The 72,089-nt window shown below is 41.4% G+C and overlaps 1 long non-coding RNA gene across 1 annotated transcript; it reads right to left on the bottom strand.

Annotated features, from left to right (window-relative positions):
- Positions 1 to 34,370: 34,370 nt before the first annotated feature.
- Positions 34,371 to 59,628, bottom strand: LOC149980883 (uncharacterized). The gene is made up of 2 exons (XR_016483507.1): positions 59,443 to 59,628; positions 34,371 to 40,057 (listed from the first exon to the last, which is right to left on the bottom strand). It is a non-coding gene; the product is annotated as an uncharacterized LOC149980883 (long non-coding RNA).
- Between the last annotated feature and the right edge of the window lie 12,461 nt (positions 59,629 to 72,089).

The following is a 72,089-nucleotide window of genomic DNA, read 5'->3' as shown; positions in this document are numbered from 1 at the left end:
AACGAACTGTCTTCCATATGCATGATGACTCATCCCTTCCTGCCATTCCAGGAAACTGTGAAATGGAATGACCAGACTTGACCATCTGGGACTGTATTTTTGGCACACCGGCATTAAGACAATACCCACAGCATTGATTGTGTTACATTTAGGCCATTGATCTGCAGTTCGAAGTTAAAGGTGGGTGGGATGGAGAAGGAAGAAAGGGTGGGTGCGTGTGAGTGTGTGTGTGTGTGAGAGTGTTTCAGGGATGTCTTGTGCACTAGCTTTGTGGTCATTGCGCCTTTCAAAGAAAGAGGATTGGTAAAAGAGACAGATCACAGGCGACTTCACTTCCGATGCCGTTAGGAGGATAGGGCTTGATATCCAAACAAACACGGCAGACGATGCAGGGATGACTTCACACATAGACACAGCCGCAGCCATAGACATACTCAACATCACAATGACTCGTTTTCAAGATACAGACTGTTCTCATTGGTGTGTAGAGTTTATTTCCAAATGCCATATGCATACATTTTTAACATTTGTGTTTTTTCACCAGAAATGATTGCTTGTGTGCGGAAAATAATACTGTTGTCAGTTTTTTTTTTATTAATATATTTTCAATGTGTATGATTTCTTTTTCGGGGGGGGGGGGGGGTGGCATAACGCTATATATCCATCGATTAGCTTGGATGGAATGTTCGTATCCGTCCTCCTAGCGCATGCCACGTCTGTTTCTATGGGTATAAGCACGGTTTATCACACAAACTGTTCACACCTCTTGTTGGTAGAGAGAACATTGTGCAGGTTTAAAGCTTCAGCTACCTCTCTGGTCCTCTCTGGTCCAACGTTAAGCCAACTCTCAGAAGTTCAGAAAATTCCTCCATAGAAGCCGCTCCTCCTAAAGGTATAATTCAGTGGGCCTAATTCAGATAATACATGTCATAACAAGATGCCCACACTTCAAACCAAGCCTCCTCCTCCACCCTTTCTCGCTCTCACCTCACCCACAAAATGCCAGGCTCATCTCGCTCCCTACACTTGTCTGTGCATCACGCATGTAAACAACTATAGCTTGCCCACTCCATAGCAAGCAGCTCTATCTGCACCGATTGGTGAAGTAATTTTATGTTGAGAAAAACTTTTAAAAAAAGGAACAGAAGGGAATTATATAAACCGTAACTGTTTTGGGTTTCGAACCGGTTCAGAACTTTATTTTGCAGCTCAAAACAGTGGAAAGCACAAAACAAAATGATGGTTCTGATCAGAACGAAAAGACTGGAAAATAATTTTGGTAACAACACCTAGTCACAACCATAACTTATTACAGCTTTTTACAATCACTTTGGCACTAATTTCAGAACCTTGATGTCATTTTTCAAAACTCTAGACACAAAACTCACAACCGATGATCAAAATGCAAATTTTCCAAAACCTTTTCCAATTTCTTGGATACAATACACATAAAGCTAAGATAATTTGTTCATTGAACTAAAATCACTTGTTTAAAATGACACAACTTAACATCAAAGTATTACCATTTCAAAATGCAATTCACACATTACATCTGAGATGACTGTCTATTAATTTAATTACAGTGATCTAACTATCAATTGATACAACTGCTCAAAATTATAAGTGACTGTTGCATTACTCTTAATGCATAGTTTTATGGAAACTGACAAACAATATTCCATGTTTAAATCATGAAAGTTTCAGGATAACGAGATCCATTGACACCAATTACCGTGGAACATGAACCAATTGGACTATATTATCTATGGATGTAATATTTCATCATTATTCTTTATCAGACACTGTTTCTATGGTCCCATGTACCAATTTTCCAGACCATGTTTTCAGATTTGACATTATTGTACACTTACTGGCCACTTATTTGGGAAACCTATCTAGTACTGGGTAGGACCCCTTTTGCCTCCACAACAGCCTGAATTATTCATGGTGTTGTACGTTAAGAGATGCCCTTCTGCACACCACTGTTTTAAACCGCTGTTATTTGAGCATTTGTGGCCTTTCTGTTAGCTTGAATGTGTCTGGACATTCTCCTCTGAGATGTCAGGAGGGCAGCTGTTTCTGAGATGCTGGAATCACCATGTGTGGCATCAACAATCATACCACGGTCAAACTGGCTTAGATTACTCATCTTGCCTGTTCTAATGTTTGGTCGAACAACATCTAAAGCTCTCTACTCTATATACTCTATATATTGAGTTGCAGGCAGCCACATGATGCGCTGTTCGAATGTAACTTTCCTTGATGAGCTAAATCAGGTCTGTAGAACTGATGGCATGACCTATGTCATTGTGTGGGATAATGTCAGGTTCCACCATGCTCAAATGGTGCAAGCATGGTTTCAGGCCCAACCACAATTTTACCACCCTGTACTTACCCCCATACTCTCCTGTCCTTAACCCGATTGAGGAATTTTTCTCCACATGGAGGTGGAAGGTATATGAAAGGCGCCCTCACGAACAAGCCTCCCTTCTCCAGGCCATGGATGACGCATGCAATGACATCACGGCAGACCAGTGTCAGGCCTGGAGTCGCCATGCTCGAAGATTCTTCCCAAGATGTGGATGAGAACCTATGGCCAAATCCACAAGACAGGGTTGAGGGAAATATAGAAGTACAGTAATCAACCTTTGTTTGGCTTTTTACAGTAAGCCAGGTGAGGAACACTGCAGTTGATGTTTAACTGTAGTTTTTTTCTTTTTTGGTAGCTAATTATTTTTGCTTTGATTCAAATGTTGTGATTTTATTGCATTTTATCAATAAATGTCAGATTTTTTTCAATGATTCCAGTGTCTGTAATATTCTCTCTACTTGTCCTTTTGCAGTGATGTATTTACATGTAGTAGCATATTGAAACATGTATCACATATTTTGTACTACAATATTTCATGATTGTACAAACAACTACACAGTGAAACTGTTGGTATCTTGTGTGTGGGTGATCTAAATGATTGTTACTATGGTATTTCATGATAAATGAGTTATTTGAACCAATGATCCTGCAAGTGCAAGGTTTCTTTAAAGATATGGATGCACAATACAATGTTTTGAACATTGGACAGCCTGTGTTACAAGTGATGACTGTTTTGAGTTTTGTGTCTAGAGTTTTGAAAAATTACCACTAGGTTCTGATATTAGTGCCAAAGTGATTGTAAAAAACTGTAATGTACTCAACAATGAAAAATATTTTTAAAAGAGTAATGGATGCCTTAGAGTTCCTTAGAGCCTGGTGGTAGAATTATAAAGAAAGAATTACCACAGACACGGAGCTCCTCTCATGCATCTCATCTCCACTTCCTCTGTTTCCCACTACAGGCAAACCATTTGACTGGAAGCAATGTTTCTATTTAAGTAGGTCATTCCTGAATGCTGTGTATGTGTGTGTGTGTGTGTGTGTGTGTGTGTGTGTGTGTGTGTGTGTGTGTGTGTGTGTGTGTGTGTGTGTGTGTGTGTGTGTGTGTGTGTGTGTGTGTGTGTGTATTGTGTGTGTGTGTGTGTGACTTCATATGTGGGTGTATATCTGTGTGTGCGTATGTGTGCGAAGACGCATGCAATCGTGTGTATGTGTGCACATGCAGACAAGTGTGTGTGTCAGAGAGATAGGGAGAGAAGAAAGTTGCTTTGTATTTTGGCACTCCACGCTGCAGAAATTGATCCACCACATGCATTTAGCAGATTGCCTATTGATGAGGGAAGAAATGTATTACGCTCTGACTGATGGTAGTAATCTAGGAGTGTAAATAAATGAATATGTGCCTTGTCCTGCTAAGAGACAGCAGTAAAACCATGATTTGCAATCTCATCTGTATTTGCAAATGTCAAGTTTAGTACACCCACTTGCCCTGTAGTCACCATCCCAACAAACAGATTTACATTTTGAATAGGACAAAGGAGTATGGATGTCAAACAAAGGGAGTGTATTGTTATGTTAGATACATACACTACTCTGTACAGCTATGAACTTCACTAGTCTCTCTGAAGTGACCAGACTAGGGATAGACACTGGTGTAAACACATCATTAACCTAGGGTATAGAACGATGAGATAGGACTTGATTCCCTCAGAGTTTAGGACCTACCAGTTGTCCTTAGCTCTCAACTGTCTGTGTTGATGTGCCTGCCAGGAACAGGGAACTAGACTTCTGAGGGCTTGAATGACTCATAAAGACTAGTCTGAGTTCTTCAACATCAGGACGATCCACCACACATTTGTGAGGTGCAAATGGGAATAAAAAAGGCGATCTGTAATTAAAGGATCTGTGGAAGCCTTAGGAGTTTCAATCTCAATTCAATACAGGAAAACATTTCATTGTTACTTTTCATGAAGAGTTTCATTCCAAAATGTCATATTTACATATTCAGAAATGTTTGTACAGTGCCTTGCGAAAGTATTCGGCCCCCTTGAACTTTGCGACCTTTTGCCACATTTCAGGCTTCAAACATAAAGATATAAAACTGTATTTTTTTGTGAAGAATCAACAACAAGTGGGACACAATCATGAAGTGGAACGACATTTATTGGATATTTCAAACTTTTTTAACAAATCTAAAACAGAAAAATTGGGCGTGCAAAATTATTCAGCCCCCTTAAGTTAATACTTTGTAGCGCCACCTTTTGCTGCGATTACAGCTGTAAGTCGCTTGGGGTATGTCTCTATCAGTTTTGCACATCGAGAGACTGACATTTTTTCCCATTCCTCCTTGCAAAACAGCTCGAGCTCAGTGAGGTTGGATGGAGAGCATTTGTGAACAGCAGTTTTCAGTTCTTTCCACAGATTCTCGATTGGTTTCAGGTCTGGACTTTGACTTGGCCATTCTAACACCTGGATATGTTTATTTTTGAACCATTCCATTGTAGATTTTGCTTTATGTTTTGGATCATTGTCTTGTTGGAAGACAAATCTCCGTCCCAGTCTCAGGTCTTTTGCAGACTCCATCAGGTTTTCTTCCAGAATGGTCCTGTATTTGGCTCCATCCATCTTCCCATCAATTTTAACTATCTTTCCTGTCCCTGCTGAAGAAAAGCAGGCCCAAACCATGATGCTGCCACCACCATGTTTGACAGTGGGGATGGTGTGTTCAGCTGTGTTGCTTTTACGCCAAACATAACCTTTTGCATTGTTGCCAAAAAGTTCAATTTTGGTTTCATCTGACCAGAGCACCTTCTTCCACATGTTTGGTGTGTCTCCCAGGTGGCTTGTGGCAAACTTTAAACAACACTTGTTATGGATATCTTTAAGAAATGGCTTTCTTCTTGCCACTCTTCCATAATGGCCAGATTTGTGCAATATACGACTGATTGTTGTCCTATGGACAGAGTCTCCCACCTCAGCTGTAGATCTCTGCAGTTCATCCAGAGTGATCATGGGCCTCTTGGCTGCATCTCTGATCAGTCTTCTCCTTGTATGAGCTGAAAGTTTAGAGGGACGGCCAGGTCTTGGTAGATTTGCAGTGGTCTGATACTCCTTCCATTTCAATATTATCGCTTGCACAGTGCTCCTTGGGATGTTTAAAGATTGGGAAATATTTTTGTATCCAAATCTGGCTTTAAACTTCTTCACAACAGTATCTCGGACCTGCCTGGTGTGTTCCTTGTTCTTCATGATGCTCTCTGCGCTTTTAACGGACCTCTGAGACTATCACAGTGCAGGTGCATTTATACGGAGACTTGATTACACACAGTTGGATTCTATTTATCATCATTAGTCATTTAGGTCAACATTGGATCATTCAGAGATCCTCACTGAACTTCTGGAGAGAGTTTGCTGCACTGAAAGTAAAGGGGCTGAATAATTTTGCACGCCCAATTTTTCAGGTTGTGATTTGTTAAAAAAGTTTGAAATATCCAATAAATGTTGTTCCACTTCATGATTGTGTCCCACTTGTTGATTCTTCACAAAAAAATACAGTTTTATATCTTTATGTTTGAAGCCTGAAATGTGGCAAAAGGTCGCAAAGTTCAAGGGGGCCGAATACTTTCGCAAGGCACTGTATATTAGCTTTTAACATTTAAATAAATCAAGATTGGTAAATCAAGATTGGTTTGTTTTTCACAATTTAATCATGGCATGAGGTTGTTTAATGACATGTATTTGTAAAAAGAAAATCTCACTTGATGGTTTCATTTCAGAGATTAGTGCTGCTAGGTTCTACACAGTCAAATGTAACAAAAAAAGTGAACTTTTTATAAAGAACTGTACAAATGATATACTGTATTTGTGACATCAATAATAAAAATCCATATATTTTTTAAATCATTCAAAACAGTACTATGAGATCTGTATGTAAAACATTTACATTTGACATTTTAGTCATTTAGCACAGTTGTTCCCAAACTGTGGGGTGCGATGGGTCAGCCAGGGGGGCACATTTCTTTTTTTAAAGGAACACAGTCCGGCTTTCAACTTTGTCTTGAAAGTTATAATAGTAGAAAGGACAAGTTGCAATTTCAAAATTAGGAATTACATCATCAGTTTTCCTCTTGTCATGTAAGTCATTGCATACCTTAGAGAGCTATTTATAACTTGTCAGAAATGTCCAGATCAACTAGCCCATGTCAGTTAACATGTTTTAGCTAGGTTTTTAAGCCCATAGATTTTGTTGTAATGTTTGAGTCACTCAAATATCACATGAATACACAGTAGACACAGTAGACATGCTCATTTTTCTCTGCACCCCAGGACAAAATGTGTAGAATTGCAAGAATAACTAGCTAGCTAAGAAGCTTGTGTGTGCAGATCAGCACCAGAATTAAAAACAAATCTTACCTTTTTGTTGTTAATAAACGTGAAACGTGATAACTAAAGTATCCTTACCTAGCATTGAAAAAGTTAATTAAAAATATATGTGAGGGCTTTGAATAGGCACTTTGTTGCGTTTGTTTGTGGGACTGAAAAAAATGCCGGAACATTATTAACAGGTTCCCATGCTTTTAAAAGGTTGGTTCTGTTCTGGAACACTATAGATTACTTTGTTCCGGGTTCTGATTGTGTTCTTCAAAAAATGAGATTATTTTATGGTTTTCGGTTCTGTTCCGTGAACTGGATCCAAGTCCTGGTTCTGACACTGCCATATGCAGACATACAAACAGACTTTTACATTCTCTCTTTCTCGCTCTCTATTTCTCACTCTGTCTTACTCTAACTCACACACAAACACACTCACACATGGAGGCGCTACCGACACAGCTCAGGTAATTGAGGGGGGAGAATGTCAGAAGTGATAGCTGTGACTGGTCCATTCAGAGGGAGAAATAAGACGAGACGCATCAGGAATTTTTCCAACACCAACAACACACTCTTCAACTCGCTGACGGCTTTATATAGGACATATTCAGATTGGTCCTGCAGTTTACACCTAATGAAATGTCAATGAGCAGTAAAGCTGCCTATCCCACCTCTGTGGTTGTAAATCACGCTTGCTCCCTGGGTCCTGTCGTTACAGTAAATAAACCTCCAGATCTCCATTCACAGCCATGGTTCAAGTGGCCACGGGTCGCTGTGCACCACTTTCAGCCAATGACGTTGAATTCCCACTAAGATAAAAGGAACACAATTGCAAATATCTGCAATTATGAAACAACTCCTCTTGAGTTGCTCTCCACCTTGGAAGTGGTAGTAATGTCACAGGCATTCCTTTTCAGAAGTGCCATTTGCTCTTGTGATCTTTAAGAGTTGCAGAGAAAGGTGCTACTTGGGCTGTGGAGAAGCATTCTGAAGGCAGCCTTAAGTGCACTTGACGAGGGATAACAGCATAGTGACACGACTGCTTAAGGAGAAATAATCTCGGCATTGAAGGAAGTTGACAAGAAATGCCAAGCATCACTGACCAAAAAGACAAAAGAGCGAAAAGGCATAGCTACAGGACAGGAAGAAGATGATTTAGTGATATATATATGATTTTCACAATCAATGGGTAATGCAACACAAATTAAAGTCTAGAAATGTCAGCATTTGTAACAGGTGCAAGAAGTAAAAGGCAGGAAATTGTTGTGAAAACAATAATTTTGATTAGGGTCTAATACACAAACACATCCTCACTACATCCCCCAACATACACTACATTACCCAATGTATGTGGACACATGCTCGTTGGACATGGGAATTAATACGGAGTTGGTCACCACTTTGATGCTATTACAGCTTCCACTCTTCTGGGAAGGCTTTCCTCTAGATGTTGGAACATTGCTGTTAGGACTTACTTCCATTCAGCACAAGAGCATTAGTAAGGACGGGCACTGATGTTGGGAGATTAGGCCTGGCTCGCAGTCGGCGTTCCAATTAATCCCAAAGGTGTATGATGGAGTTCAGGTCAGGGCTCTGCGAAGGTCAGATCTAGTTTTTCCACACCTATCTCGACAAACCCTTTCTGTATGGACCTCACTTTGTGCATGGGGGCTTTGTCCTGCTGGAATAGGAAAGGGCCTTCTCCAAACTGTTGCCACAAAGTTGGAAGCACAGAATTGTCTAGACTGACATTGTATGCTGCAGCATTAAGATTTCCCTTCACTGGAACTAAGGGGCCTAGCCCGAACCATGAAAAATTGCCCCAAGTTATTCCTCCTCCACCAAACTTTAAAGTTTGCACTATGCATCGGGGCAGGTAGCGTTTGGACTGCCAGATGGTGAAGCTTGATTCATCACTCCAGAGAACGCGTTTCCAATGCTACACTGAGTCCAATTGTGGCGAGTTTTACACCTCTTCAGCCGATGCTTGGCATTGCTTATAGTGATCTTAGGCTTGTGTGCGGCTGCTTGGCCATGGAAACCAATTTCATTAAGCTCCCGATGAACAGTTCTTGTGCTGACATTGCTTACAGCGTCCGTTTGAAGCTCGGTAGTGGGTGTTGCAAACGAGAACAGACGATTTCAGCACTCGGCGGTCCCATTCTGTGAGCTTGTGTGGCCGACCACTTTGCGGCTGAGCCATTGTCGCTCCTAGATGTTTCCACTACACAATAACAGCACAGTTCACCGGGGCAGAAATTTGACGAACTAACTTGTTGGAAAGGTGACATCCTATGACGGTGCCACATTGAAAGTCACTTAGCTCTTCAGTAAGGCCAGTATACTGCCAATGGTTGTCTATGGAGATTTCATGGCTGTGTGCTTGATTTTATACACCTGTCAGCAACGGGTGTGGCTGAAATAGCCGAATCCACTAATTTGAAGGAGTGTCCACACACACACACACACACACACACACACACACACACACACCTTCACCACGCCCCCCTCCCACCATTACCAACACACAGGCCTCCTGTATGTCTCCCCTATTTAAACAGAGTGGACAGGACCAGTAACCTTGACACTGAATGCCCTTTACCTGTGTAACAGAAAGGCAATTATCAGACGTCTCTCTTCAGACATGGCTCTAATCAGTCACCGGTTGCCCAACCTCAGCACGGCATTAAACTTAACTTAGATTAATCTCTATGACAACTAGACACAGATGGTGCCAGATGTACACCTCCTGCCGGACCAAAGGGGAAGGAGTGACCTCACAGCCAGTTATTAATGTCGCCATGGCCATAGGACAGTGTGTATATGCATGTGTGTGTGTGTGTGTCTATGTTTGTGTGCACGTTCGTGCATGCACATACCTGCGTAAGCTACAGCGCAGGTGGGGGACACAACACACTAAATCCTACACTTTACACAGATTAGCGAGATGAATCACATGTTTCAAATAATCTAATTGACTTGATACATATGTGTTTCAGCCATTGTTTTTCAGGTTCTTGGAGAGCAGCCAAGAGTAGATGTAGAGAGGGCACACATGCAGGGCTGGGTCTGTCATAGTGTTGTTGCTATCCCATAATGCAGCTAAAGGCCTTGGGTGAAGGAGTAATAGGGACATGAGGGGACACGGCTAGGTGTCGGTAAACAGGGAGGCAAAGCCAAGGGGTGTATACACACACATACCTGGGGTGAGATGCACACCTGGACACCTGTATGGTGGAGAGGGAGGTCTCTATCACTGCAGGGCATGAAAGGTGGTAATATCTTTGTGTGTCACTGTGTGGCTGAACAGCACTAAGCATATTGCAGATGTGAAGGGAAATCAAAAATACTTTAATCTGATTTATTATTAGTGACACAGATATCACATTAGAATATTGTTCTCAGATTTAGTTATCTTTTATATTTAGTTCATTTCGTCCAATGTTTCAGAATATCTTGATTTTACAGCCTGGTTAAATTGGTGGAGCCAACTAAAAGTACTTTTTGGGCTATAAAGAAGGATTTTCTCTAACAAAATGCCATGCATGTTGTAGCTGGGACCCTTGGGATTGCAAACAGAGGAAGATTTTCAAAAAGTAATTTAATATTTAATTGCTATTTGTGAATTTACGAAGACCGTGCTGGTTGAAAAATATTGCGGCGCCGTCCTCAAAAATCGCATGGCATGCTTTCGCTGTAAAGCCTATTGTAAATCGGACAATGCAGTTAGAATTTAAGCTTTTAACCGATATAAGGCACTTGAATGTACCTAGGTGTTTAAAATCCATAATTTTTATGATCATTTATTTGAATTGTACGCCCTCCAACGGTCATCGGGACACCTATCGACAACTTCCGGTGAAGGAAGTTGTCGATAGGTGTCCCGATGACCGTACGCCTAGCCCTAAGAACTTGATTATTACTAGAATGCCAATCACAGCTATCTCTGTCAGAGAAAGCAGATATTCCATTAACATTGATCCAACCTCTGTCGGCGCCGCATTTCACTTCCGGCGCCGACAGAGATGGCCGCCTCGCTTCGCGTTCCTAGGAAACTATGCAGTGTTTTGTTTTTTTACGTGTTATTTCTTACATTAGTACCCAAGGTCATCTTAGGTTTCATTACATACAGTCGAGAAGAACTACTGAATATAAGATCAGCGTCAACTCACCATCAGTACGACCAAGAATATGTTTTTCGCAACGCGGATCCTGTGTTCTGCCTTTCACCCAGGACAACGGAATGGATCCCATGCTGCGACCCAAAAAAAACGACTCCGAAAAAGAGGGAAAGGAGGCGGTCTTCTGGTCAGACTCCGGAGACGGGCACATCGTGCACCACTCCCTAGCATTCTTCTCGCCAATGTCCAGTCTCTTGACAACAAGGTTGATGAAATCCGAGCAAGGGTAGCATTCCAGAGGGACATCAGAGACTGTAACGTTCTTTGCTTCACGGAAACATGGCTCACTGGAGAGACGATATCGGAGGCGGTGCAGCCAGCGGGTTTCTCCACGCATCACGCCGACAGAAACAAACATCTTTCTGGTAAGAAGAGGGGCGGGGGCGTATGCCTTATGGCTAACGAGACATGGTGTGATGAAAGAAACATACAGGAACTCAAATCCTTCTGTTCACCTGATTTAGAATTCCTCACAATCAAATGTAGACCGCATTATCTACCAAGAGAATTCTCTTCGATTATAATCACAGCCGTATATATCCCCCCCCCCAAGCAGACACATCGATGGCTCTGAACAAACTTTATTTGACTCTTTGCAAACTGGAATCCATTTATCCGGAGGCTGCATTCATTGTAGCTGGGGATTTTAACAAAGCTGTTCTGAAAACAAGACTCCCTAAATTTTATCAGCATATCGATTGCACAACCAGGGGTGGAAAAACCTTGGATCATTGTTACTCTAACTTCCGCGACGCACATAAGGCCCTGCCCCGCCCTCCTTTCGGAAAAGCTGACCACGACTCCATTTTGTTGATCCTTGCCTACAGACAGAAACTAAAACAAGACGCTCCCACGCTGAGGTCTGTCCAATGCTGGTCTGACCAAGCTGACTCCACAATCCAAGACTGCTTCCATCACGTGGACTGGGACATGTTTCGTATTGCGTCAGATAACAATATTGACGAATACGCTGATTCGGTGTGCGAGTTCATTAGAACGCGCGTTGAAGATGTCGTTCCCATAGCAACGATTAAAACATTCCCTAACCAGAAACCGTGGATTGATGGCAGCATTCGCGTGAAACTGAAAGCGCGAACCACTGCTTTTAATCAGGGCAAGGTGACTGGTAACATGACCGAATACAAACAGTGCAGCTATTCCCTCCGCAAGGCTATCAAACAAGCTAAGCGTCAGTACAGAGACAAAGCAGAATCTCAATTCAACGGCTCAGACACAAGAGGCATGTGACAGGGTCTACAGTCAATCACGGACTACAGGAAGAAATCCAGCCCAGTCACGGACCAGGATGTCCTGCTCCCAGGCAGACTAAATAACTTTTTTGCCCGCTTTGAGGACAATACAGTGCCACTGACACGGCCTGCAACGAAAACATGCGGACTCTCCTTCACTGCAGCCGAGGTGAGTAAGATATTTAAACGTGTTAACCCTCGCAAGGCTGCAGGCCCAGACGGCATCCCCAGCCGCACCCTTAAGAGCATGCGCAGACCAGCTGGCCGGTGTGTTTACGGACATATTCAATCAATCCCTATACCAGTCTGCTGTTCCCACATGCTTCAAGAGGGCCACCATTGTTCCTGTTCCCAAGAAAGCTAAGGTAACTGAGCTAAACGACTACCGCCCAGTAGCACTCACTTCCGTCATCATGAAGTGCTTTGAGAGACTAGTCAAGGACCATATCACCTCCACCCTACCCGACACCCTAGACCCACTCCAATTTGCTTACCGCCCAAATAGGTCCACACACAATGCAATCTCAACCACACTGCACACTGCCCTAACCCATCTGGACAAGAGGAATACCTATGTGAGAATGCTGTTCATCGACTACAGCTCGGCATTCAACACCATAGTACCCTCCAAGCTCGTCATCAAGCTCGAGACCCTGGGTCTCGACCCCGCCCTGTGCAACTGGGTACTGGACTTCCTGACGGGCCGCCCCCAGGTGGTGAGGGTAGGCAACAACATCTCCACCCCGCTGATCCTCAACACTGGGGCCCCACAAGGGTGCGTTCTGAGCCCTGTCCTGTACTCCCTGTTCACCCACGACTGCGTGGCCACGCACGCCTCCAACTCAATCATCAAGTTTGCGGACGACACAACAGTGGTAGGCTTGATTACCAACAACGACGAGACGGCCTACAGGGAGGAGGTGAGGGCCCTCGGAGTGTGGTGTCAGGAAAATAACCTCACACTCAACGTCAACAAAACTAAGGAGATGATTGTGGACTTCAGGAAACAGCAGAGGGAACACTCCCCTATCCACATCGATGGAACAGTAGTTGAGAGGGTATCAAGTTTTAAGTTCCTCGGCATACACATCACAGACAAACTGAATTGGTCCACTCACACAGACAGCATCGTGAAGAAGGCGCAGCAGCGCCTCTTCAACCTCAGGAGGCTGAAGAAATTCGGTTTGTCACCAAAAGCACTCACAAACTTCTACAGATGCACAATCGAGAGCATCCTGGCGGGCTGTATCACCGCCTGGTACGGCAACTGCTCCGCCCACAAACGTAAGGCTCTCCAGAGGGTAGTGAGGTCTGCACAACGCATCACCGGGGGCAAACTACCTGCCCTCCAGGACACCTACACCACTCGATGTTACAGGAAGGCCATAAAGATCATCAAGGACATCAACCACCCGAGCCACTGCCTGTTCACCCCGCTATCATCCAGAAGGCGAGGTCAGTACAGGTGCATCAAAGCTGGGACCGAGAGACTGAAAAACAGCTTTTATCTCAAGGCCATCAGACTGTTAAACAGCCACCACTAACATTGAGTGGCTGCTGCCAACACACTGACACTGACACTGACTCAACTCCAGCCACTTTAACAATGGGAATTGATGGGAAATGATGTAAATATATCACTAGCCACTTTAAACAATGCTACCTTATATAATGTTACTTACCCTACATTATTCATCTCATATGCATACGTATATACTGTACTCTATATCATCGACTGCATCCTTATGTAATACATGTATCACTAGCCACTAACTATGCCACTTTGTTTACATACTCACCTCATGTATATACTGTACTCGATACCGTCTACTGTATCCTGCCTATGCTGCTCTGTACCATCACTCATTCATATATCCTTATGTACATATTCTTTATCCCCTTACACTGTGTATAAGACAGTAGTTTTGGAATTGTTAGTTAGATTACTTGTTGGTTATTACTGCATTGTTGGAACTAGAAGCACAAGCATTTCGCTACACTCGCATTAACATCTGCTAACCATGTGTATGTGACAAATCAAATTTGATTTGAATTTGATTTGATTTGATTTGATTTACCAACAAAGTCACAACAGGAATGCTACTGCAGCCAAAGTACAGATGTAGGATCTTAATGTGATCACCCTGTTGCATGAGAACTTTACTGTCATGCAGGAAATGTTAAATGTGTAGTGTATTTGAGGTATAAATAGGTTTCTGCTTTGTAATTTCCACACCCTTACGAAAAATGTATCAAACCCTACAAAAATGTCCATTCATTATAATCCACATAATAATTCACATTTGCTGTTGCTGCAGGATTATTTCTCTGCTGTAGCAAACAGCCTCAAATTAATATCCTACAGCTGTACTGGCAGTGTGTTTTACATTTCTGGGGCTGCTTTTCTGTGCCTCACGGAACTGGTGTCTGACAGGATGTGAGGTAGCCAACCGCAACGACCCAAATGCCCCCCCCCCCGAAAGGACAGGAACTGTAGTGTGGAACTGACCAATGACAGTCAAGCTACGACTACCTTGATTGGAGGGGATGGGACAGTTGGAATGGTATAGCCGTGGGCACGCAACATGGAGATGTGCAATTACAAACACAGTGTGACAACATAAAGCTGCTGCTGCCTCACATAGATAAAACACTGAATACATGCTAATTTCACAATGGAGGGACATATGGATGTAAAAGCTGAGTGCCAATTTAGGATTGGGTAGCATGCAAGGTTATATTTTGTACAAAATGTTCAAATAAGATATTTTGTTTGTGTAACATACAACTCTCTGTCTTGGAGTGAGCTTCATCCAGATAACAATACAAATCACAAAATCAGACCACAAAAATGTGCCTCCTTAGCAAGTGACATAGTCCTGCACCTGTCAGTCAAGAGGCAGTCTTCTTCTTAATATACTTTATCTGTTAACTCCACAATGTTGAGAGACAGGTGTATAATAAACTGCCCCTCTCTCTCCCAGGCCAGCAGCAAGCCACCTTAAGTGATAAACATACTTATGGTCACTTATTCACAGTAGCCTGGTGCTCTAGAACGTTGTGGAGACACACAAAGTTCGGTCATTGACATCTGCTCAGGAAGGACCCGCTCTCCTGACCTGCCAATCATCATGTAACGTTCAATCGGAGCCCCGCCTGCCATAATTGAATGTCCAATCACACCTGCCATAATTGAACGTCCAATCGCACCACAACTTCTCTGTCACCACTGAGAGAACTGCACTACAGAGACAGGTCTTCTGCAGCCTCCCTTCCTACAGTAAGACCTGAGTACTTTTAAGCTCATGTAAGTCACCTAAACTGCCATTTCATTAATGGCACAGTATGACACTGGGGAAAGCGATGGATACAATGAGGTGTCACGTTCAGAGACCGCCATTCCATTTTATTTTTCTCTGCCAGTGGCAGCAGTCTGGAACAGTGCAAGCAGCCAAGCAGTCTGGAACAGTGCTTTATTAGAAGTGTTTACAATTACTAGGCTATTGACTAAACACACCTAACGAATTCACTGCAACGTTCACACTAACGCAAAACCAACGCACGGCAATAAGGATCAGTGAAATCTTCATGGGCTAATGCACTGTGTATTGGACAACAAAACGTTTGTGCATTTGGGAATAGTAGGTCTATACCCCATTCCGTTCCTTTCAGTGTTTTGCTGTGACCTGCTGTACTGATGGGGAAGGAATACTGCATTTCCAAAGCCCACTCCTAAATACCCAATATGACACTGTGATAAATATAACGCTTGTCACATGAGAGCTTGTAGAGTGATATCCCCTATCCTCTCCCTACTCAAAAAGTATGGCTTAAATCCACCAGCTCTCTCTTTTCCTTTCCCCAGAGCCACATTTGCTAAAGCGGGTCACCCCAGACAACCGCCCTTCTCCACCTCTCTCCCCTCCTCATCCCCCCTCTTTGCATACTTTATTCATCAATCTTAAAACCTCCCTGTGGATTTCCCCTCCCTGTGATGTAAATTGGGGTTTTCCACAACCAGAGTTTAGGAAGTACATTTTCAAGCCACTCCTTTTCTCTCTCGCTTCCCCCACTCCTCTTCTTTCCTTATCTGTATGCTTCTTTTATCTGCTAGTCAAGGTCAGACAGCCAGGTTGGTGATCACACCCGATAAGGAAGAGGGGGGGGGGGGTGGGTGAGACTGGGTGGAGGTCAGGAGGGTCAAGTCTAGCTGGCTGAGTCTCGTCAAAGAGATTATTGAAATTATTGAATCAACCTCCAGATGCAATAGCATACTGTTCCAAAACAAGGTTATGAAATGGGAGTAGTCCACAGCGTTGTGCGAGATCTTCAGTTTCTTGGCAATTTCTCACTTGGAATAGCCTTCATTTCTCAGAACAAGAATAGACTGACGAGTTTCAGAAGAAAGTTCTTTGTTTCTGGCCATTTTGAGCCTGTAATCGAGCCCACAAATGCTGATGCTCCAGACACTCAACTAATCTTAAGAAGGCCAGTTTCTTTCAAAAACAAGAACATTTCTTATTGACCCCAAACGTTTGGACGGTAGTGTACATTTTATGGATGGTACAATAGTTTGTTGCTACTTCAGTAATGTTGTCAAATCTAAACTACAGTGCAGTAGTTTTACTGCATTTTTGTGAATCTGTGTTGAACTATATCTGTTTAGTCTTCCCTCCAGTTCCTTTAGTAGCATGCTCACATCTTCAGAGAGGGTGAGGGAGAAGAGGAGAAAAGGAATAAGGTACCACCTGCAGATTCCCACATAAGACCCTGGGGAGAGATTCCTGCTCACCACTGACTGACTCATCTTCTCAAAGACAGGAAATGGATCAGGTTTATGGAAGCCAGGCCCAGATTCCTTCAATTCCATTCCCTGTGTTCTACACTGAGGTGTGAGGATCAATCACTTACAGTACACTCGGACTGAAATGGGGAGATAGATGGAGAGGGAGATGCTCCCCATTGTCATTTTTAATTTTCAATAGTTGAGGTTGGGAGTTGAGGTTGTGGTCAAATAGGATTGTCATAATCTGTATTCTGATCTTCAATTAAAAAAAAGAAAAACATGAATATAACTGGTATACTGTATCTGCACACTGGTATTTTAAGCTGTTTTGAGTGTTTACGAGGCAAAAGAATGTTGAGTGTACGTTCGACTCATCCTTCCATGCCTGAGAGAAAACACAGGCACAGACAAATAAAAAGAGGCCTTGTAGAATACACACAACAGCGCACAAAAACAAACATATCTCTTCTTTTCCTCTACTAGGGGAATGGGATTTTCTATTAAATAATTCAAATGGCTGTCCTAGAATGCCAATCAGAAATACTACAGCCATAAAAGGCATGTCTGTAGTTGGTGCAGAGTCAAGCCCTGCAGCAAATGAAGGCATTATTCTTGTTATCCTCGGGAGGATGCAGCAGCGCTAGTATTTCTGCCTTCATATTTATTTATTTATTTATCTTCCTGGCAGAGGGATCGAAGGAGGGACGGAGCAGTGTGTTTGGGTAACTGCAATTGGAGGACTGCCAGCACAGTTTATCCCCATTTCAATAGCAGCTTCCCACAATCACTGCCACTCCAAGGTGAAACTCGCTTTGGCGAAAAGCGGGTTAGTGGAAAAACTGCAGTGTCCGCTCCCCAGGTGAAGCCTTGATTTGTTACTAGAGGCCCGTGCATGCATAGTGCGTCAACCTTTGATTTAGATAAACTAACTCGTTATTTATTCATAATGCCAGTGTTCAATGAAAAATAAAGTAATATTAACACAGCCTACACTGTAGTGACTATATTAGGTGATCATTAAATCAATTTGAAACTATGTTCATAGCAGTGGGAAAATACTTCACAATAAAGTATTTGCAGGATAACAATAAAGTACAACTCCTAATGTGATGAGTAGCCTAAGCATAGGACAAGATTCGGGAACAGTAGTCACCACAGCCTAAAGTAAATTGAAATAAATGTGCCTAAATTATGTAATTACTCCTGTCTATACAGATATAAATAAAAATCATTCAAAATACTTCACCAGAGTGCATGACTTAGGCACAGAGGACCATTCGCTTCTTTAAAAGCTGTGGATTGTTTCAAATCACAAGCGTGTAATAGTATATGCCTAGTTGGGAAGCTGATTATTGAGATGTGGCAGTCAGTGAAAATCAATGCATCTAAAATATGTGTGAAGATAATGTGTCTTGAGTATAATTTTAACTGTAGAGACAGGAGGAAGCAGAGGGGTGTGGCAAAGATATTGACACATTCCAGACAATTCTTTCACATTCATCGTTTTATTGTGTTAATTGTTTGCCCTTTGTTAATTTTTATAAATTCTCTGTTACATACAGTATGTCACCAGTAGTAAACGTACCATTAATTCCAGTCATTTGGCTACATTAACTAAGGAAAGTGCCAATTTTGGGATGTATGATTTCTAATTGTCTTAACTCACCACCACTAATAAGCTCAGTTTTTCACAAAAACAAATTCACTTCACACAGTAAGTCATCGAAGTCAGTTTTTTCTATTTTATCCATTGTGAATGATATTAGTTCCTATTCCCCTCGATAATCACCAGGCTTCGGTGTGAAAGAGGTATATGTCATGTTCTGAGGATACCATATAGCTGCTAAATGTCATAAAATACCTTTACAGTGTGAATAGAGAGATGAATGTGATTGAAAGAATCTGCATTTTCATCAAGATATTTTCTGGTTTTTTTGTTGGCTTTATGTATTTTTACTTAGTTGACAATGAATAGCCTACTGCTAGTTCCATGCCTACTCTTAGTTCCATGCGCTCATTTCTTTAGCTGCCAATGACTCACAGTGAATCAATGTCCATATGGCAGAGGCTGGTACTCTAGCATCAGTAGATCTGCATCATTTTAATTCCGATTTGTATTATTAATCACGTGACGATGATTTTGAGATATGAAAACATCATTATTGAAATTAAACTTTTCCATGGAAATGCAGATATGAAAATCATAACTGGCACACGAATATCATAACTGGGGAGGTGGAAAGTTGTTGGGTGACTGTTGCGGCAAAACATAAAGTGATCCCCATTGGTTGACAGAAAGGGATGTGATTATTGCACGAGTGAACCCATAGATTAATCACCAGGTGTGGTGGAAATGCCTGAGTGTGCTGTACTCATTGGCTGAAGTTAATAGGTGAATGCTAATGGTAAAGAAGAGGAGAGACGTGACACTGTCCTGATGAGTTAATATTATTAACACTACCATATACAGTAAATACCTGCTTTGCTGATGGGGTAATATGGACACTCCCAAATCAATACCTGTTATGCTAATGAGGTACCATTATAAACACTACCCTATAAATACCAGCTATACTGATGAGATAACATTATAGACACTACCTTAATACATGCTATGCTGGTGACGCATCATTAAAACCACTTCCATACAAATACAGTGGTTCCTCCTTTAAAGTTGCGAGCTTGCAGGACATAGAGGTACCCAGCGTCACGGCTTCATTGCTCCAGACCACCACAAGGGGAAGTTAAGGCACTCATTATGCATTTGGGTCCCAAGGTTTTTATATGACCAAACATATCGACTGGTTCCAATGACGATTTTTGACGCGATCCACCCTTGCCTTGTGGCGTTCTTCAAAAAAGATGGCTGACAAAACATTACGGTAATGTAATTTGTTATAACGTCATTATGAGTCAAGCAAAAAATGTAAAATTGAGAGGGATATGATAGTTAATGTAGAGACAAACGTTTGTGCATATTTTTTTGTCATAAAGTCATTTATGAAAATCGCTATTTAGCAAGTTATCTGACTAGCTAACATTTAGCCAGCTAGCTAATTTGTAATTCGTGTTGTTTAATGTTTTAGGGACTCCTGAGAAAACCAGCAAACCAGGCTGTCGTCTTGTGAAACAGTGGATGTAAAGAATCAAGCTAGCTAAAGCATTTACTGCAAATTGAATGTACAATTGTGTAAGCTTACTTTGCCATGGAGCTGAAGTAACATAGCTAGCTAACTATTTATTTGCTTATTGTGTATTGGAGAATAAACATAACTGTATGCCTATGGATATGTAGCTAGCTACAGTATGTAGCCAATCTGTGTATGGACCCTAAAACGTTAGGTTCTGAACTAATATTCATACCAATCGATGAACCTCAGCTATCATAGTTTTGTATAAACTTCAAATCTGAATGGCATTAATGATGCCTATGGATAGAGTAGAATATAACCACTTCATTGTGCCAAGGATGCAAGTCCTATATACACATGTACTGTAGTTATTACCACGCATGAGATTCCCACATTGTAGCCTGTACATTGAATATATTCACTGATCATGTACTCATCTTTGGAAAATAAAGGTGTGGTTCAAGTATGAATCTCTGAGACATTACTTTTCAGTCATATCAAACTCCATTATTTGAATGATGCTGTGTCTGCATGTATGTATTACAATTATACACTTCAACACTGTTTACCACTCCTGCACCTGGGACATCAATGATTACACATTGTAACTATGCAATAGACTAGAAAAATGATTGATTTGTAATTCGTACAGAAAAAAACGATGCATATCTAACTCCCTTCATCTGTATTCATCTGAGGACACAGGATAGTATTTTTTTATTTTATTTTTATTTTTTTTATTTTACCTTTATTTAACCAGGCAAGTCAGTTAAGAACAAATTCTTATTTTCAATGACGGCCTGGGAACAGTGGGTTAACTGCCTGTTCAGGGGCAGAATTTCAATGAGATACTTAATTTCAACCAGTGGAGAATGTGAAATGCTTTAATGAAAGAAGTTCATTATCCAGGTGTTATAAATACATAAATGCATTATATTTATGAGAATTGTAATATCATGAATACAAGTTCAATCTGAACTTCAATGCACATATGGTGTGCGTTATAAAACGAGGAAGAAAGACGAGGTGGGGAGAGAGGTGTAGAAGAGAGAAAGGGAAAGAGGTAAGAACAGCAGCAGACAGGATATGATTCATGAATTACAGTCCTACCCTAATATTCTCTTAGTTCATCACAATTGCGGTGTCTCCTTACCAGCCTTGGGCCCCCAGTTGGCCCAAAGGTTATCTTACGAGTGGGTGAGGTGGTGATGACTGGACTGGCTTCCTCTCTCACATCAAAACATACCTGCAGATGAGAGACAAATGGATAGAGAGCATGATTAAGCCTTGTTTTTTTTTATTCTAACACGGTCAGTCATCTTAAATCAGGAGGTGTAATCCAAAATTCACCTTGGATCCTTAACTCTGGGACTCTTACATCTCTGTCTGTATTTCAATGTAAAGAATCTCTTTAATAATACTTCCTGTTGACCCGACCAAGTGACATCTCACCTATGATCATGCTGTGCCTTATGTGTCAGCCAGTTCAGATGCAGGAGCGGTTCACCAAAACATCTGATATGTCCTAGAGGATTTAGGGAGAAGAGGGAGAGAGATGAAGTGAAGAAGAGAGGCTGTTATTGTGTGTGTGTGGTCTCACCTGGTGTCATGGGGACAATCAATAGAAGATAATGTCAATAGAAGATACTGTATGTGACACAGACACCTACAGAGTGTACCTGAAACATTTAAATATAGAGGGCTATGTGTCTCACCACTTGGTTATTGTAAAGCTAACCCCAGGGATATCAAGAATTGGCAGCAACAGATATTTCAGTGAAAATGACTGTGTTTATGTGGTGTAAATCTGAAAATTAGCAGCTGACATCTTAAAGGTTTTTTAAATTAATGCATGTGAGACAGGTTCCATGTACAACAAGACAGGCAGAGATGGAGAAAAAGAACACAGAACAGTGTTCCCACTGCCGGTTCCTCAGACAGTGACAATATCTGGCGGCAGGGTAGCCTAGTGGTTAGAGTGTTGGACTAGTAACCGGAAGGTTGCGAGTTCAAACCCCCGAGCTGACAAGGTACAAATCTGTCGTTCTGCCCCTGAACAGGCAGTTAACCCACTGTTCCCAGGCCGTCATTGAAAATAAGAATTTGTTCTTAACTGACTTGCCTGGTTAAATAAAATAAAAAAAAAATAAAAAAATAAATATCTACATTTTCGACCTCTTGGTCAGCTCACTCTCTGTAAGTAAAGAAAACAGCTTATTTTTTTAGATATGAAAACAATAACTGACGTATGACCGTTCAATCTAAAGCAGCAGATGTCATTTTTAGGATATGTCAATATAGCCCAGTGCTGCTTACCTGAGATGCCATCTTCGTAGGTGTCCGCTTTGACTTCCTTTGTGTCTGAAAAAAGTTGCTTTCAGAACAATGATTTTTGATTGAAAATATAAAAGGTTTGCTCTCGACAAAAAGACACAAATGTACCTCCATAGCATGTAATAATTTGCCTGTGAATAACCACACCTTCATACAAACGTGCTACTGTATGTAGAATTCTTGACGCACAACCAAAAAGCTGCCATATCCTGCCAGCACGCCCACAAGTGAGCCACCCAGGAGCAGAATGTTGATGTGTGGAAAAGGCAAAGGAATGAGATGGGAACAGCAATTTTTGCAAGTAGGGGAGGAGGGCTAATAGCTGAACAATAGACTATTCAGCCTTTAATAAAGAATAGTCTAATAGCCGAGCAAGGTGTGAATCCCCCCACCCTCCTATCACAGACCAGATGTGCCCTTATGATCAACGGGTAGCTTGCTACTCAACGTAATAAAGTAATGACTTTTCAAATAAGTTACCTTACCCGTTATGTTGACTGACAATTTGTTAGCGACGCTGCCCTTACGAACCACATAACATATCATTACAATAGTATGTACCGGTATGTTAGCTAGCTACCTAACATTAGTAGTTATACATCAAACTTGCCAGTATATTAACTATTGACTTGATTATTCTCGTCATTCTTAGCTAAGCTAAATGGTATAGTCATTGTGCTTTCTCAATGGACATTCGGATGCTTTCGTAAATTAGCTCTGGCTCTCTATAGGCTGCACAATAGAACGAGTCAAAATACACCCAAGGCTGAAAAACAGCTTAAGAACGTTGGCTAAACTAGAACACTCGCGCGAGCCCATAGCAAATTAATGGAATCGAGCGTTCGCAGAGCCTGTTTTTTTCTGGTCTAGTGATTGATAGCAAACAAGCTCGTTGCCCAGCCTTATATAATTACAAACTTCCAGGTCTCAGACTGAGTGACGTTACCGATTGAAATGCTATCAGCGCGCACACCGCTAACTAGCTAGCAATTTCACACCGATTACACCCGACTTTTAAAAAAATCAAAAGATACACATTGCGAGTTATTTGGCGAAATAGACAGACATGCCTATATTTCCCCCGTAGGAAACAAGGGGAAAACCTCAGAGTTCCAATATTATTTTTGTTGTTTACATTTGAACTATAAAACAACGTGAGCAGGTCTCATTGCCAACAGTAGCGAAGCAGGAACAATAAACTGTGAATAGAACGTTAGGAAGGCGAGTTGGTGCCACGGTGCTACTATCTTCACAGATTTCAGAGCACTCTCATCTGAGTGTACCAGAGCGTAGAATAATTACTTTACGAGCGCTCAACACCCGTTGAATATAGCCGGTGTTAGTAATTGTCGGAGAAAAAGTGTAATTAAATTGTTTCCAGTAGCACATTTACAGTCACCAACGTTCTGGTTAACACTGCCTTACCAACTTTGCCAGGGCGAGTAAAATGATCAGAGTTGTCTCATTTGTGTCTGGAAGTAGCTAGCCAATGTTAGCTTGGGTGCTTGACTGCCGTTGTAAGGCCAGAACGCTCAAATCAAACCTACTACTCGGCACGAACGTCCAGTGTGCGCACCGAGAGCAGAACGGTCTGAATTTAAAACTGACAATTTTTCTCTGAACGGAAACACCATAATATTAATCAAATTAATTAAGCCAAATTTCTTAAAATCAGTCCCATATACTATGCTATTACAAAAAAAAACGTTTTAAATTCTCTGGTAATTGTCACGCCCTGGCCATAGAGAGGCTTTTATTCTCTATTTTGTTTAGGCCAGGGTGTGACTAGGTTGGACATTTTCTATTTCTTTGTTTTTGGCCGAGTGTGGTTCCCAATCGTTGTCTCTGATTGGGAATCATACTTAGGCAGCCTTTTTCCCACTTGTGTTTTGTGGGTAGTTCGTTTTTGTTTCTATCATGAACACTTACCATGCTGTGCTTTGGTCCGTTCCTCATTCCGACGAGAGCCGTGACAGTAATGCCAATACGGAATATTATCAAATGCTTCTCAAAGATGCCCTCTGGTGGTCAAACTAGCAATAACTTGCAGTAACAGAAGAAATGGCTGAGAATGACATGACGGGCCACAGAATGCTGCAGCAGCACGCAGGGTGTGCCGCGGTATGACACATACTTTTAACTTCTTGCTCCTACTTGAGACGCAGATGTCTCAACTAGTCACCTGGAAATGCAAATGCGCTACGCTAAATGCTAAATGTACTCGTTAAAACTCAAACGTTCATCAAAATACACATGCAGGGTATTGAATTAAAGCTACACTCGTTGTGAATCTAGCCAACAAGTCAGATTTTTTAAATGCTTTTCGGCGAAAGCATGAGAAGCTATTATCTGATAGCATGCACCCCCCAAAATACCAGCACGACACGTAAACAACAGATTTTGCGGTAGCCGGCACTACCCAAAACGCAGAAATAAAATATAAAACATTCATTACCTTTGATGATATTCTTTGTTGGCACTCCTATATGCCCCATAAACATCACTATTGGGTCTTTTTTTCGATTAAATCGGTCCATTATTACCCAAAATAGCCATCTATGGAAGCTGTGCAAATCAGAAAAAAACATTGTTTTAAAACGCAGCGTCATTTTTTTAAATTAAAAAAGTCGACGATAAACTTTCACAAAACACTTCGAAATACTTTTGTAATCCAACTTTAGGTATTAGTAAACGTTTATAATCTATCAAAATGATTACAGGGCGATGTGTATTCAATAGCTCCTCGTCTTCAAATCAATGGCTGAAAATGTGCACTTCAAAACATCCTGGCGGAGACCGGAAGAAATGGAATCCAGTTAGTTGGATTTACCAACAAAAAACTCCCCGGATAATGACGACAATGGCGACATCGTGTGGAATCTGTAGGAATTGCATGCAGGTCCATAATTAATTTTGTGCCTTTTTAACAATCCATGAAAGTGACGCATGGATATTATTTTTAGCTTTCAGAGAGCAGTTTTTCTTGCGCTTTTCGATGAAACACACAATCTGTTATAGTCACAGCCGTGATTTAACCAGTTTTAGAAACTTCAGAGTGTTTTCTATCCACACATACTAATCATATGCATATACTATATTCCTGGCATGAGTAGCAGGACGCTGAAAAGTTGCGCGATTTTTAACAGAATGTTCGAAACAGGAGGGGGTAGGATGAAGAGGTTTTAAAGGAAGGACCACTGTACCTACTATGTTGATGAGATAGGAATCGATGTGAATTAAAAAGTTTATTAGATGAATGAAATAACAATCCATTTAGACCAGCCTTACCGATTGAAATTTACTCTTTTCGACAACATTTGCAATTACAAATTACAATCATGAGGTTGGAGTAAGATCTTTCAGATCTAACGCCCAAATGACTGGAATAATGTACCTATAGAAATCTTAAGAAAGAACTTAAGAAAGCCCTTTTTCAAATGTTAAGAACAAACGTTGTGTTTTTTATTAGTAGTTGTACAACTTTGTTAAAAAAAAATTAGCTGTTAAAAACTCTTAAGGATCCGTCAATTTTCGCCTAAAATAACAAACCCAAGTCTATCTGGCTCTAACTCAGGACCTGAATCAAGGATATGCATATTATTGATACCATTCGAAAGGAAACACTTTGAAGTTTGTGGAAATATGAAAATAATGTAGGAGAATATAAGACAAAAAATCTGGTAAAAGATAATACAAAGAAAAAAAATATCCGCTCTTTTGTATTTTTGTGTATAATCATCTTTGAAATGCAAGAGAAAGGGCATAATGTATTATTCCAGCCCAGGTGCAATTTATATTTTGTCCACTAGTTGACACTATTGCATTTCTGTTCAAAATTTTGTATCAAGACTGCCCAAATGTGCCTAATTGGTTTATTAATAACTTGTCAAGTTCTTAACTGTGCCCTCGCCTCAAACAATAGCATGTTTTTTTTTCACTGTAATAGCTACAGTAAATTGGACAATGCAGTTAAATTAACAAGAATTTAGGCTTTCTGCCAATATCAGATATGTCTATGTCCTGGGAAATGTTCTTGTTACTTAAAACCTCATGCTAATCACATTAGTCTACTTTAGCTCAACCGTCCCATGGGTGGGACACCGATCTGTAGAGATCCTTAATATTAATATTTTTTAATGCAAGTCTTTGTTTTGAATTATTGTTATTCTTTGTTATTATTAGACAGTAGTTACCATACTATCCTTTTTTAAAGTATTAACATAACATAATAATTTTTGCTGAATCCGCTACAACATTTGCTAAACTGTGTATGCAATCAATACACTTTGATTTGACTTCCATATTATTTTTTTTATTTTTATTTGGACTCTTGAAAACAAGATGGTGTGCATCAAGAGATCCTGCAAAAACATGTTTATATTTGTTCTAATTTCTAACTAATAAATGTCAAGAAATGTATGTTCTATCGTTGCCATGGCAGAGGGCTGTATATGTGTACATACAGTGCCTTGCGAAAGTATTCGGCCCCCTTGAACTTTGCGACCTTTTGCCACGTTTCAGGCTTCAAACATAAATATATAAAACTGTATTTTTTTGTGAAGAATCAACAACAAGTGGGACACAATCATGAAGTGGAACGACATTTATTGTATATTTCAAACTTTTTTAACAAATCAAAAACTCAAAAATTGGGCGTGCAAAATTATTCAGCCCCTTTACTTTCAGTGCAGCAAACTCTCTCCAGAAGTTCAGTGAGGATCTCTGAATGATCCAATGTTGACCTAAATGACTAATGATGATAAATACAATCCACCTGTGTGTAATCAAGTCTCCGTATAAATGCACCTGCACTGTGATAGTCTCAGAGGTCCGTTAAAAGCGCAGAGAGCATCATGAAGAACAAGGAACACACCAGGCAGGTCCGAGATACTGTTGTGAAGAAGTTTAAAGCCGGATTTGGATACAAAAAGATTTCCCAAGCTTTAAACATCCCAAGGAGCACTGTGCAAGCGATAATATTGAAATGGAAGGAGTATCAGACCACTGCAAATCTACCAAGACCTGGCCGTCCCTCTAAACTTTCAGCTCATACAAGGAGAAGACTGATCAGAGATGCAGCCAAGAGGCCCCTGATCACTCTGGATGAACTGCAGAGATCTACAGCTGAGGTGGGAGACTCTGTCCATAGGACAACAATCAGTCGTATATTGCACAAATCTGGCCTTTATGGAAGAGTGTCAAGAAGAAAGCCATTTCTTAAAGATATCCATAAAAAGTGTTGTTTAAAGTTTGCCACAAGCCACCTGGGAGACACACCAAACATGTGGAAGAAGGTGCTCTGGTCAGATGAAACCAAAATTGAACTTTTTGGCAACAATGCAAAACGTTATGTTTGGCGTAAAAGCAACACAGCTGAACACACCATCCCCACTGTCAAACATGGTGGTGGCAGCATCATGGTTTGGGCCTGCTTTTCTTCAGCAGGGACAGGGAAGATGGTTAAAATTGATGGGAAGATGGATGGAGCCAAATACAGGACCATTCTGGAAGAAAACCTGATGGAGTCTGCAAAAGACCTGAGACTGGGACGGAGATTTGTCTTCCAACAAGACAATGATCCAAAGCAAAATCTACAATGGAATGGTTCACAAAGAAACATATCCAGGTGTTAGAATGACCAAGTCAAAGTCCAGACCTGAATCCAATCGAGAATCTGTGGAAAGAACTTAAAACTGCTGTTCACAAATGCTTTCCATCCAACCTCACTGAGCTCGAGCTGTTTTGCAAGGAGGAATGGGAAAAAATGTCAGTCTCTCGATGTGCAAAACTGATAGAGACATACCCCAAGTGACTTACAGCTGTAATCGCAGCAAAAGGTGGCGCTACAAAGTATTAACTTAAGGGGGCTGAATAATTTTGCAATTTTTCAGTTTTTGATTTGTTAAAAAAGTTTGAAATATCCAATAAATGTCGTTCCACTTCATGATTGTGTCCCACTTGTTGTTGATTCTTCACAAAAAAATACAGTTTTATATCTTTATGTTTGAAGCCTGAAATGTGGCAAAAGGTCGCAAAGTTCAAGGGGGTCGAATACTTTCGCAAGGCACTGTATACATTTTTTATATCTCTGACTTTTGATTGCATACAACATTGACCTGCAATCTTGAATCACTGAGTTTCAGGACTATGATGGTACAACTGTTTTGCTTCTAGTTTTGGACAAAGTATTGCCTTTGTCTCACCTGCCGGTACCTGGAAGGACTAGGACTGTTTGCGGAGATGGGATGACTGTTGGTGCTCGTTGTTGCCTAGGGACTTTTGTTCATGGAAGACTAGTTCCCTAGGAGCGGCTAGCTACGACAGAGAAACAGTGAATGTCTGAGACGGTGAGGTGCCCTTATGAAGAGCTCCTGGTCTGTGTCAATATGACTGATTATCCCTGGCTGTAACATTGATGCCCCCCCTTCACCCAAGCCAACAGCAGACAATGAACATTATTACTAGCTACTTTCATAAATGTTATTAATTGCTCCTATATCTATTTGTTTATTGTGTTTTGGAATAATACCGTGTCAATGTCAATTTTACTCGCAATTCAGCCTGATGCTGCCAGTTGCACAATGTTGTTGAAGAATAGTCAAATCCGTTCTCTCTCTTCTCTCTCTGATCTGCCACAGTATATTGTATCAGCAGGCATTTATTTCCAATCCGTTTACTTTCCCTCTCTTATTTCTTATTTTTCTTCACTGAATGGGCACCATGATGCAAATTCATATGAATGTGTACATTAAGTAATCTGGATGGTTGAAATTATGGTGGTGGTGATGAAGAGGATGGTGGTGGTGGTGTTGGTGTCTCTACTAACAGATAACAGAGTGATAGAACAGGTTATTTTAATCTCTTTCCATTATTACATCGCTCAGCTGAACACATCACCGGGAGATGGGTGACAAATAAGAGGGAGGGTGATAGAGTACATTATAGAATGTTAATAATAATGGCAGCATTAATGAAAGATTTCAGATTGGTACTGTACAATGTGTCTTTGCCATGGCATCTCCCACATTTGGTTACTCATCCAGATTTGATGTGCAGGAAAGCTGGTTTGACAATGGGACAAACATTTATGATTATATTAATTTCCTCCTATATGGAGAAAATATGTGATTGTTATGCACTAGCACACACCAGTATTAAAGTAGGTAGCTATGGACAAAGAATAATGGGTTGATTGCATAAGCAATATGTGGATATATTTTTTTAGCTCCTTTTGATGGAGTTGTGGAGAAAAGGTTCATTTTTACCTCATGTGGACACTCAAACAAGATGACAAATATAACTTGGCTATATACATAGTTGAGTACCGAGTTGATGTGCAGGGGTACGAGGTAATGTGCAGGGGTACGAGGTACTTGAGGTAGCAATGTACATAGGTAGGGATAAAGTGACTAGGCAATAGGATAGATAATAAACAGTAGCAGCAGCGAATGTGATGAGGCAAAATAGTTAGTGCAAAAAGGAACAATGGAGTTAACCAGGACTAACTATTTAGCAGTTTTATGGCTTAGGGGTAGAAGCTGTTAAGGATCATGTTGATTCCAGACTTGGTGGATCAGTACTGCTTGCCATGCGGTAGCAGATAGAACTGTCTATGGATTGAGTGGCTGGAATCTTTGACAATTTTTAGGGCCTTCATCTGTCACCGCCTGGTATAGAGGTCCTGGATGGCAGAGAGCTTGACCCCAGTGATGTACTGGGCTGTATGCAATACCCTTTGTAGTGCCTTGTGGTCAGATGACAAGCACTTGCCATAGCAAACGGTGATGCAGCTAGTCAAGGTGATCTCAATGGTGCAGCTGCAGAACTTTTTGAGGATCGTAGGGCCAAAACCGGATCTTTTCAGCCTCCTGAGGGGAAAGAGGCTTTGTCGTACCTTCTTAATAACCAGTTGGATTTAGGGGGCGCTATTTACATTTTTGGATGAAAAACGTTCCCGTTTTAAACAAGATATTTTGTCATGAAAAGATGCTTGACTATGCATATAATTGACATCTTTGGAAAGAAGACACTCTGACGTTTCCAAAACTGCAAAGATATTGTCTGGGAGTGCCACAGAACTGATGTTACAGGCGAAACCCAGATAAAAATCCAACCAGGAAGTGCCGCATTTTTTGAAACCGCCTCATGCCAATGACTCCTTATATGGCTGTGAATAAGCTACGAATGAGCTTACGTTTTCCACGTTTTCCGCAAGGTGTCTACAGCATTGTGACGTCTTTTTAGGCATTTCCCTTGAAGAATGGCTGTAAGAGACCATATATGGCATGGTGTCTCCCACAGAAAACCTTGCGTAAAATACTGAGGTAGCCATTTTTCCAATCGCTTCTTATGAGAATCCAACTGCCTCGATGGATATATTATCGAATATATTTGTTAAAAACACCTTGAGGATGGATCCTAAACAACGTTTGCCGTTATAGTTGTAGCATTTTTCGGTCGATTTCTCAGCCAAGCATGGTGAAGAAACAGGAGCTTTTTCACCTACAAAAATAATATTTTTGGAAAAAAGGAATATTTGCTATCTAACTGGGAGTCTCCTGAGTGAAAGCATCCAAAGTTCTTCAAAGGTAAATTATTTAATTTGGTTGCTTTTCTTATTTTTGTGAAAATGTTGCCTGCTGCCAGCAGAGCCTAGCACAGCATTATGCCATGATAAACTTACACAAATGCTTGTTTAGCGTTGGCTGTAACGCATATTTTGAAAATCTGAGATGACAGTGTTGTTAACAAAAGGCTAAGCTTGTGTTTGAATATATTTATTTCATTTCATTTGCGATTTTCATGAATAGGAAAGGTTTATAGGGGTATTTATGTTCGTTGCGTTATGCTAATGCATTTGAGGCTATGATTACGCTCCCGGATACGGGTTTGCTCGTCGCAAAAGGTTAACGACTGTGTTGGTGTGATAATTTCTTAGTGGTGTGGACAAAAAGTAACGTAAAGCTCTCAACCCGCTCCACTACAGCCCCGTTAAGGTGGATGGGGGCGTGCCCGACCCCTTGTTTCCTGTAGTCCACAATCAGCCGATTTGTCTTGCTCATGTTGAGGGAGAGGTTGATGACCTGGCACATCACTCGCAGATCCCTGACCTCCTACTTATAGGCTGTCTCATCGTCGTCGGAGTTCAGGCTGACCACCGTTGTGTCATCAGAAAACTTAATTATGATGTTGGAGTCGTGCCCGGCCACACAGTCGTGGTTGAATAGAGAGTACAAGAGGGGACTAAGCACGCCCCTGTGTTGAGGATCAGCGTGGCAAATGTGTTGTTGCCTACCCTCACTACCTGGGAGTGACCTGACAGAAAGTTCAGGATCCAGTTGCAGAGGGAGGTGTTAAGTCCCATGGTCCTGAGCTTAGTGATGAGCTTTGATGGCACTGTGGAGTTAAAGGCTGAGCTATTGTCAAGGAACAGAATTCTCACTTAGGTGTTCCTCTTGTCCAGGTGGGAGAGGGCAGTGTGGAATGTAATAGAGACGGCGTCATCTGTGGATCTGTTGGGGCGTTATGTGAATTGGAGTGGTTCCAGGGTGTCTGGGATGATGGTGTTGATGTGAGCCATGACCAGCCTTTCAAAGCATTTCATGGCTACAGATGTGAGTGCTACGGAGTGAAAGTTAGTTAAATAAAAAAAATAAAAATAATAATAAAACAGTCATTTAGAAAGGTTACCTTGGTGTTCACTTTCAACTCCTTGTTGGAAACAAAATCAAATGTTTTTTTTGTCATTCCAATACAAAAACAATAGACACGGTATCCATTTAGTCCCAAACCCTATCTCTCTAAATTAGCACTAATGGACCACTCTCATCCCCCTCCTCCTTCCTTCCCCAATTTCAACAAAAATCCTGTACCACTCAAAACGTATCTACTTGGTAACCTTGTCGGGCGTAGATGATCTCACTGTCTATTTACATCCAGGACGTTATGTCAAGACAGGCAAGGTCATTACTCATGAATAAGCCCCCGAAGTGCTCTCACGTTAGCTTGCCCTGCTTGGGGACTCCTGAGAGCAACCTTCGCAATTAGCCAACCTGCTATTCATCTGACTGACAGCCCCTAGCACCCTATCTACCCATGGAGCAAGGACAGAACGGCATCCCCTACCCATGGATGGAGGCAGGGGCCAGATCCACTGGCTGTCACCCGAAACACCAGGGCCAACACTAAGTTGATATTTTATTGAGTTGTCAAAAGATTTCACACTTGAAAGACTATTATTGATTCATGGTTGAAATCTGGGTTAGAATTATGGATGTCAATCATTTCAACCATAAATCAATGATATGATTTCAAGTTGGAAATCTGTGAATTATTTCTATAACCACCTGATTACATTGATGATGGAAGTTAAATTAACATGATACCATTGATAAAGGAAGTTGAAATAACAAGGAAACTATCCTGAGGGTAATGCTAGGATTGAAACAATGTAAAACTGTAACTGTCTAATTGCTTAGGGCAGGATTGCAAAAAAAGTATCTACTGTATGTAAATATGTGAAACGTGGATACATTTCAGATGTTAAATCAATAAATGAAAATACTCCCAGTGCATTAGCAGTACAACCCTATTAACTTGTGACATTTTTTTCAGTTATTTGCGTGCAGTGTTTGTGTATGGCTTTAATTTGCTAACATGGTTGCATGTCAATTGACCTTGTTCATCTCTTGGCTCCAGACTGATGGGTGCTGCAGGCATCTCCTTCAGGGTGCATACTTTTACTAGCAAGATGAGTGTCACTTTCTTCATGCCTTCTATACCCACAAAGCAACGTAGCAATGCTGATTCCTAGCAACGTAGCAATGCTGATTTGCAAATCACAGGATGTTTGTCTGTTTCAAATGCTAATTTACTGTATAATCATCAGCTCAGTATAGATAGACTAGAGTAACGTCAAACTTACAGTCACTCACAGCAACGTTTACATCATGTCACTTATCCATTTTAGTCAAAGTAATTTCATGGTAGCTTCTTATATTCAGTAGAACCATTCACTTGATTTTCATTTGTATGTTGAAATATATAAGAGACATAATGGAAACCGAGAGACATTGTTTTACTTATTTTCCCTCATTAACTGTACATCGCAGACATCATAAATATAATCTGAGAAAAAGTGTCTAATTTCTTTATTATTTCAGGACACGCACTGAGCCAATTAGTTAATCATTATAGCGAGGCAGGTGGTGCACTAATACAAGATAATAACACACCTTGGGCATTCCGAGCCACTGTGCTGCGCAGGGCTTTTCAGCAACAGTGCACAGCACACATGTCTAATTGGCTGGTGGAACAGGAGGGCAAATGGAAGAGAACAAGAAAAGGAGAGAAAAAACACCAGGTTATAACCAAAACGATTTATGTCTCAAACATTTGTGTTATTGTATTTATAGCTCCAAGCTGGTTAAAGCTGGTTATTTTGACTTGGATAATAACATATTGTTTGGTGGATAACCTAGTATAGGCACTAGGCAGCCACATGTAACTTCATAACACATGGAGGATTGAAGTCTCTAGAGAACAAGAGAGAAGTAGATATTTGTTCGAACTACAAGAAAGGGTAAATGAAAAAAGCCTGGGGTCACAATCTCCTCCTCCTTCTTCTGTCTCCCCTGATTAAAAACATACAAACAAACAGAGAACAGATTGCCATGAATTCTGATGAGGTGCTTCCTTTATATCTTTCATTTGATTTCAAGAGAACGTGACAAAAAACTAAAGGGATCAAGCAAATATGTTTGCTTTGATGTGGAACTTCCCCGCTAAGTCTTGTTGGATTGTCATAAGGAACTATTTTATTAAGGCACAACATCAAACATGAATCTGAGGCTTCATACTCACACATCTCAAACTTAAAAATAATACTTTTCTTAATGTCAAAGAAAGGGTGTCACGTTCGTTGTATAGAGGAGACCAAGGCGCAGATTGATTTGAATACATCCTTCTTTTATTAACGAAGAACACTGAAGAACACTAAACAAACTAGCAAAAAGAACAACCCAAACTTGCCACTATATAACAAGAGTGCTGAAACAGGCAACTACACATAGACAATAACCCACAGATAAACCAAGGAATATGGCTTCCTAAATATGGTTCCCAATCAGAGACAATGATAAACAGCTGCCTCTGATTGAGAACCAATCTAGGAAACCATAGACATATAAACCCCTAGACTAGATAAACCCCTAGACATACAAAAAACCCTAGACAATACAAAAACTATACACACCACCCTTGTCACACCCTGACCTAACCAAATAATAAAGAAAACAAAGATAACTAAGCTCAGGGCGTGACAAAGGGTACACATCAAAATCAAATCAATGTTTATCAGTCACGTACACAGTTTAGCCAATGTTAGTGGGTGCAGTGAAATGCATGTGTTACTAGCTCCTAACAGCACTGTAAAATGTCAAACAAGAAGCCTACACAAATAATTTGAAAAAAAAAAAATAGAAGCAAGAAGTTAAGAACGCAGAATGAATCCAATTAAAAACCCAAATAACACTATCAGTAATCCAAATGCAATTTATGAGTATATACACCAACAAATGTATAGTAACAATGATATGTATAGTGAGCTATGTCAAGAATCCAGTATGTACAGTAAATACACAGTGTACATAAACAGTGTAACAAAAATGCAATGTGAGGTAATAGATATATTAGAATGAGCTACAGTGTGTGAGAATATCCACAGTGTGAAAACAGTACGGGAAGTGTCCAGTGTTTAAAAGCTGTTTGTATGAATAGCAGCAATGTGACTGGAGCGCGATGAGCTTCTAATACAAACATACTGCGTTTGACGGTTCTCGGCTGTCAGTTTGCAGAGTATCACAGGTCACACATACGTTCTCGAATGAAAACGCTCCTGGCAACAGGTGAATGCTCATGCCTGGATTCCGTACACATCAATTACTGTTTGTGTGTGATGATGTGGGTGCTGTATTTTCATCATACATCATGTACGACATCATACATTTACAGTCAAGTAAAGTCCAACTGTCTATAACAAAGTTTTACATATCAAAATGCATATTCAGTCATACAGTCTTCTCATTCCAAGCAGGACTGTACATTTGTTCATAATGTTCCCACGAAAGGGAAGGAGCAATTTTAGACAAACATAACTTGTAAAATAAGACGGGTGCAGTTATGCCAACTATGGATGGTCATCAGTGAGAGCTATTTACTGTACTGTATGCAAACAACTTCGCCACATGTATTCAGAGAAACGCTGGTTTGGGATTCAAAAATTGCTACAGTTCACACATGCACTTATTTTTATTATACCCATAGTAACAGTGGTGTTTTTTCAAAAACTATATTGATTTTAGATTCAGGTACAGTAAATCCATTTGGAAGAATCCAGGGTGGATTGGATAAGGAACATTAAGAGGCAACTTCGAGCCCACCCCACTATCTTTAATAAGATATAAGGTGTCCCTCTCTCTCCCGTCAAGGAGCATGGCACCTTGAGTGATAAACATACTTAGGGTCACTTATTCAAATTAGCTTGGTGCTCTGGAGTCATCACTCTTCATTTAATGTGCTTTCAGAGCCCCTCCTGACCTGCCAATCATAATCTAATGTCCAATCAGAACCCTTTAGTGTCCCTGTCACCACTGAGATAACTGCATTAGTGAGGCAGTTTTTCTGCAGCATCCCTCCCTACAGTGAGACCTGAGATTCCAGGGCTGTACCTCCAGTGCTTGAAGCTCATGTAAATTACCTAAACAGCCATTTCATCTCCCCTGCACACTTAACAGCATAGCATAACACCCGGGAGCGCAGCAGGTACAGCGGGGTGTCACGTTCAGAAAATGGGGTTTAATTTCATAGCTAACGGAGGACAATAATCCTATCAATAAACAAGGATCAGATAGCTGTTTTGTATTCAATGTTTCTCCCTCCCCTCTCTCACCTTCATGTTTCCCCATCAGCCATCTTATACACTGAGTGTACAAAACATTAAGGACACCTGCTCTTTCCATGACATCGACTGCCAGGTTAATCCAGATGAAAGCTATGATTCCTTATTGTTGTCACTTGTTAAATCCACTTCAATCAGTGTAGATGACGGGGAGGAGACAGGTTAAAGAAGGATTTTTAAGCCGGGAGTCAATTGAGACATGGATTGTGCATGTGTGCCATTCAGAGGGTGAATGGGAAAGACAATAGATTTACAGTGCCTTCAGACATTATTCACATCCCTTGACACATTCCACATGTTGTTGTGTTACAGCCTGAATTTAAAATCAATTCAAGTGCCATTCTTTTTTGTCACTGATCTATGTACAATTAATTAAAAATGAAAAGCTGAAATGTCTTTGGACAATAAATATTCAACCCATTTGTTATGGCAAGCCTAAATAAGTTCAGAAGTAACAATTGGCTTTACAAGACATGTAATAAGTTGCATGGACTAATAATAGCATTTAAGGTGATTGTTGAATGACAACCTCATCTCTGTACCCCACACATACAATTATTTGTAAGGTCCCTCAGTCAAGCAGTGAATTTCAAACACAGATTCAACCACAAAGGCCAGGGATGTTTTCCAATGCCGCGCAAAGAACTACAAAATAAATTGAAAATAAAATGGAATAACCCTTTGAGCATGTTGAGCATGTTGAAGTTTACCTGTACAGATAAAAATATTCCAAAACATGCATCCTGTTTGCAAGAAGGCACTAAAGTAATACTGCTAAAAATGTGGCAAATCAATTCATTTTTTGTCCTGAATACAAAGTGTTATGTTTGGGGCAAAGCCAATAAAACACACTACTGAGTTCCAATTGTCATATTTTCAATCATAGTGGTGGCTGCATCATGTTATGGGTATGATTGTGATCGTTAAGGCCTGGGGAGTTTTTCAGGATAAAAAAATATATATAATTGAGCTAAGCACAGGCAAAAACCTGGAGGAAAACCTGGTTCAGTCGACTTTCCACCAGACACTGGGAGATTAATTCACCTTTCAGGTGGACAATAACCTAAAACACAAGGCCAAATATACACTGGAGTTGCTTAGTGGCCGAGTTACATTTTTTAATTAAATCTGCTTAAAAATCTATGGCAAGACCTAAAAATGGTTGTCAGGCAATGATCAACATCCTATTTGACAGAGCTTGAATAATTTAAAAAATATATATTTAAAATGGGGAAATGTTGCACAATCCAGGTGTGGAAAGCTCTTTGAGATTTACTCAGAAAGACTCACAGTGCAACTCAATATTAAGAAGGTGCCATTAATGTTTTGTACACTCAGTGTATCTCTCATACATACTGTATGTGCACTCAAACCCCCCACCACCACCCCAAAAAATAAAAAACAACAACAACATTTGTTCTGTCTGGAAGATTTGCAGATGTTATTACCTGAGATATCCAGCAGGGAAAATAATTCTACAAAAATGACAGCAGACATCAATCTTTTCCACATCACTAAAGACTGAATAAAATGGATAACTTTTAAATGCATTAATCAATAAAAAAGTTTTGTGAAACAAGACAATATATGAATGCTCATCGATGGCCAAGATAATAGATGCCCGTATCTGAACAGCCATCACGCCATATCCTGTAATAAGACACGAAGATAAAATCACTCACACAAAACACACACACACACAGCCTACCCTGCTGTCTCATGTATATAGAGAAATTAATATGGCCCTTCTTAGATCCGTAGCGTGCCTTTTATTGTGTTAGCACCTCTGAGGGACTAGAATGTCACTGTCTCTGCCACGTCTCTCTACCTCCATCTTAACTGACACAGTGGTTTGAGCGATGATAGCTGTCGCTGCTCCGAGGGGGAATCTAAATGAACTGACAGCGACTGGAGCCAAGAAGACACCTCGCTCCCGAAATCCCCTGACAACCTTATTTATACTAAGGACTTTATATAGAATGATGAGGCCTGGAAACCATGCAATTGAGGCATCGCAAGATAGCACATAATTCCTCACACCAGGTTTATCTTCTAGACAACCTGCTTAGGGATGTGGTTGCTCTTGTGACTACTGTCATATTCAGACATGTGTGACTCTACATATTATGTAATATGTATTTATTTTACATTATAGCTTTTTAAGAGGGCAACACAGGTACAGTACGAAAGTGAAGCGATCTGGTTCGGCTGGGGGTGTAGTCAATTGACGTCATGATTTCGGAGATAGTATAGAGACAGAAAACATAACAGTTGGACACCATTTTGTAAAGATTCACAGTGATTGTCAGTTTTCTGTTAGCCCACTGTTACAGTCACAACAAAGAGAGAACACAGCCCATGGCAAGAGACCCAATGGACCATGGTGTTGTGCACAATGGGGCATTTGTTCAATTTGCTGCCTCGCCAATTCAAAGTGGAACTCTTTGCCGGCCACATAATGGCATGCTGGTATACAGTTTACTCCATAGAGGACATAGAAACAAGCGTGATAAAAAATTTATCACAACTTTGGGGTTTTACCTTGTGTGACAACCACTGTCAGGAACTAGAGGATTTATTAGGGAAAATAAGAGGATGAGACCAGTTACTATGCTGCAGAACTACTGTTTATCTCTCAAGCTGTGAGGATTAAAGACAATGTAAAATAGGCTGTTTGCAGGCTGATATCCACCCAGCTTTCATAGCTGGATATGGAGTAGCAAGAGAGTTTACTCAGGCAATACCGGTTTAATAGCCTAAAGCCAGTAGCAAGACAGACAATTTGATGAGTAAATATTTAAACAAAGGAAAATCCCATATAGATAACAGGCATTTCTTTCGGTGTATTAACTAATCGGAAAATTAAGCAGCTGTCTATGGTTGAAGCGATGACACACAACAGCACCCTCGTTTTCCACAATAGATTTTACTCCCAATATGTCCATCACAACTGTTGCCATTCTCAAATATGCTGCGAGAGTGGACCTAGGAAAGTGTACTCTCTTTAAAAAAACTGAGCATTGACACTACAGATATACCTTTTTCTACATTAGCCCCATTACCAAATAAAAAAATGCATGTATTCATATATTTGCTTCACTGCTATTGCTACAAATATAGACCTAGAAACTGACTGAGAGATTTCTGACGTTCACATTAGCTTTAACAGTTTGTGGTAATAAATCGAGGCAGTAGGAGAATATCACTTTTTTGGCCTCAGCTGCAATGTCAATAAATGCATTGGGAGGAGTAAGAAAGGAAGGAGGAAATGGAGATGGTGTGCGTGAATGTTTTTTAGGCTAGTGTGGAATCGCAGTCTGCTGGCTCAGGGAAACAAATAGATCTGCCCAAGCCATATCCCACACCCCATGGTGCCCACAGGAAGATAGGGAAAACAAGGGAATGAGAGAGAGAGAGCGGGAGGGGGAGGGGGGAGAGAGGGCTGAAGAGAATAACATTTTACTTTTAAATCAAATGAAGTTACACCATTTACTCATTACAGATTAAATTGACAAAATCATCCAAATCCTTCAAGTGTGAAAATGAAGGACAGTCAGTCAATTTTGGAACAATTTTAAACAAGTTAGCAGGTCTCCCCAGAATTCTTCCTGTTTTTCTTTGTGTATACTGCACACTTAGAGTCTTCAAGATTTTCCAATATGGCATCCTGGTCAATCTGGAGACAAAAGAAACACACACCTGGCTAGCGGAGTAGAACACACTCCTAGCTGGAAAAATAAGATTGGCTGAACAAGTTGGGATGCCATATTGGAAAAGAAAAGTAGATCCTCACACTCTAGGAGCTGATGAAGGCAGCTTGTCTGTTGAAATGTTGGTTATACAATTATTGCATCTGAGCTCCAAGAGTGTGAGGCTCTCCTTTTATTTTCCAATATGGCATCCCAACTTCGGCCAATCTTATTTTGCCAGCTAGGACAGCATTTGGATGAATGCGACCATGCTCTTACAAGAAAAATAAACATGTTAGCTACACTTTCACATATGCCTTTTTCACATTTTAATGTCATCTCGGGCTGTCAAATGAAAATGCAATTTCACATGTGAAAATGTGATTCAACATGTTATTCTGCTCATTCAACATGAGTTTTTTTGTAAGGGGGTGTCCGTGTCTGGCAAAGGAAACTGGGAATTTCCTTCCCTTCCCTCCAGGGATGGAGACACTTTGTCCTAATAGCAAACCGAACACCTGTTCCTCTCAACCTGTCTCAATTTATCCTCCGTATGCTCCAGCCACAACCATTGGAGGTCTGCAGAATACAACTCATGAATAATCCATGAAGTGGATTTATGTTTTAATCCGTTTATTTATTTCTTGTGTGCGGAAGGCTAATGAGAAGCATCAATCATGGTTTAAAGCGGAGGGAAAATGTGTGTACCCCTTCTGTAGGATATTCACCAGACGCAACAAAGACAGATGCTTTATCAGACGTGGAATGGTTTTATTGGTTGTAGGTCCTTCAAACTAACCAAGGAATGAAGAGGCAAACATGTCAAATTAATTGCACGCAAGCATTGGGGTTTGACCTTCTGAACCACGCCTAAGCGAACTACAAAGCTACGTCACATGCCTCCTGGTCTTTGCATAGTACTATTTGGATTTCAACAAATATCTACTCAATAAATATTTGCACAAACTGCATCTGATAAAGACCTTCAAGGTCTGTGTCTGTGGTTCTCTCAAATCTCTTTGATTTTCAGCAACTGGATGACATCAAGACATTTCAAAAAACTTATCTGACATTAATGCAGGACATGCAACAATCTCGGACGGGATTCAGCTATTCAACCCTTGACTGCCAGGGCAGTATCTGTTGTTCTCTTTAAATAAACATAATAGCCAACTAAAGGCTGACTGTTGAGAGTTGCAGTGCCACTTTGCAGTACACTGAGGAAAGTAACAGAGCAGAGAGAAAACAATCTCTCCAGCCTTCCATCGACTTTAGCTAGTGCACTGGGCTCCACTGCACTGTCAACTCAATTTGTTTTGTTCACTGAAAATATACATGACTGAGAGACACTGTTGAGCAAATGTGAATCGCTTACTAGTCAGACCAGGGGGAAAAGGAGAGTTGACAGCATCAGCAGATTTCTCACTGTGGTGCTATCTCACATCATGCCCACTCAGATGATTCTGATATTGTGTGTTTCTTTATGGGGAAACAAATCATGGAAGGAAGAAGTACAGACCGGAAGATGTCAGAAAGATTAGGTTCACTATCAAGCTTAGACTACAGAAAGACCAGCCAGCTTAGAACTACACCTTATCATTTCTGGACCACATACTTTGAATGGGCAACAGGCAACTGCTGTGTTCCTCTCTTTCTCTGCTCATAATCCAGCTGTCTGTGTGGAAGAATACCACAGGGTAAAATTAATGGTGGTGGGGGATGCATTATCATGCAGAGTTCGGGCATAGTTCACAGCCATACTGTAGGAGCACAGATTCGCCACATAAGGCAGCACTGAGTAGGACCACTCTTTGATTATCTCTCTTTTCTCCACAACTGGCGAGGAGGCAAACAAGGACTTGGGGTCTGTTTTAAATATATTTTTGTTTTCTGTCAGACACATTCCTTAAATGTTTATGGAGCTTTTGAGAGAAAGAGCTTAGGGAAGCAGGGTTGAAAACCTGAAAAACCTACAATGATGTATAATGCCCAATCTTACCCAAGCCATGTACACATCCCCGGTCCAAAGTTTAAGAACACCTACTCATTCAAGGGTTATTCTTTATTTTGACCATTTTCTACATTGTAGATTAATAGTAAAGACATCAAAACTATGAAATAACACATATGGAATCATGTAGTAACCAGAAAAAGTGTTAAACAAATCAAATATATCTTATATTTGAGATGCTTGAAACAGCCACCATTTGCATTGATGACAGCTTTGCACACTCTTGGCATTCTCTCAACCAGCTTCACCTGGAATGCTTTTCCAACAGTCTTGAAGAAGTTCCCACATATCCTGAGCACTTGTTGGCTGCTTTTCCTCCACTCAGCAACTGGCAAATCTGGTGCAGTCCATGAGGAGGAGATGCACTGCAGTACTTCATGCAGCTGATGGCCACACCAGATACTGACTGCTACTTTTGATTTTGAACCCCCCCCCCCCCCCCCCCCTCCTCTTTGTTCAGCGGCACATTATTAAATTTCTGTTAGTTACATGTCTGTGGAACTTGTTCAGTTAATGTCTCAGTTGTTGAATCTATTGTTCATCCAAATATTTACACATGTTAAGTTTGCTGAAAATAAACACAGTTGAAAGTGAGAGGACATTTCCTTTTTTTGCTGAGTTTAACAGAAAAGAGATACAGCTACATAAGTAGGATCTTAAATTGATCAACCTGTTGGAGGAGAACTTTCCCGCATTGCTGGACATTTTTAATTTGTAGTGTATTTGAGGATGAAAAAGGCTTTTGAAGATTTTAATTTCCACTTTGAAATTTCAGACTTGATTTTCCCTAATGGAAAATGTATCAGCCCCTTCAAAACTGTCCATTAATTATAATCCACTTAATAATTAAAATAACCTGTAGCTCAAGCATTATTTCCCTGCTGTTGGAAACTGGTTCAAATTAAGGCCCTACATCTGTAGGGAGATGGGTCTGTGCTGCCAAGCTTTATAAAGCAGGCAGGGATGAAACATCGCCATCTCCATAAAATGATTATGTTATTAAATGAGACGCCGCAATACTCTTGTAAGTGCGTAATCCAAGGATCTCCGGCTGCCATGCAAATGTACCAGATGTCAGTGAGTATAACACAAAGCTCTGGAATGAGCAACAGAATCCTCAAAATCCTTTCCCACATCCTTCTGGTCTGTCTCAGATGCACTGGTAGTCTGATGCTTGTTTTTATGGGCCACATTGTGTTGTACTTAGTCAGTTCAGATTTTTCAAGGAACCAACGCAGACACAAAGAGTACAATTTGGGCAAAACCTCGGAAAATGTATGTTTCTTGCTGTTTCGCTTCCCTTGACAAACTTGACATTTTATTTCAGTATTTCTCTCTTAGAAGTGTTTTGCTTTGCTGTTCCCTCACTCTCAATTCCCAGGTGCACTGGTGCTCTAGCTATGTGCTTGTTTGGGCTACTTGTTCTCAATTAGTTTAGGTTTCCAATGGCTCAAATGCCACAAAGCGTAAAGTTTGGACAGAAAACTGACTAGTAGCTTTGCATTCCTGGCAAATGTCAAACCACTTCTTTCACAAATTCTTTCTTAGGAGCACTGTGCTTTGCTGTTCTCTCTGTTATCTCCCATGTGAAATGTTAGGGGTGGGTGGACCGAGTCGGAGTCTCTCGCTTTCCCTCGCAGGGCAGGATAAAAGCAAAACATCTGATTTTCCCCTAAGAGAAACATTGACGACTTTACGGCAGAAGCATGCGTGGCCAGCGTGAACAGCCCATCCCCATTGAATCAGATTGCGTGTTAATTCAGCCTAATTTGCCATCAGTCCCACTAATTGCAGCTGACTGGCTTTCCAGAGAGTATTGTAATTCCCTTAAATTAGTTTAAGCGTCTGTGATGAGGTATGCTTGAACTCAATTAATGCAAAGTGATATGTGATTTGTTTTCCTCATTGTTTACCGTTAGCAACCTACTCAGAAGAAAGGTAGCTAAAATAATAACTGGGGAATGTTTAATTGAATTAATAGTATGAACGTGCATTAATTCCATTGCTCTTAGGGACTCCTATGGGCTCCATGTTACTTACAAAGTCAGAACTACCTCCTTTAGGGGGAACGAACTTCAAGCACTCTAATATATCATATTGAACAAGAATCACATGGTTTTAAATAAAACAATATAAAATGTGACATTTCTAGTGGTGTAAAGAACGTAAGTCAAAATACTTGAAAGTGCTACATAAGTTGTTTTTGGGGGTATCTGTACTTACTATGTAATTTATTTGACAACTTTTACTTTGACTCCACTAAATAATGTACATTTTACACCATACCTTTTCCCTGACACCCAAAAGTACTTGTTAAATGTTGTAAAATTAGTAAAGAAGTAAAATTATGAAGAGAACATCCCTTGAAAAGTAATCCCCACTGCCTCTGATCTGACGGACTCACTAATAACGAGTGCTTCATTTGTAAATTATATCTGAGTGTTGGAGTGTGCCCCTAGCTATCGGTACATTAAAAAAAAAAATGATATAAGGAATTCCAAATTATTAAAACTTTTACTTTTAATTGTTAACATATACTTTTTGAATTTAAATCAAGTATTGTTTTACTGGGTGGCTTTAACCTTTACTTGAGTCATATTCTATTAAAGTATCTATACTATTAGTCATGTATGACAATTGAGTACCTTTTCCACCTGTCACATCTTCTCCTGCTCCTCCCCTCCGGCGTACGACGTCACGGGAATACTAACCACCGGTCCTGGGATTCATCATTACCCAAACCTGGCCCTCATCATTAGGCTCACCTGTTAATCATTATGATTCACACCTGGACTTCATTGCTTTCATCATTTCCTCCCCTTTATATGCCACTCTCTGATGTTCACTCACCAGTTGGTACATGGAATTGTCTCGTTCCTGGTTTTGTTGTTTTATTAAACATTGCACCTGCTTCCTGACTCACAGCTTCATTATTACACCACCACTGGAGATTTCTCAAATACTGCCGATGCACAGTATTTTGATATCAAGCATCCTCGTCGAATCAAAGTAATTTAAGTCCATTAAATGTGCATTTTTAGATTTTCCCAGGAAAGTGGTCTGATTTCTGCGTAGCACTGATTTCGTTAACGACCTCTCTCCCTTTTATTATAAATGTTTACTTGATCTTGATCTCAGTGCCGGGTACTCATGTTTGAGTCCTCCGCTGGCTCACATGTTGTCACAGAACATGTTTTAACTCCACATGTGGGACCAAAACTGACTTTCCTTTTACTTTTCCTCAACATTCTATTCCCTTTTGAAGCACCTTGAATGTAAATTGGTAACATGTTAAGTAATAAGTGCATTATACCAAATTGTGCCTTTAAATAACCTATCCTGTCACACACTTAAAATTGACTGTGTAGAATTAGTAAGGGTGAAACATAATGTATATTGTCTTTTGACTTGATCACAATTTTACGCTGATCTTATCAAACATCTACATAACACCACAGTCTATGTTTGCACAATAATTTATAATTATCAGGTACTCATATCCAGGTCATTCCAAGTGAAAACCTAGACAGCCAGTTGATTGCACAGTAATCTGTATATTCAACTTCCAAGCATTACCAAACTATCACACAATTAGATCTAATATACAGAGAGGAGAAGACCTGGGATAACTATAGTTTAGAGAGCCTGTTTATTTCTCTATTTGGTTAGGTCAGGGTGTGATTTGGGTGGGCATTCTAGTTTTCTATGTCTTTGTTGGCCGGGTATGGTTCCCAATCAGAGGCAGCTGTCTATCGTTGTCTCTGATTGGGAATCATACTTAGGCAGCCTGTTTTCCACCTGCGTTTGTGGGCTCTTGTCTTTGTATAGTTGCGGTTTAGCGGTACAAAGCGTTACCTTCGTAAGTGTTTTTGGTGTCACATTATAAAGTAAAATGTACACCTACCATGCTGCACCTTGGTCTCCTAACGACGGACCTAACATTGTGGAAAGGCTCAATTTCTTCAGGGAAACATAGTTACTTTGGAGGTGACTGCAACTATTTGAATACAAAAAATGACCGCTTTTCAAAACTATTTGAATACAGATGTCATGAAGGAACTACTTTAGTTAGCTATTTGAATACAAATCTGAGAAAGCAACTTCAGTACTGTTCTGAAATAGGCTACCTTCAACTAATGACAGGGCTTAATGTATGTCCTATACTATTCCCATCTTTCTGATATAAATGGATTGTGTAGATCATTGTGTAGATCAATGTTGACTATCTGAACTTTTTGTAATGTCAATTTTTCTAAATGTCCATGTACATAATCAAGTCAAACAATTAGGTGTATGATACATGAAAATACCGCAGAGTAATTCTTAGCCATCTTTGTCCATCTGAGGGTAAGTGTTCTTGTTTCAAATCAAATGTATTTATAAAACCCTTTTTACATCAGCAGATGTCACAAAGACACCGAGCCTAAAACCTCAAACAGCAAGCAATGCAGATGTAGAAGCACAGTGGCTAGGGAAAAACTCCCTAGAAAGGCAGCATCCTAGGAACCTACAGTTGTCAGGATTTGGCCAGGGTTGTTCCGGTTTTTGGTCACTAGATGCCCCCATTGTGCTTTTTGACCTTTTGTTTTCCCTTGATCCCCATTATTATTTGCACCTGTGCCTCGTTTCCCCTGATTGTATTTAAACCCTTAGTTTTCCTCAGTTCTTTGCTCTGTGTTTGTATGTTAGCACCCAGCCCTAGTATTCTGTGAACTCTTGTTGATCCCGGTGGACTCTCTTGTGGAATTCTGTTTTTGTTCTTGTTTATTTATTTTTGAGTATCTTTTGAGGCTTTTTATGCTATTCCTACCACCTTGTGGATTTACCTTTTTTTGTCTTGGAGGATTACCTTTGTTCTTGTGGAATTCCTTTTGAGGTTGTGGAGTTACATGTTTTCCTGAAGGACTTCTCTTTTTACTTCATTAAATACACCGTCTCAAGTACTGCTGTGTCTGCCTCATCTTCTGGGTTCTGCCGACTATTCGTGGCTCAGTAGGTTAAGTGACTGTTTCTCACTCCGGCGACCCGGGTTCGTAACTGGGCCCTGACAGAAACACAGAGCCAAAAATGAACCCAGAGGCAGCCAGTTCCCAGGACCTTGTTGCCATGCTGTCCCACCACCAGGAGACTGTCCAACGCCACGAAGCCGCCCTGGTTCAGCAAGAGGCCTTAATGGCTAGACATTCTCATCTTCTGTCGGAGATGCTGACTTCCATAAAGCAGATATCTGATCGACTTACCCTGGCAACATTTCCCGTCCCAGTACCTCAGATTCACGTACCCATGGCAGTTAATCCCCTGGCTGAACCTCGTCTTCCACCTCCCCAACGGTTCTCAGGTGATTCAAGTGCTTGTAAAGGGTTTCTCACCCAATGTTCTCTCTCCTTCGAGCTGCAACCCTCGTCGTTCCCCACCGACCGGTCTAAGATCGCATATATCATCACCCTGCTGTCGGAAAAAGCCCTGGCCTGGGCTACTGCTGTGTGGGATGCCCATAATTCCTGCTGTGCCAGCTACTCTGCCTTTGCTGAGGAATTCAAACGAGTGTTTCAAGGCCCAAGCAGTGGTCCTGACTCAGCCAAACAGCTCCTGACTCTCCACCAAGGTCGGCGCAGCGTGACGGACTATGCCATCCAGTTCCGCACGGTAGCAGCAGCGAGTGGCTGGAACAACGAGGCGCTCACAGTGTGCTTTCTGAAAGGCCTTTCCGACACTATCCAAGATGAACTGGTCACTCGGGAACCACCGGACAATCTCGAGTCCCTGATCAAGTTGGCCTCACGCATTGACCAGCGTCTGAGAGAGAGAGAACTCAACCGTAGACCTCTAGCCCCTATCAGTCCCAGCTCCGAGTCCCCACCTTTATCCTCGCTGGCTCCACCGGAACCCATGCAGATTGGACGTATCTCCCAGGCTGAGAGAGACCGCCGGATGAGGGAGCGACGCTGTCTATATTGTGGCAAACCGGGCCATTTCCGTTCCACGTGTCCCGGGCTCCAGGGAAACGCTCTGTCCCGTACAGACCGGTGGGAACTGTAACGGGAAACATAACCTCCTCCCATCCGTCCAACTCCCGTCTGCTCATTCCAGTCACCCTTTCCTGGGACAACCACAAGCTTCACCTTCAAGCCTTGGTAGACTCTGGAGCCGCAGGTAACTTCATGGATGGTGTCTGGGCGAAGGAGAATGGCGTTCCCTCTGAACCTCTAAGTGACCCCATGAGGGTTACTACATTGGATGGAAGCCCTTTGGGATCTGGACTTGTCACTCATGTCACTACCTCCTTGCGACTTTCAGTTTCACAACACCAGGAATTGATGAACTTTCATTTGATCTCCTGTTCCGAGTTCCCTCTCGTCCTTGGATACCCCTGGCTTCACAGCCATAACCCTCACATCGACTGGTCTGTGGGCACTATCAAGCAGTGGGGTCCTACGTGCCAAGCTACTTGTATTTTCTCGAATTCCCCGAGTTCTACTCCCGAGTCTTTAGAATCCATCGACCTGACCCGAGTTCCCGAGTGTTACCATGACCTCAAACTGGTATTTAGCAAACAGAGGGCCACCATGCTACCACCCCATAGACCTTATGATTGCCCCATCAAACTGTTTCCGGGCACTTGCCCCCCCAGGGGTCGGATCTTTTCCCTATCTCCACCCGAACGAGCTGCTATGGATACCTACATCAAGGACGCTCTGGAAGCAGGCCTCATGCGTCCATCCACCTCCCCGGCGGGAGCAGGGTTTTTCTTTGTGGCCAAGAAAGACGGTGGCTTACGTCCTTGCATCGACTACCGGGGACTCAATGCCATAACCGTCCGTAACCGTTACCCGCTACCCCTTATGGCCACAGCCTTCGAGCTGCTCCAGGAAGCAGTTGTTTTCACTAAGCTTGACCTGCGGAACGCATACCATCTTGTGCGGATCAGACCTGGTGACGAGTGGAAGACCGCTTTCAACACGCCTACTGGTCACTATGAATACTTGGTGATGCCCTTCGGCCTGACCAACGCCCCAGCGGTGTTCCAAGCGCTCATAAACGATGTGCTTAGGGATATGCTTAACATATTTGTGTTTGTTTACTTGGATGACATCCTCATCTTTTCGAGCTCTCTTCAAGAACACACAAAGCATGTCAGACAAGTACTCAAATGCCTCCTAGACAGCCATCTGTACGTTAAACCGGAAAAATGTGAATTCCATTCACCCCGAGTACAATTCCTGGGATTTGTAGTGGAACCCGGTCGAGTCCAAATGGATCCCAGGAAGGTAGGGGCGGTAGCGGATTGGCCCACCCCCAAATCTGTTAAGGAAGTTCAGCGTTTCCTGGGCTTCACAAACTTTTACCGCAAGTTCATCAAGAACTTCAGCTTGGTGGCAGCCCCTCTCTCAGCTTTAACCAAGGGTGGCAATGCAAGGTTTTTGTGGGGAAGAGAAGCTGAGACGGCCTTCCAAGGACTCAAGCAGCGCGTCCTCTCTGCTCCCATCCTGATACTACCGACTACGGATGAACCGTTTGTGGTGGAGGTAGACGCCTCAGAGGTTGGTGTTGGAGCTGTCCTGTCTCAGAGGGGTGAAGGCAAGAAGCTTCATCCGTGCGCTTTCTTCTCACACCGGCTTACCCCGGCTGAGAGGAACTACGATGTGGGGGATCGTGAACTCCTAGCGGTTAAGATGGCATTGAAGGAATGGAGACACTGGCTCGAGGGGGCTTCTCACCCGTTTCAAGTGCTCACGGACCACAAAAATCTGGAGTATATCCAGCAGGCGAAGCGGTTGAACTCTAGACAAGCTAGATGGTCTCTTTTCTTCAATCGATTCCAGTTTATCCTCACCTATCGGCCCGGGTCGAAGAATCTCAAACCGGATGCCCTGTCCCGAGTCTACGCTCCTGCCATTCGAGATGACACGGACATGCCTGTCCTTCCTGCTGCTAAGATCGTGGCTCCGATCTCGTGGCAAGTTGAGGATACCGTGAGACGAGCTCAAGCTATCGAACCGGACCCGAAAGGAGGCCCTGCCAATCGGTTGTTTGTCCCCAAGGCAGTGAGGACTCAGGTCCTTCTGTGGGGGCACTCCTCTCGCCTCACCTGTCATCCGGGCGTAGGTCGCACCTTGGAGTTCATCCAGCGTAAGTTCTGGTGGCCTACCATAAGAGAAGACGTTGCCACTTTCGTCAATGCCTGCCCTGTGTGCTGCCAGGGCAAATCTTCTCACCTCCGCCCTCAAGGACTCCTTCACCCTTTACCTGTTCCCCACAGACCCTGGTCCCATATCTCGTTGGACTTTATTACTGGCCTTCCTCCATCCCATGGCAATACTACTATCCTAGTCATAATCGACAGGTTTTCTAAGGCGGCCAGGTTCGTCCCTCTGACTAAGTTACCTTCTGCCAAGGAAACTGCTGAGTTGGTAATTAATCATGTGTTCCGAGTCTTCGGCATTCCTCAAGATATGGTTTCTGACAGAGGTCCCCAGTTCGCCTCAAGGTTTTGGAAGGCCTTCTGCCAACTCATGGGGGCTTCTGCCAGTCTATCTTCAGGGTACCATCCGGAGTCCAACGGTCAAACAGAGAGGATGAATCAAGAGCTGGAAACCACCCTCCGATGTATGACTCGTAACAACCCGTCCACATGGTCGTCCTTCATTGTTTGGGCCGAATACGCGCACAACACCTTGCGCTCCTCCTCCACTGGTATGTCCCCGCACGAGTGTCAGTTTGGCTATGCCCCTCCATTGTTCCAGGACCAGGAGGCAGAAGTCAGAGTGCCTTCAGCCTTGAAGTTCGTCAGACGCTGTCGGCTTATGTGGAGGAAGACCCGTATTAATCTTATGCGTTCCTCACAGAGGTACCAACAACAAGCCAACAGACGTCGCCGTCCCGGGCCTACCCTGCGCCCCGGCCAGAGAGTCTGGCTCTCCACAAGAGACTTACCACTACGGGTGGAGTCTCGCAAGCTGTCCCAAAAATACATCGGTCCCTTTAAGGTTGCCAGGAGAGTTAACCCAGTTTCTTATCGCCTACACTTACCCAGATCCCTTAAGATTAATCCCACGTTTCACATTTCCTTATTAAAACCTGTTGTTTTTTCTCCCCTTGTCCCGGCAGACAGACCTCCCCCTCCGCCTCGTGTCATTGGAGGCCAGCCGGCTTATACCGTCCATCGGATACTGGATTCCCGCCGGGTGCAGCGGTCCTGGCAGTATCTGGTGGACTGGGAAGGCTACGGTCCCGAGGAGCGCTCCTGGGTTCCTGCCAAAGACATACTGGACCCTGACCTCATTCGTCGGTTCAGGGTCCTCCACCCCGAGAGAGCTGGTAGGAACGTCAGGAGCCGTTCCTAGGGGGGGGATTCTGTCAGGATTTGGCCAGGGTTGTTCCGGTTTTTGGTCACTAGATGCCCCCATTGTGCTTTTTGACCTTTTGTTTTCCCTTGATCCCCATTATTATTTGCACCTGTGCCTCGTTTCCCCTGATTGTATTTAAACCCTTAGTTTTCCTCAGTTCTTTGCTCTGTGTTTGTATGTTAGCACCCAGCCCTAGTATTCTGTGAACTCTTGTTGATCCCGGTGGACTCTCTTGTGGAATTCTGTTTTTGTTCTTGTTTATTTATTTTTGAGTATCTTTTGAGGCTTTTTATGCTATTCCTACCACCTTGTGGATTTACCTTTTTTGTCTTGGAGGATTACCTTTGTTCTTGTGGAATTCCTTTTGAGGTTGTGGAGTTACATGTTTTCCTGAAGGACTTCTCTTTTTACTTCATTAAATACACCGTCTCAAGTACTGCTGTGTCTGCCTCATCTTCTGGGTTCTGCCGACTATTCGTGGCTCAGTAGGTTAAGTGACTGTTTCTCACTCCGGAGACCCGGGTTCGTAACCGGGCCCTGACAACAGTAAATGTAGAATGTCAGTTGGCTTGTGTAACCAGCCATCAAATCCTGTTTTGTCCGCTAGGGACCTTTTTCTTGTACGACATGACTAGTAATCAATGTGTGATCCATCCTGTGTATATGTGATTATTTAGTAAATAAATAATTTAGCCAATTTTGTATTGCCTATTCAACTTGTTAGTCAGGGTTCGTGATGATAACCTAGAATTTTACGACGTTCAGATGAGACTGAATATGGTGACGATTAATAATTGACTGCTATTGATATAAAATATCTTTAAGGGTTTATTCAGAAGAGAACAGCTCTATAAACACACTTCCGTGGTGCCACAGGTTATTACCGAGTTAATCGTTGCATGGTTTAATTCAATCACTTAATCAATTTGATAAAATAGCCTGTCATATAATTTAATCAGTCAGACACAACTACAATGATGTCAAACCAATATACCGTGTGCTGTGACGGCAGGGGTTAGAGAGGATAGTCCCCCTACAAAGTGCGTACAAAGTGCCCCCTACAAATGCGTAGCGCCACATTCAAATAGTACTCGATAAAACTCAAACTTTAAATCACACATGCAGGGTACTTAATTAAAGCTACAACGAGTGTAGCTTTAATTGAGTACCCTGCATGTGTGATTTAAAGTTTGAGTTTTATCGAGTACTATTTGAATGTGGCGCTACGCATTTCCCCAGGCTATTGTCTAGGAGAGACGCTAGCGTCTCAGTGGCCGTAAGAGTTTAAAGAACCATGAACTACAACCACGCTGCATTTTGGTCCGCCTCTCCTTCCCAGGAAGAAAGCCGTGACACATCTACTTTGTCCATGACTCTTTGTGCATTTTTCCAACAATTGTTAACAGGCAGATTATTTCACTTTCACCCACTCCAGTGGGTCAGAAGTTAACATACATTAAGTTGACTGTGCCTTTAAACAGCTTGAAAATTCCAGAAAATTAGGTCATGCCTGAATCTTCTTATAGGCTAATTGACATAATTTAAGTCAATTGGAGGTGTACCTGTGGATGTACTTCAAGGCCTTACCTTCCAACTCAGTGACTATTTGCTTGACATCATGGGAAAATCTAAAGAAATCAGCCAAGACCACAGAAAAATATTGTAGACCGCCACAAGTCTGGTTCATCCTTGGCCTTAATGACCATTGTTGTGCACCCTTGGAAAAAGGGGGAGGCTTGCAAGCCGAAGAACACCATCCCAACAGTGAAGCATGTTGTGGGGGTGCTTTGCTGCAGGAGGGAATGGTGCACTTCACAAAACAGATGGCATCATGAGGGAGGAAAATTATGTGGATATATTGAAGCAACATCTCAAGCTTGGTCGCAAATGTGTCTTCCAAATGAACAATGACTCCAAGCATACTTCCAAAGTTGTGGTAAAATGGCTTAAGGACAACAAAGTCAAGGTATTGGAGTGGCCATCACAAAGCCCTGACCTCAATCCTATAGAAAATGTGTGGGTAGATCTGAAAAAACATGTGTGAGCAAGGAGGCCTACAAACCTGACTTAGGTATACCAGCTCTGTCAGGAGGAAGGGGCCACAATTCACCCAACTTATTTTTTTTAACTAGGCAAGTCAGTTAAGAACAAATTCTTATTTTCAATGATGGCCTAGGAACACTGGGTTAACTGCCTTGTTCAGGGGCAGACCAACATATTTCTTCCTTGTCAGCTCGGTGATTCAATCTTGCAACCTTTCGGTTACAAGTCCCACGCTCTAACCACTAGGATACCTGCCTCTCCTTCTTATTATGGGAAGCTTGTGGAAGGCTACCCAAAACATTTGACCCAAGTTAAACAATTTAAAGGCAATGCTACCAAATACTAAATGAGTGTATGTAAACTTGGAATGTGATGAAAGAACTCAAATCTGAAACAAATCATTCTCTACCATTATTCTGACATTTCACATTCTTAAAATAAATCTTCTTATGGAGGTGGTCCCTGTACAGGGACCGCTCAGCGGAAATTTCAGAGCGCCACCTATAGTACTTTACTTAGTACTCAATAAATCTCAAACTTTCATAAAAATACACATGCAAGGTACTGAATTAAAGCTACACTCGTGAATCTAGCCACCAAGTCAGATTTGTAAAATGCCAAAACGCAGAAATAAAATATAAAACATTCATTACCTTGGACGAGCTTCTTTGTTGGCACTCCTATATGTCCCATAAACATCACAATTGGGTATTTTTCCCGATTAAATCCGTCATTGTATACCCAAAATGTCATTTGCTGAAGGCCAGTCTGATGCTGCAAAAAGTCCATTTACAAGACGCAACGTCACTTTTTAAAATTAGAAAAGTTGCCTAGAAACTTTTACAAATCACTTCAAACGACGTTTCTAAACCAACTTTAGGTATTAATAAACGTTAATGATGTATCAAATTGATCACGGGGAGATCTGTATTCGATAGCAGCAAGTCTGGAAATCATCGTCCATTTTTTCAGTTTCACAACATACTGTGGTGCGCCTCAAGAAAGGAGGGGTCTATTCGTGTTGTAACCAAGGATAAATGATTCTGATATTGATAGCAATGGCGACATCGTGTGGAAGCTGTAGGCGTTTACAGGGGATTCGCATATATTTTCTCTCGTCTTAAACAATACATTGAATGGCGGACGAATATTTTTGTTTTTGTTTTTGGTAAACAGTTTTACCAGGGATTTTTACTCCTAAACACGTTCTGTTATAGCCACAGACCCGATTTAACCAGTTTTAGAAACTTCAGAGTGTTTTCTATCCACACATACTTATCATATGCATATACTATATTCCTGGCATGAGTAGCAGGACTTTGAAATGTTGCGCGATTTTTAACAAAAAGCTGCGAAAATTCGCATCATCCATAACAGGATAAAGTGGTGATCCTAACTGACCTAAAACATGGAATTCATACTAGGATTAAATGTCAAGAATTGTGAAAAACTGAGTTTAAATGTATTTGGCTAAGGTGTATGTAAACTTCCGACTTCAACTGTATATACTCTATGCGCCTACAGTAAAAACGACAAAATGGTATACAGAAAATAAGGAACTTACTTTGATAGGAACGCACACATGTACAAAGTTATTATGTGTAAAGAAAACAACAAGGAAGGTAAAGCGAGCGCCAGCAAGAAAATTATCCAAATCTTGCAGGACTGCGCAAATATATGTATAATTGATCTGAAAAAACATCACTGAAGTGCTGTTAGATCTCATCGAAGAGACGTTTTTCCGGCTGAGTAAAGCCTCATAAATTGTCCCCTACGCAAAAATGGGCTACTTCTATGTGTGTTAATGGGGAGGCGGAACACACCTCAATTCAAACTGTTGTTAGAAAATACAACTCGTTAGAAAATAATTAGAAAGTTGACAAGTTGAAATATAGCCTATAGATAATTAGCAGGCAGCGCTTGTTATTAAAGGGACTGGAGATTGGTTCTCTCTGTTACCAACAGACAAGCACACAGACACTAATCGTGGAATGGAATGTTGTCTTATCACCAATCCATTGTAAATCTACTGTCAGTGTTACATCTCCCAGAGGCCCACTTTTAGCCCACACACAGATGAGAGCGTTCGAAGAAAACTATTCTGTTGCATAAAACAACCTTTTGATGCAATAACAGTATTATAGCAATCTTAAAATTTCTGTTCTGACAGGTGTCAAGCATCGTTTTCAATTGGAACTGGCTATGTCCAGAGACTGGGGCATAAAACAGTTAATCAAATGGAGTTACTCTTTGTATATTCTGTGCTATGACCCGAACTCCTTCTGGTGCTGCACTACATGCGTTCACATATCATTGTTCTAAATCTAAAATCACACTCAAGGGATTGTTTCACTTGACCCGCATATCCCCCCTCCAAATGCGGGCCAGTTAGCGGAACCTGTGTCCTAGACAGGTTATTAAACTAACGGAACCCCCCACCCCCAACATTCCGCTGAAAAGGCAGCGCAGGACATTCAAAAATATATTTTTTAATATTTAACTTTCACACATTAACAAGTCCAAAACAGCAAATGAAAGGTGAACATCTTGTAAATCTACCATTCGTGTCCGATTTTTAGAATGTTTCACAGCGAAAACACAACATAGATTTATGTTAGATCACCACCAAATCCAAAAAAACACACAGCCATTCTCCCCAGCCAAAGATAGTCACAAAAGCAGAATTAGAGATAAAATGAATCACTAACCTTTGATAATCTTCATCAGATGACACTCATATGACATCATGTTACACAATACATTTATGTTTTGTTCGATACTATGCATATTTATATCCACAAATGTTTGTTTACATTGGCGCCATGTTCAGAAATGCTTCAAACATCTAGAGTAATTACAGAGAGCTACGTCAGATAACAGAAATACTCATCATAAACTTTGACGAAAGATACATGTTTTACATATAATTAAAGGTACACTGGTTCTTAATGCAACCGCTGTGTCAGATTTAAAAAGAGCATACCATGCAATAATCTGAGACGGCGCTTAGACGTAAATATATTTCTCCGCCATGTTGGAGTCAACAGAAATACAAAATTACATCATAAATATTCCCTTACCTTTTGATGAACTTTCATCAGTATGCAGTGCAAGGAATCGTAGTTCTGCAATAAATTGTTGTTTTGTTCCATAATGTCCATTACTAGCGTCCAATTAGCTACTTTGCTAGCACGTTTAGTTCACTTGTCCAAAAGCTGGCGCTGGTCCAGGCAAACTCGGACAAAAACTTCAAAAAGTTGTATTCCAGGTCGAATAAAGTGGTCAAACTAAGTAGGAAATCAATCTTCAGGATACTATTATCATATATATCCAATAACATTCCAACCGGAGCATTCGTTTTTGTCTACAGAGTAATGGAATGCAAGGCGATATAATGACTACTGCGTGTAACCAGGAACTGGCATTCTGCCAGACCAGTGACTCAAAAAGCTGCCACCCTGCACCACATCACACTAGAGGCTTCATTCCACGTTCTACTGACTGTTGACATCTAGTGGAAGGCGTATGAAGTGCAAACAGATCCATATCTTATTTGGATGTGAATAGGCGATGAGTTGAAAATCAACCAGCCCCAGAATTTCCACTTCCTGTTTAGAAGTTTGCCTGGCCTATGAGTTCTGTTATACTCACAGACATCATTTAAACAGTTTTAGAAACTTCAGAGTGTTTTCTACCCAATAGTAATAATAATATGCATATATTAGCATCTGAGACAGAGTAGGAGGCAGTTCACTAAGGGCACGCAATTAATCCAAATCGAAAATGCTGCCCCCTATCTGCATGCTCCTGGGTAAGTACATGATAATTACAAGTATATCCTATGTAACTACATTACACTTGATTGGCTACAGCCTTTGAGCCAGGTCATAATATAGAAATAAATACATTAAAATGATTGATAGTTAATGAATGGGTGTGCCTTGTTACAATTGTTACAAGGTCCTAGCTTATTTATTAACCCTGGTTTTGCATGTGGATTCGATGGTAGTGGCACCTTGCACATGTAGCAAGTTCAGAATTTAGTTTGAGTTATTGATTATTAAAATGATAATTCAAAGTTGACTTTCAAACGTGTAATTACAAAGCATTAGTTCCATTGTGGAACAAGAGTAATTACATCAGTAATTGTACATGTGGGCTAACCTTCAGAACATGGATGTGTAATTACACATTTCTTGTGCCAATTGTGCATTAACTAATAATGCTACAATCTTATTAGCAAGTAATTAAATACACATAGTAACACCAATGTAATGAATATTTTGCTATAGTTATTACTGTGTAGTTACTTAGTAATAGGGTCAATGTAGTGTAAAGTGTTATCTAGTTTCCAAAGTCCTATGTAACTACAAAGTTACTGTATGTGTCATTTTTTTTGCATTTGAAGGTGCAAAAGTGGTCCATCCTAAAGTTGAGGTGATTCCATGTCCCTCGTGTATTTAATCCTGGGCTATAGGCTATATTAAGATTCATATATCAGAGCCCTCCCAAACCAGAATTCAGACCCCTTCCCTTTTTCCACATTTTGCTACGTTACAGCCTTTTTCTAAAATTGATTAAATTAGTTGTTTTCATCATCAATCTACACACAACACCCCATATTGACAAAGCAAAAACAGGTTTTTAGAAATTTGTGCAAATGTATTAATACTCATAACTTATTTACATAATTATTCAGACCCTTTGCTTAAAGACTTGAAATTGAATAGCGTCACGTCTGGAGTTAAACCTGGCACCATCTCTATGGTGAAGCCTGGTGGTGGCATCATCATGCTTTGGGGATGCTTTTCCCCGACAGAGTCACAGACTAGTTAGGACTGAGGAAAAGATAAATGGATCAAAGTACAGAGAGATGCTTGATGAAAACCTGCTCCAGAGTGCTCAGATCCTCAGATTGGGGGGAAGGTTCACCTTCCAACAGGACAACGACCCTAAGCACACAGTCAAGACAACACAAGAGTGGCTTTGGGACAAGTCTCTGAATGTCCTTCAGTGGCCCAGCCAGAGCCCGATCAAAAATATCTGGAGAGACCTGAAAATAGCTTTGCTGCGACGCTCCCCATCCAACCTGACAGAGCTTGAGGGTATCTGCAGAGAAGAATGGGAGAAACTACCCAAATACAGGTGTGCCAAGCTTGTGGTGTCATAAAAAATACAAAATAATACATTTAAAAAAATGCTTGTTGCATCATAACCAAGGCTGTAATCGCTGCCAAAAGTGCTTCAACAAAGTACTGAGTAAAGGGTCTGAATACTTTTGTAAATGTGCTATGTCAGTTGTAGGTTTGCAAAAAATTCTACAAACTGGATTTTGCTTTGACATTATGGGGTATTGTGTGTAGATTGATGAAGAAAACAGACCAATTTAATCCATTTTAAAATAAGGCAGTAACCTAACAAAATGTGGAACAATTCAAGGAGTCTGAATACTTTCAGAATGCACTAATTTAACTAACTGTTGGAGTTTTTGGCTGTATTTGGCAGCCATCAAGTAAATTCCATATATTCAAGTACCTTCAAATATTATTTGGTCTTATCATTATTATTATCTCTATTAGATTATCGAAGAAAATAGCCTTTTAGTTTAAACTCTATATAAAATATATTTGACTGCCTCGATTATTTGAAAAGTTGGTATTTTCAAATGAACTACAAAATACAATTATTTTCTGGCCAGGTCTGCAGAGGATCAGATGGTTAGGTATTGATGGAAGCTGCTTTGTCAAGTCATGTGATTTAGCTCTAACCCCTGCTCCCCTATTTGTCCCTCGGTGGCATGGCTCAATGCTCCGTGGCACTTGTGATGGACATTTCAAATTGAGCTCCTATGTTCTCTCTCCCAGTTTTTCAGTGTCACTTTCCCCATACTTTCCGCACTGGAATAATGAGCCATTTCAGAAATTACATTCAGGGATACCTGCCGAATCATCCAAGATCCTGGATTTCTCACCTCTTGTGTGTCTGGAAGGCACAGCTCCATCGGCCAAGCCCGGCCTTTGTTTCGGGGCGATAAGTTGGCCAGGAGAATATCCCGAGCTGGTTGAATGAAAAATATTGGCTTCGTCTGATGCTGAACAGGTGGCTGCCTCTGCTCCTCTTTTCGGATGGCTGGTTAGGCATTTTCCACCTCATAAAGGATTCTGCTGTGCCAGAAAAAAACAAAGACAGCCCTCCAATTTATGCCTTGGACTAGACTCTAGCTAGCTGTCCATCTGCATTCCGGTACAGAAAAAGACCACTGTCGTGTCAAATTCCAAGGCTCAGGCTGAGCCCTGTGGCTATGTTGAGCAGCAGGATTCTGTCAAGCCGCTGAAAAGGCCAGGAAGCCGGGGAAAAGTCTTGGTAGGAAACATTATTTTTATCCGAAGTAAGGGGAGATTCTAAAACTGAAAGGTGGATTCATGTCAGCTTATTTCTACTGCATCTTTCGAGTTAAAGAGTATACACTTGTGAAATAGCTGTTTTTACATGTTGAGTTTAAATTTCACACATTAAACCATACCAGTTTTGCTATTATCCCGTCTTCAGTTATGTATATAAAGTGCAATATTGGGATACAACTCATAATTTAATAGTTTTCCTCCAAAACATTAAGCCCATAACCATGTGTGAGGTGCATACTTTTGTTTCAAAGTAGATTTAAGACTACCAAGAAACACTGCGTGTCAGCACACTGCAGTAAAAAGTTAAATGTGACCCGTTTCAAGAAATCGCACATAACTACTTCACAGCAAAGGCATTTTAATTATTATATTCAACTGGCAGCTTCATTAAATAGTACCTGCAAAACATCTGTCTCAATGTCAACAGTGAAGAGGGGACTCCGGGATGATGGCCTTCTAGGCAGAGTTGCAAAGAAAAAGCCATATCTCAGACTGGCCAAAAAAAAAGATTAAGATGGACAAAAGTACACAAACACTGGACAGAGGAACTCTTTCTTTCTTGTTGACATTGAGACTGGTGTTTTGCGGGTACTATTTAATGAAGCTGCCAGTTGAGGACTTGTGAGGCACCTATTTCTCGAACTAGACACTCTAATGTACTTGTCCTCTTGCTCAGTTGTACACAGGGGCCTCCCACTCCTCTTTCTATTCTGGTTAGGGCCAGTTTGTGCTTTTCTGTGAAGGGAGTAGTACTCAGCGTTGTATGAGATCGTTAGTTTCTTGGCAATTTCTCGCATGGAATAGCCTTCATTTCTTAGAACAAGAATATACTGATGAGTTTCAGAAGAAAGCTCTGTTTCTGGCATTTTGAGCCTATAATCGAACCCACAAATGCTGATGCTTCAGATACTCAACTATTCTAAAGCAGGCCAGTTGTATTGCTTCTTTAATCAGGACAACAGTTTTCAGCTGTGCTAACAATTGCAAAAGGGTTTTCTAATGATCGATTAGCCTTTTAAAATTATAAACTTGTATTAGCTAACACAATGTGCCATTGGGATGGTTGCTGATAATAGGCTGCTGTACACCAATGTAGATATTCCATTCAAAATTAGCCTTTTCCAGCTACAATAGTCAATTAAAACATTACAATGTGTATACTGTATTTCTGATCAATTTGATGGTATTTTAATGGAAATCAAATGTGTTTTTCTTTCAAAAACATGGAAATGTCTAAGTGACCCCAAACTTTTGGAACATGTGAACTTTCTTGTGCCTTAATAACACATTTGTATGCCATCTATAAATATGAATACAATTGTTAAATTACGAGCCTAGTTGGTTTAGCCACGGAAAAATACAGCAACTTTCCCTCTAGCCATGATTGTCTGAGTTAATGGATGGGCTGAACATGCTGTTCGGATTGGTCTGACAAGTAGCATGCTTGTGTCTTTAACATGAGCTATTCCTGTCTACCGGGCTTTTTTTGAATGACGTCAGGAAGAACTGAAAAGGTTTTGCTACTGCTCAAAACATTGCTGCCCTGAAGTTAATTGCACTATTGACAAGGCTCAGTGGGAAAAGGTTGTGATGGACTACTTTCTAGACGATGATCGTGACATGCTGACTCGGTCTGACTCTGAAAATGAATCAGACAATTAGGAAATTCCTGATTTAGTTAAAAACATTTTCATTGAAACAGACATTGTAGAGTCTTCTGATGACAATGGTGGGAAAGAAAGGGTGTCATTGTCATGGAAGAAGTTGACCGAGTTTGGAAATCAGTGGAATGCCTGGTAGAAGCTTAGAGATGATTGCCAAATGCGAATAGTCCAACAAGAGAACACAGAAAGAAGGTTGTTGTATAAAACATCTGTCTACGGATTACATCTTCAAACTAAGGGCAACGATTGCAATCCATGGCAGAGAGGAAAAGCATTCATCCATGATTACAGATGAGCATGTAGCTACTTTTACAGATATTATATATTTGTAATTTTGTCAAAGTAGTTTTCATTGCAAGTTAAAGCATATTGTTAGCTAGCTAGCTAACATTGAACCTAGTTGGTTAGCTTTAGCTACCTGAGGATTCATGCATGGTAGTATTGCCATGTTCAAAACAACTTGCAACTTGGAAGTCTTTGGTTGTTTATTGCACTATACATCCTTAAAACCTTTCTAGCGAAGGGATTCCACCAGCGGAACACTGACAACATTCCGGTGAAAAGGCAGTGCGTCAAATTCAAAAACATTTTTGGGAAATATGGAACTTTCACACACTAACAAGTCCAATACAGCAAATGAAAGATCTTGTTCATTTAACCATCATGTCCGATTTCAAAAACGCTTTAAAGCTAAAGCACAACATATGATTATGTTAGATCACCGCCAAGTCGGAAAAACACACAGCCATTTTTCCAGCCAAAGATAGGAGTCACAAAAAGCAGAAAAATAGATATATTAATCACTAACCTTTGATGATCTTCATCAGATGACACTCATAGGACATCATGTTACACAATATATGTATGTTTTGTAATGTGCATATTTATATCCAAAGATCGCAGTTTACATTGACACCTTACGTGCAGTAGTTTTGATTCCAAAACATCTGGTGATTTTTGCAGAAATACTAATAATAAACATTGATAAAATATATTAGTGTTATTCACAGACTTCTCCTTAATGCAACCGCTCTGTCAGAGTTCAAAAAAACTTTACGGAAAAAACATAATCTGAGAACGGCGCTCAGAACCCAAAACAGCCAGAGGAATAGCCGCCATTTTGGAATCAACAAAGTTAGAAACAACGCAATAAATATTCACTTACCTTTGATGATATTCATCAGAAGGCATTCCCAGGAATCCCAGTTCGACAATAAATGACTGATTTGTTCCATAAAGTTCCATAATTTGTTGTTAGTGTGTTCAGCCCAGTAATCCATCTACATGAGGCGCAAGCATTTCATCAAGACAAAAACTGGAAAAGTTCCGTTACATCGTTTGACATGTTTTTAAAGGACTGTATGTAATCAATCGTTAGGATGTTTTTAACATAAAACATCAATGATGTTCCAACCGGAGAATTACATTGTCCTCAGAAAGCCACTGGAACGAGAGGTAACTCTGTCGGGAGCGCGCGTCATGAGACCAAGGCTCTCTGCCAGACCACTGACTCAAAGAGGTCTCATGAGCCCCTCCTTTTATAAACTTCAGAGTGTTTTCTATCCAATACTGATAATATTAATAATAATATATATTAGCATCTGGGACAGAGTAGGAGGCAGTTCATTCTGGGCATGCTATTCATCCAAAAGTGAAAATGCTGCCCCCTATCCCAAAAAAGGTTAAAGAAATGGGTGGGGCTACAGCTTAAGAGGGTGTGAACGATATTGAATAGGTTTAGACAAAGAACAGTTCGCCAGTAAGTATACCAAAACATTCACAGGTATTTTTTTCAAAAGTGGGGTTACCAACTTTCAAAGTGTAATTACTATCCCATTGTTCCTCAACTGCTGTGTATCATATACATTTTTCTAGCCTCGAGTCTCTACTTTTATCCAAAGTAAAAAACATCATTTCAGATTTTGCTGCTGCTACTGCTGCTGAATCCAGTTGGTGGGTCACAAATTTTGACTTCACATTTCAACATCACCTTTTCACATGTGAGGAGAATACAAATGTTTCATTTCACATGTGAAATTGCAAGTTCACATGTGGAAATATTTCACATGTGAAAATCAAAACTAATTTGTAAGAAAATTTCATGTGAAAAACATTTACTTGTGAAAATCATATTTGCAGTTTCATGTGTGAAAAACGTTCACAAGTCTTGCAATTCCACACTTGATGGTGAACATCTAATTTGAAGTTTCACATTGTAAGGAAAAGTATGGATTTGAAAAATCACCTTTAACATAATTTAGCAGTCTGTGAATTTGAGTGGTTGCATTTCTCCAGCCCCATCCCTCAGATTTTTACTGAAACTGTGGTGGGAAAAACAGTTTGGTAATGTTTTAATGAACAAGAGACAGGGTCAAAGGCTTCAAGTTCCTCTGAGTGCACTTCACTGATGACCTGAAATGGTCCCTTTACACAGACAGTGTATGGAAAAAGGCGCAAACAGCTCCTCTTCAACCTCAGGATGCTGAAGAAATGTGTCTTGGCCCCTAAGACCCTCACAAACTTCTACAGATGCATCATTAAGAGCATCACCACCTGGTACAGCAATTGGACTGTCCGAAACTGCAGGGCTCTCCAGAGGGTGGTGCGGTCAGCCCAACACCTATTTGGGGGCACACTGCCTATCCTCCAAGATATCTACAGCACCAAGTGTCACAGGAAAATCAAGGCGATCATCAAGAACCTCAGCCACCCGAGCAATGGCATGTTCACCTGCTACCATCCAGAAGACGGAGACAGTAGGTTCTATCTCCACGCCATCAGACTTGTGTTAATCCTTAATTGTTTTCATTTAGGTATTTGATATAGAATTTTAGGACCCCTCTTAGGTATGGAAAAACAAATAGTCAAAACATTCAGTGCCTTCGGGAAGTATTCAGACCCCTTGACTTTTTCCACATTTTGTTAGGTTACAGCCTTATTATAAAATGTATTAAATAGTTATTTTCCTCATCAATCTACAAATAATACCCAACAATGACAAAGCAATGTTAGAAATGTTTGCTAATTTTAAAAAAATCAAGAACTGAAATATCACATTTACATACAGCTCTTCAGACACTTTACTCTTTGTTGAAGCACCTTTGGCAGCGATTACAGCCTCCAGTATTTTAGGGTATGACCCTACAAGCTTGGCACACCTGTATTTGGAGAGTTTCTCCCATTCTTCTCTGCAGATCCCCTCAAGCTCTGTCAGGTTGGATGGGGAGCACCGCTGCACAGCTATTGTCAGGTCTGTCCAGAGATGTTTGATTGGGTTCAAGTACGGGCAAAGGCTGGGCCACTCAAGGACATTCAGAGACTTGTCCCGAAGCCAGTCCTGCGTTGTCTTGGCTGTGTGCTTAGGGTTGTTGTCCTGTTGGAAGGTGAACCTTCGCCCCAGTCTGACGTTCTGAGGGCTCTGGAACAGGTTTTCATCAAGGATCTTTCTGTACTTTGCTCCGTTCATCTTTGCCTCAATGCTGACTCGTCTCCCAGTCCCTGCAGTTGAAAAACATCACAACAGCATGATGCTGCCACCACCATGCTTCACCGTAGGGATGGTGCCAGAATTTTCTCCAGATGTGACGCTTGGCATTTAGGCCAAAGAGTTCAATCTTGGTTTCATCAGACCAGAGAATCTTTTTTGTCATGGTCTTAGAGTCTTAGGTGCCTTTTGGTAAACTCCAAGCTGCTTGTCATGTTTCTTTTACTGAGGAGTGGCTGTCGTCTGGCTATTCTACCATAAAGGCCTGGTTGTTGGAGTGCTGCAGAGATGGTTGTCCTTCTGGAAGGTTCTCCGATCGCCACAAAGTAACAAGTGACCATCAGCCCCACTATTGTTATTTACTGCTGCTCTTTAATGATTTGTTATTCTTACGTCTTACTTTTTTGGGGAGTATTTTCTTAAAACTGCATTGTTGGTTAAGGGCTTGTAAGTAAGCAGTTCTCTGTTGTATTCGGCGCAAGTGACAAATCAGATTTGATTAAATTTTTTTTGCGCAGTCTTGCGTGAATTGGAATGTTGTCTGGCTGGTGCTCGTATTGCCTTGTTGTTTTCCTTACTAGTAATAACTTGTGTGCATTCCTATCAAAGTAAGATCCTATTTTCAATGTATCGTGTTTTCGTTTCTACTGTACTGTATGTATGGCGCATATTGTATTTATAGTTTTAACAGTACTGGTGAAAAATAATGCATTCTGATTATTGCGTAGATTTTAATGGACAGCTATGATGTGTGTAATGATGACAAGACAATGGCTGATGAGTGAAGGGCGTTTGCCAGCTGCAGGTTCGGCAGCAGCTAGAAGACCGGCGACACAAAACGCCTGAGCTGGACAGGAGGGGGAGCCAAAGCGAAGGCTGGTGTGACAGGATGCCAAAAGAATATCTGTGAATTTTATTTTATGATAATAAAATTAAATAAAACGCCTCCCTCTTTCCTGCAATTTGCCCTATCTAAGGTTCTGTTACCATGGCCTTTGCTTTCACTGCATTTTTACGTTTTGACACATCCAACTGCTGGCTTGTGTCTGAAGCTAAGCAGAGGGAAATTAACATATGCAATTCACACGTGTCCAAAAACAACGTGTCAGACTCATGTGAAAATAAAAGTAATTAAAACTTTTCACATGTGATTGGTTCACACGTGTCTGAAAACCATGCGTGGTTTTTGCATTTATGTATTGTATTTATGTAAGGGTAGGGCTACGGTGGGCCATTGATGCCATTCACTGTAGACTTTCCATCCATGGTGAATCATCCAACCCCTCTTAAGTCATTGAGATGAATGTTCAAATGAATGGTGTGAATTGAGGTTACCTGTGGTCTTGGCCGCCCATACAGTACATGCCTTGCCCTGGAGCTCTGCCAGTGCAGCACAGAAGGAGCCCATTGAGAGACTAAGAGCTGGAATTGGATTGGAAGCATGGAGGCAGTAATAAAAAGCTACACTCACACACACACACCAAGGAATTAGATTTCCCCGTGGGTAGCTATGTTGCATTTTTACATGTAAATCATAGGTGTCCAACTCCAATCTGCATGAACCAGAGGGTGAAAGCCTAGGTGAGTACCTTTGCGAGCTTCATTAATATCAATCTGTCTCTATGGTAATATATTGCTTTTCCTGAAGTTCTTGAACTATGTGACCCAATGGCCCCGCCCCGAGAAACAGAAATTGGGGGTAGTGATTGGCTACTGCCCCCTGGTGGTCCAATATAAACTGGACGAGCGACTCTGATGACCCGTTGAATCACCTTTTGGCTTCCAAGGTGATGACTCACTGCACCTGTCAGCCAATGTCTTATTTGATAAGCCTTGATGATGCTGACACAAAGAGTCAATGTACACTGTCATCAGCAGATGAGCTGAAGCCTACAATCCGGCAAAGACTGAGGAATGTATACATAGAGGGATATAATGGAGAACAAGAAGAGACAGAAAAATAATTAATGACAAGCTAAAAGCAATGTGATAACCCCAACCCTGTAGATGAGAGCGAGATGGGGCCTGATTTATAAACTCAGCAAAAAAAGAAACGTCCTCTCACTGTCAACTGTGTTAATTTTCAGCAAACTTAACATGTGTAATTACTTGTATGAACATAACAAGATTCAACAACTGAGACATAAACTGAACAAGTTCCACAGACGTGACAAAAATAAATGGAATAATGTGTCCCTTAACAAAGGGGGTATCAAAATCAAACGAAACAGTCAGTATCTGTTGTGGCCACCAGCTGCTTTAGGTACTGCAGTTCATCTCCTCCTCATGGACTGCACCAGATTTGCCAGTTATTGCTGTGAGATGTTACCCCACTCTTCCACCAAGGCACCTGCAAGTTCCCAGATATTTCTGGGGGGAATGGCCCTAGCCCTCACCCTTCGATCCAACAGGTCCCAGACATGCCCAATGGGTTTGAGATCCGGGATGTTCGATGGCCATGGCAGAACAATGACATTTCTGTTTTGCAGGATATCACGCACAGAATGAGCAGTATGGCTGGTGGTATTGTCAAGCTGGAGGGTCATGTCAGGATGAGCCTGCAGGAAGGGTACCACATGAGGGAGGAGGATGTCTTCCCTGTAAAGCACAGCGTTGAGATTTCCTGCAATGACAACATGCTCAGTCCAATGATGCTGTGGGACCAAATCCATCCCTCTCCAGAGTACAGGCCTGATGGACGAATTTGACGATAAACGCGGATTCGACCATTACCCCTGGTGAGAGAAAACCGCGACTCCTCAGTGAAGAGCACTTTTTGCCAGTCCTGTCTGGTCCAGCGACAGTGGGTTTGTGTCCATAGGCGACGTTGTTGCCAGTGATGTCTGGTAAGGACCTGCCTTACAACAGACCTACAAGCCCTCAGTCCAGCCTCTCTCAGCCTATTGCGGACAGTCTGAGCACTGATGGAGGGATTGTGCCATCCCTTATCTGTCCCGCAGGTGTGATGTTCGGATGTACCGATCCTCTGCAGGTGTTGTTACACGTGGTGTGCCACTGCGAGGATGATCAGGTGTCCGTCCTGTCTCCCTGTAGCACTGTCTTAGGCGTCTCACAGTACGGACATTGCAATTTATTGCCCTGGCTACATCTGCAGTCCTCATGCCTCCTTGCAGCAAGCCTAAGGCATGTTCAAGAAGATGTGTTGGTGTTTTCAGAGTCAGTAGAAAGGCCTCTTTAGTGTCCTAGGTTTTCATATCTGTGACCTTAATTGCCTACCTTCTGTAAGCTTAACGACCGTTCCACAGGTGCATGTTCATTAATTGTTTATGGTTCATTGAACAAGCATGAGAAACCGTGTTTAAACCCTTTACAATGAAGATATGTGAAGTTATTTGGATTTTTAAGAATTATCTTTATAATTATATAGAGAGACAAAGAGAGGGCTCTTTCTGAGCTGGGCCAAGTAAATGCAACACATTGAACCATTGCTTTGACTCTCACTCTCTTTGTTTTCCATACTGCAATCTGAAGTTATTTACATAAGATATCAGGCCTCCTCATCTCTGACAGGCATTGTAAAGTGGCTACTTGCCCCTGGTTATTCATACATGTATTCAGCTGTAGTTTGATCAGAGCATCAGCAGAAACTGACTCAAATCGATTGTCAGCCAACCAGATACTTGCCGATACTTGCTTGGTTACAGAGGCTGCTGGTGAATCAATTTCATGTGGGACTAAAAAACAAGCCCTGGTTTCCAACAATAGAAGAGAGAGAGATGGGGAGAGAAGGCTTCAGAGAGAGAGTGAGAGAGAGAGAAGGAGCATGAGAGAGGGAGAAAATAACCCCTGGACGTAGCTATCTGCTGTGGCTTAACATGGTCATCGTGGTTAGTGTCACTCATAGCTTGACTTTGCTGGACACAGCATATTTAGATTTCACCTCCAGCGGTTCTGCTGGGCAGGGGAAGAGGCTGAAAAGGGTAGGGAGAAAGCTGGCCTCGCTCGGGGCCGGGGGTAACTCTATCCATGCCACTGGAGAACCGGGAATGGCCATAGGCTGGAACTAAGCCCTCATCGCTGCCTCTGCTGTTACAGCATGGGTGACATTTATCCCCCTGCCCCAACACTGCAGGCCCAAAATAAAGCACTGTTATTGCATGGGCAGTGACAGGGATAGGCATGGCTATATGGGCAGGGACAGGGATAGAGGGATACAAGGGCATTACTTTACCACAATATCATCTGACATTTTGTTACTTACACAATCCTATAGCAATTACTCAGTTATATGGGTTTTATGAATGGCTTTGAGCTGTGTTTCCGCCAATCAGAGAGCAACTTTTCTTAAACCTGTTCATAAGTTTTTATGGCATAGAGAAATATACAACTCTATCACATCCCTGACATTTAAGATGAGTGTTCCACTGTCCCATTTCTGAGGTCTTACGAGCTGAGCAGTCTACTAATACTCCCCGAGACATTTTCTGTGGAAACATTGGTTTATTTTTATGTGCTAAAATGGGGCTGACTGACACTAATGGAACAGGGTAAAAATGTTTGTCAATCTGGCATCCATGACAGTTTACTGAACAACACTAACGTTTTTATAGAATTCCAGGTCCAATTCCAATAGAAGAAGGAAAGGGGCACCGAGGTTATTTCACAAGTTTCAATTTTAATGATAGGGGTGGGAGGACACAGAGCACATAAGCATTTCAACAACAGACAACCTTGGATTGGAAACAGGCTGTTGGTGGGAACATCAATATTGTTCTCTTGGCTCTTTGGTTTGTGCTTTGGTTAATTCACCGGTCGGTGTTGGTTACGAAAATAATTTTCTTCGCCCAAGGGGCATTTGTGAGAACTTAGATTCTTTTTTTACTGAAACATCCCCACTCTGCAAGCATGTACTGTAACCTCACCCATTCAATGGTGGAGGAAGTTCTTAGCTGTTGGATACCAATACACCCAAAAGGATGCTGCTGCAGTATCAAATACCACCAGAAGATGAATTATCAATTTATAATGATATACTTAACAACGCCAGTCAATAAAGCAATAAAATGTGATTAAGCGGAACAATAGTACCAGATCCAGAGCATTGTGCCAAGGTGATAACCCACCCAGGGGCATCGGACTACCCCCGGTGAAAACAAACTGCCTTCTTTATAATGTAGGCCCTGATCACACAGAGAGAGAGAGAGACATAGTCAGACGCAGTCACTTTCAGAACATGTAATAACATGTAATAACCCGGAGGTGGCAGAGGTCAAGTGCCCGCAATTCATCGACAGTCGAGACAATTTGATAACAAAGACAAAGAGTCATTTTTACCACTTGACATTATTGCAAAATAAACGGTCTCACTTCTTCAACCTGCAACAAGCCATCTTTCAGCCTCTGACAAAAACTGTACTTGCAGGCTAGAAAGAAGCACTTTTTATGACTTTTTTGCATCACTTTAATGTTAGATCTACGGAGACAACAACAGAAAATAGCAATCGCTGAATTAGATTATTTTAAGGCAAGGACCGTTTCACTACTTTCATTACATTCAAATTAAAAGAACATCCTCAAGTGTGAGAGATCCCAAATGTAATTTGATGAAAGTGTTAAGCCATACAAATCTTGCGCAATAAGCAAATTCATTATTTAAGCCCTGGATCTTTCCAGAGAGAGAGAGAGGGAAGGGATGAGGATGGAGATACAGAGGAATGAAAGGATCCTCTATAGTCACTGTGGAATTATCTTACTTTACAGGTTCTATAAATGTAGGGCACTTGGAGAAACCTGCAGCTCGGTACATATCTCTACATAATGCACGCACACACATGCACACACACACACACACACAGTTATACTCAGTCAACTGATGTTCCATTAACCTTTGATGTTTATTTTGCCGCCTCCTTGCCAATGTCATCAAGGGTTAACAACACACTCTTATGCAATAACCTCTCCTAACTTTGTAAAGGTGCTTTGACCTTAGCCATCCCTTGTGGAGTAGCTATAAATGAGTTTGCTTGTTTATTGTTTTTCTCTCCTCCCCTACCCCTCCCCTGCCCTCTGTCTATGATGAAATACTTGTTTTCCATTTGTTTGGCCTCTGGTACTCCTCACAGTGATGTCCCTTCTCTCCAGTGCCAGGGGCACTGCATGGGACTAGGCTGGGAATTTATCAGTGGCATCCCCTCTAGGGTGGGGAAGACCTCACGGCTGAGATTGTCCTATTCCTTCTGATCCCCGAGCATCGAGAGGATTATATTTTGTATTTTTTTTCGCCTCATTTGCCCCGAAACAAACACACACATAAACACACACATACTAGCATTCTCCCTCGGACTCACTGGCACACGCACATACACAGGTCCTCACCGTTGAGTCAAAAAGTAGAATTTGTTGTGTTATTTTACCCACTTTATCCATTTGCATTAGCTTGATAAAGTGTATGATGCCTCTGAGACCTATCACTATTTAGGCAATTTTGTTTGCTTTGTCTGCTGTGGTCATTGCTGAATTTTTCTGATACAAAACGAGTTGGCATCTTTCCCTCAGTAACAGTCTTTTGCAAATGAAAGACGTGACCAATCTTTAAGAAGTGCTGCTGACAGGAATTTGGTTAAATAATTCCAACACTTATTCCTATCTCCTAATTGGTTAATTTACAGTGGATTATTGTACAGTTTTCCGATTTAGACTTTTTGGTGGAATTGCTGTCAAGTCGGTTAAAAGCTTAAATAGAATGAACAAACAGGAATCCGCTAAGCTGGAAATGAAATCTGAACAGGCCTGGTTGCGAAACTACTCTTCTATAACTAAATGGTACATGGACTGTCAGAGGTCCAGCCCCAAAGTCAACGATGAGGACAAGAATGGTATAATCTGTTTTTTCAAGATCATTCAAGTACTTCCTCATCGACCAGTAATATGTTGTGCACACTATAGTTGCTACGCCAAATGGTAACACTTTAAGACTACAGTATTCAAATGATTTCAGTATGGTCAAGAAACAGTTGTGGTTGTGTTTCACTGCTATTTGGATTGTGTTTTTGGAAGCACTGGGAGAAAGAAAAGGCTCATATTCTCGGAGGAGCAAGAAAATTGT

The sequence above is a fragment of the Oncorhynchus mykiss genome, chromosome 9 (genome assembly GCF_057628025.1).
Source record: "Oncorhynchus mykiss isolate SJ-2025 chromosome 9, ASM5762802v1, whole genome shotgun sequence".
In the NCBI taxonomy this organism is placed as follows: Eukaryota; Metazoa; Chordata; class Actinopteri; order Salmoniformes; family Salmonidae; genus Oncorhynchus; species Oncorhynchus mykiss.
Note: the sequence above shows the minus strand (reverse complement) of the source record. Positions and strands in the feature narration are given on the sequence as shown.